The following is a 72,089-nucleotide window of genomic DNA, read 5'->3' on the forward strand; positions in this document are numbered from 1 at the left end:
GCTGCTACTTCAACAACTACCTCTAATGCAACTACTTGTAAGCCTAAGAGTATTATGATGAAAATCACAAATTATATAAATATACAGGTTATCGAAAGGATATATCAGCGAAAGGATATATCAGCAATTCAGCCTATTCAATAAAGTAATTTCTTCCTGGGGTTCTATCTTCTGCTTGCATCTGCATATGCTTGCTTAATCGGAATTTAATAAGGCACAAATGGCTAGACCTTTGGTCAAAGTTAGTATGTCTGTGAGAAGTGGTGTTTTTATTCTATCTGAAACTTATGCAATATTGAAAATTATAAAGTACCTGAAGAGAAAAGTAAGAACAATCATTTTTCTTTACCTTACATGTGCATATGCTTGCTGATTCAAAGCTTATACATTCAAAAATGGTTCACATTTTCAAGTACTCAACATACATACGCATTGACAGCGCGCAAGTGAAATGGTCCATACTTGTGTGTTTCTAGTGATACTTGTGTGTTTCGTTTTTAAAATAACTATAATACTTATCGACCACATTCGCCACCCTAAAATTACTGTTACTTGAGTTGTTTTGTTTATTATTTGTAAATGATATAGTTATTCTGGCGAATCCAGCTCCGGATTTGCCAAAATTGTTAAAGATTTTGGATAGCTATTGGAAATTAAATAATTCGTTTTAAGTGTGGATGAGTCAGTTATATTACTTCTTAGAAAAGAAAAAAGGAAATAATTACTTTTTTATATAGGTCGAGAGACGAACAAATTTAAGGATTTTACTTATTTTGGTTGCAGTTTATCTGTGCTACACAAGGGATCTTTGTAGACAAAATGGGGCCAGTTATGGGTTATAGTGGGTTCGAAAAAGAGGATAAGTAAAAATATTGGACTTAAGACACTTCAGGAGACTCATAAACTTCAGCGAGAGATTCGATAGTTTAGTATTAGTTTATTGAATCATAGATCAGAAAACACAGTTTATTTTGAGTTATTGTAGGTCAGAAGGAAAACTCCCTAGGTTTTGCAGATGAGATCAATTTTAAGCTGTTATGGGTAGTCAGGCGTTTGGAATGAAGGGACGGGGATTAGACTAGGAGATAGGAAATGCAGTGAAAGTTCAAGGGACGTGTTCTAAGACCAAAAGATTCAGGAATGGCAGTATGAAGTCTCAGCCTCGATGTCCCTCGGAGTTTACCGGCAATGGATTGTGTCAGGGAGTTGTGATATTTATTTTTAAAGCGGATTTAAATAGTGATAAAATTAAATGGTATATGTCGAGGAGAAGTAATTCTCAAACACTTGGAGTAAGAAGGAAATATTCAGGGAGAATAAGAATGATGGATGGTCCTTACTAATGCCTCATGTATGAAGAAACAGGCAAGGATCTGCTTCACTTATGGCCCGTTGTTTCAAATTACAGGATTCAAGGAAAGAATTATTTTCTAATAATGTGGTGTCAAATGAGTTGTTTGTTCCATTAAAAGGTTTAAATTATAGAAAAACAATTGATAAGTAATTGAGACAGTAATTAACAAGTCACTAATGAGTTGACTTATAAACAAAGGACTTTTCCATGGACAAACAGAACTGTGAAATTGCAGTATGGATTATAAATTTGCCATTCCACTGATAGTCCAGATTATGAAATTATTATCAGGATAGGGTATTCATAAATTTCTTCAAGGTAATTGGGGACAATTGAAAAGGTTGCAAACATGTTAAACTGGTAATTGCACATAGAGAAAAAGTTTTGGCAAGGGAGGGGAAGGAATGAGTGCTTGAAATATTGTGGGATGGGTATGGTTTTTTTTTCTGTTTAATTTTGTATACGACTCTGAATTGCTCATTTGCGTTAAGATTATTATCTTGTTTGTTGCCATGGCCCTTTGTGTTTGTTCAACAGATGTCTATCTATAACTTTATATTAGAACTCGATAGTGGTTTTTTTTTCGTTGCATATAGTCTATTTTTGACTTGCAATCTCTTTTATTTTAAAACTTGCTAAATGCCTCGTCATACTAACTGGTCTCTGTGATCAAGGTCTTGGGTAACTGTTTCTGTTTTTGGTATGCTTTCCTGATTGAGATGATCTACAAAGATCTAGAAACATAACATACATAAGGCAAACTTGTTAATTCGAAATATTTCTATGCAGGAAAGAAGAGGGTTTCTTACATTACGGCAATTAGAGATACAGGAGAGTTGTTTTATTTTTGCTTGCCCATTTTTTTTTTTTTTTTGCTTGTGGAAGGATCAACCTGGCAATATTGAAATGTGACATCGGCGTAACCATCCACCATTTATGTGCACCAAAGTCCTATCACCGTCACAAAATCTAAAAATTTAATTGAATGCCCAATTCCTGATTTTCCTTATAATTCTGCATCATTTTTGCAACCAAGTGTAATTTCTGTGAGCAGATTACCACAGTTTCACACCAGAGGAGAAAATTCTTTTCTTATAAATATAATTCTTCTATAAACATTCAATCAGTCTTATCAGTCAGAAAAAAAATAACAACCATATTAACATTTATATTCTCTCTATATTTTTTCTTCTTCTTTTGTTTCATTTAGGACAAAAAATTTATACTTATATTTCCCAAGATTAGAAGAATAATTGAAACTCTGAAGCAAATCATGGTTATAGCAATAGCCAGGGTGCGTCGTTTCGGGGGGCAGGGGGGTAAACCCCCCCCAGAAAATTGGAGAAAAACTATTATATAGCCCATGCCCCTTAGCCATGCAGATATGGACCACTCTTGTCCCCCCCCCCCCAATAAAAATCCTGGAGCTACTCCCCTGGCAAAAGCCGTCATCAATTAAATAGCGGAGCAATGCCCATGGTAAATTGAAATAAATGCAAATTGAAATAACCATTATTAAACAAATTTTTAAATGAAAAATATTTGCCTTTGACACTGAGTCAGAGAGGTTAGCCAAATCAACGTTAAAAGTATCTTGTCAAGAACTGAATTTGAAAACAGAAAGAATGAAGTCAAATATGATTCACTTTAATAAAAGTTCCTCACTGAATAACTTTAAAAGCCCGTCAAAAAAGGTGACTACTTCAGCTATCCAACAAATTTAGCAACCATATTCTTTAAGTTCTTTGTTTCTAATTTTGAAATCATGTTGCAACCACAAAATTGATTGAAGAGGAATAACCTCATCCATCCAACTGTCGATGACGCTTCATTAACTACTTGATAAAAAAGTCCGTGTTCCGAAAACTGGAATGATCCCTAGAAAATAAAAATTCGAATTATTCTTACATATAGTGTTGGCTCTACGAGTTCTATAGTCAATACTTGGAGAAAATGGAGAGGGCCCCCAAAAATCTTGTATCTATTATATTTGCTAAATGACAAAAAATTCCTTTTTTAGCGCCTAGATACTATTAGTCTATAAACAACTAGTATTGATTTCGTCATGAATGTGTGCCTCTTAAAAGACGTTTTAAACAGCCAAAGCTTTCCTTGCACGGGATTGTAACAGTCTGTGTGATGTCTATAATAATAGTCTATAAAATTGTAATAGTTCATACTAATCAACATTATAAAAATCCAAACTTTTCTTTAATCCTTTTATTTGGGATTTGAGGAGACAAACCCACCACATTATTTTGTTCCAGGCATTATTTTTTCTGAAATAAAAAAAAAATCTACCTCGAATGGTTCCCAAGATAGAACAACTTTAATATATGAAGCAAGTCTTACATGAGAATGGGTACAAGAACAAAATGGTAAAAGCTCTCTTTTTCAGGGCACACAGCCATGAATGATACTCAGTTTTCAGGACAGACTCAGCAGTAAAAGTTAAGCATTCAGTTCAAAGCAAAGGAAATGCTTTTATTAAGAAAATTCTTACTGAAAAAACTTAAATCGTTCCAGCGACTGAGTCATTTCAAAATTTTGCGGAAATCAAACCTGACAGTTGCCACACAAGGTGGCCTGTGTTTTGGCAGGTATTTCTTTTTTTGAAAAAAAAAATGCATAGGCTACAGTATTTTACTGAGCTTCATCATATGTTAAGCTCAATAGCGTATAAAAGGAGACAATACAGGCAATATAGACTAAATTACGGACTATATATTACTAGACTACAAAAGTAATTCCATTCCAGAACAGATATGGACTGTGTTATAGAGATTTTAATGAAAGAATTCTTACAATATTTAACTTAACTGTTAATTTCAAAAATCTAACATCTACTCACTACAATTTTTAGTATTAATGTTTCCCTGAAAAATTGCGTAGTGACTGTTTTGGGTTACCGATAGACTGATCGTGTCTCAAACAGTAAGCTGAACAAAAAATGTGGTTCAATACCACTTTCTATGGCTATATGGCTATATATATACCACTTCATATGGCTATATATGGACGCGTTCTGCAGATGAAAGGTGATAGATTGTCATAGATAATCCTTGTCGGCTAACCGTCTAGTGCCAAACAAAAAGCAAGTCGTCCCCAAATGAGGTGGGATGATTTAAAAAATGATTTAAGGGAAATGAAACTTCTTAAAAGGAGATCTATGCTTCTTATAACAAATAGAAAAAATCGCAACTAGAATAACAAATAAAATAAAACAACTAAAATAACAGCTAGAAAAAAATCTAGAAGGTGTAAAATCTTTGCTTTACATGATGGAGGAGGAGGAGCGTGCGTAGCTATGCTCACCTCAGGCGGCTTAATGCTACAGTGAGTTGTAAATATTAGTAGTAGTATTTACAAAAACGTTTGCGGCATTTAATTTTACTAACATTTTCTCATTCAAACACTGCCTCCACTAACCCTGAATTTCTCCAAACAAAAATTGGGTCTTCTGAAGTCTCCAAGAAAATTATAATTTGTAAATAAGCAATTGTTATAAGAAAATACAATTGCTAATTTTCGGGAATATTTGGAGCGGCCAGCATTGTTTCAGGGAATTTCTGAGAAAGACATGAGAATTTAAAAATAGTGGAAGCAGTCTGCCGCAAGTATTGTCTAAGATGGCATGGTGAGCAATGTCTCTAAGGCACCGTTTCTGTTCGTAAAAAAAAAGAAGAAAAAAAAAACAACGAAAAAAAAACGGAAATTAAACCAACCACGAAAAAGAGATAGCCTATTTTTATTTTTTTAGTTCAATTTGTGAGAAAAACAGAAGCACGAGAAAACAGCCGAGATAGAAAAAGACATTCTTTATCTGTTTTGTTTTTTTATAAAAGAAGAAAAAACAAAACAGCTTATCTGTATTTATATTGATTGTTGGTTGCACTTATCTTGGCTGATTGCATAAAGTAAAGAGAAAAGTGCATTCCATGTGTTATAATTCTTTCATACTTTTATACTTCGTACGGAAAAGTTGGTCGTAAAAACTTTGAAACACGTTGGATAGGAAATTTAAACTTCTAGTGTGCTTTTTGAGAACCTAAGTGACTGGAGGGCAATCACCCCCCCTCCGTATCATATTCTGGTACTGGATCAAAATTCTTGCGATTTCCCTTCAGAATTGCTCAGAATAGTTAGAAGATCTAATGAGTATTCTCCCAGGATTAACCTCACCGCTCCACCCAGGCCTAAGAGAAATGGCGCTATATTATACAGATTCCCCAATGTTCCTAGACCGGTTTCAATAGAAAAGGTGGCCATTTTGGTCTTTGTTGTCGAATAAGCTAGAAACTTTTAGGGATCGTTCGCTAGTGCAGGATACCCAGAGTTTTTCAAGGGTATAACACAGAAAAGACACATTTACCGAAGTAAATCAAAAGACATTATCTATGCCCAAGTTTTTAAATTCACTATGCATAATATCTTTGAAATGGCTGAGGGAGACCGACTTCATGGTCTCAGAAAATATTGATAGAGAGATTGGAAGGGGGGGGAGTGGACAGTGACTTTTGAGTAAAGTAAAGCATAGAACTAAATTGAAGAGACGGAAGAAAGGAGAAGGAAGGGGGTAAGGGGGACTTCGTTGAGGCGAGGGGCTAAATACTCCGTGTTTGTCACTGCTCAACCTAAACATTTTTGCACTAAAAGCCACTATGGACATGCATCCAGGCTATAAAAACAGTATATCTGTAATGTCTTCAGTTAGCCTAGGGGATAAAGTTGGAACTGTCAGATAGTATTAAAGAAGGTAGGGGAGAGGCATGGGGACTTTAAATTTCGTATTGGGAAGAGGAGCTAAACATGCTTCGTCTCTGGTCAATATAAACGTTTTGAGCCATAAGCCGCTATGAAAATTGGCGTCCAATCAAGGTAGGGTATCGAGGTAAATAAAAAACAAAGTGCTAATAGGTCATCAAAACGAAATATCTGATAAGTTCTAGTAACACTTTTGGGGGTTAAATTAGAAGCTTACAGTAAGTATTGGGAGGGAGCTAGCAGGATCTGAATCTTCCTTTGGGGTGAGGGATCAGAGGGTCTTTTTGTCTCAAATCTGTTCAAGAGTTTTGGTACTATAGGCACCCCCTGGAAGTGGAGTCTGCTCCCGACTAAGTAGTAATATAAACCAAGAGACACTATTTCTTCCAAGGTAATCAAAATAGCGCATCTGCATAACATCCTGATCGGCTTGGGGGATTGAGTCTGAAAGTTAAGGAATTGTTGCGGGGTCAAATAGATCTCAAATGTTGACCCGAGAAGAGGCGACAGAGGTTAATCGAAAGAAATGATTCATTCAGGTTATCAAAATGGCATATCTACAACATCTCAGGAACGACTTGTGGAAGTTCCGGAGTTTTGGGAAAAGATGAAAAAAAGATGTCTCAAAATTCCGTGCTTAGAAAGAGGGACTGGAATAAGTTTGTGTTTCTGCTCCACCTTAAAGTTTTCCACTACCAGCCCCATTGGCACTTATAATCTTTTCGTCGTGAAGTGGTGAGGTAAATCGAAAATAGTATATGAACTAAGAATGTAAAAATAGCGTATCTGTAATACCTAAGGAAATAATAGGGGGGGGGGGGGTTGAAATTTCCAGCAGCTGTTTAAGAAGGGGAAGGAAAATTTAAATAATACGTTAAGATAAAAAGAAACGAGTTCTAAAACAAATTTGTTTTCTAAATATTGGTTCACAAAAAAAAATTTGTCAGCAAGTTCTATTGTCAAAGGAATCACTATTCACAAAAAAAAAGAAAAACGATTTTTTTTCTGCCCAAAAATGAGCCAAAAATGAACCCAGAATAGCTTAAACATACAGGGCATGAAGACTTAGACAAATAGACTTCTATGACGAAAATAGCTACATAAAAATTGCTGAATTGATTCGCGATACAAAAGTTACTTTGTCTCCGACTGGCAACTTACTGGGTATGCATAATGGGTCCTAGCAACCTAGTAGAGAAAACCACTCAGGCACTGAAATGGGTAACCATCCAAGGTTCCCGGAATCAGGGTTTTATTTCCCCACTCCATAAAGGCGTGCATCAACTAGTCACTGATTTTGATGTTACATAGCATATTTCAACCGATAGTTCCAGATATAAAAGACGATTGATTCACTATTCAAAACTACTTCTAAGTATAATAATCACAATCGCCGTCTTCTTTTAGAACCTTTTTTCTGCGGCAGAAATTTTTGAGCCTATAAAACTTTGGTTTTATAGGCTTCTACTTTGGTTTTTATAGGCTTCCAATACTTTTCGATTTCTCTCGATTCTTCCAATTCTTTCGTACTTTTGTGTATTCCTAGGCTAGAGACTACATCCTATTAAAATTTAAGGCCAAACAGAGAAAAACCCATTTCTGGTTTTGGAGCCAAGACCCTAATTCAACGACCTTCCCTCCTCGTCATTCACACATTTTAAAATAAGCTAATTATAATACTAGATCATTTGACATTAAACAGGTGTTGAGTTAAAACGGAGGTTCAGTTGAATGAGGGTTCATTTAAAAAGGGTTGAGTTGCAAGGGGGTTTCGTTGGACGATGGTTCAGTCTAACAAGGTTGAATTGCATGGGGGTTCAGTTACACGAAGGTGCAGTTACACGGAGGTTCAGTTGCTCCTCGGTTCAGATGCACGAGGGTTCATTTGCTTGAGGTTCAGCTACACGAGTGTTCAGTTACATGCATACACACCCGAAATTCTATAATAAAAATATTGTTTAAGAAAATTGCAGAAAAATACAGCTGATAGAATATTTTCACTTAATATGCAAATTTTGTCCAAGATTCAGGTTACAATCCGAAACAAAATTTATCATAAACACTTTTTATATTCATGATACTAAAAAACAAAACAAAACAAAAAGTATTGTATTTTTGTACAGAGTTGTATCTTGAAGTGTTGAGATTTTCAGGAATTAATATCATTATATATTAAATGGGCAATTTATTATCCTTAGTTCTTTCCAGTCATCTTGATTATCACAGGGACTTATTTTTTATTCGTCATCGAGGGTTTGAAAAACTAAACCACATTCTCAAAATGCATATAGTTTTCAATAAAACTTCAATGACACATTAAGCTTTAGAACTTTTACGGTTAAGGGATGGGGAAGTGGATGGTAGCCAAAATTCTATTGGTGGTAATTTTCGTTTGTTTTAAGTTTGACTTGAATATACAGTTTGACTTTTACTCGTTTTAAGATTTATTTATTTATCTATATCAGTATCTGCTATCTTGATGTTTCGTAAGATCATTTATTTTTGGGTTGCTTTTTTTGGCTTTCATTTATTGTTTGATGGTTATATCTGGCCGTTTTGAGTTTCAGCTATTATAGGGATGGGTTTAAGTTTTTTTCAATTAATTATTAATAATTCCTATTAAGTCAGAATAACAGCTATTGAAGAGTATTACCATTATATTACATCTAGGTTGTTTTTCCTACCTAAGAGACATCGCTTATTTCGATTAGTACCCATGCCGGAAGGTACAAAAATGTTAAGGGTGGATCCCATGGTAGTCGACCATGCTGAAAACGAATATCGTAGGGCGCATGTTCGCCGTTGGGGCGTTTCTGAGATATAGGCCAAAAACACCAAATTTGGCCTATAATGGGATTCAATGATTCTAATTTTTTTTCTACAGATAAGATTGCTCAAATCCAGCGTACTCTTACATCAATAGAAAGGAAAGACTTGGGGCTACACGAATATGATTTTTGTTTGTAAAAAAAATAAAATATAGTACATGTTTTACTGCAGTTTTAAAAAAAGTCAGATTTTTGTCAACAAATTTCTAACAGAAAAGCTAAAAACTCGAAATTTTTTTAAGATAAAGTATTTTTTTTTATATTAAAAAAGAAAGCCCGTTTAATTCCGAACACATTGAGCTAAGAAAAAAAGTTTAAATTATTATATCTGGGGGGTCTGCAACTTTTTTAGCGAGTGTACCCGATAATATGAATTTTGTTTAGTAACCTGCTACCTAGCGGTATGTTGATTGATAAGCTAAGCAGAAGAAATTGATAAGCAGAAGATCAAAAAGAAAAGTGAGTCAGGTAGGCCAAGATAAAAAAAAAAGTTACTTCAGGTTGATTCAACATGTGATTCTGAGGCAAATACTGATTTGCTGATGGATGATAATGAAGAATATGACACAAATTTGGAAGATCAAAAAAACAATTTTTAAAGAAATAAAGTTTTTAAAAGCACTTTTGGTGTTGTAAAGTTGGCTGGAAAAATGAGCGTAAATTTTTTTTTGCAGAAGTAAGAGACTTAATGAAAGTAATTTACAAAATTAAATATCACAAGAAACTAGGTGATACTGACTAATTTAGATTTATAAGGACTGATAAAAAGGCATGTTACATTGATCAATCAGATTTAGTATTGGAACTTCCAGTTCTAGTGAAAATGCTTGTCAAATGGAACATCTGTGATTTGAAATTGATTTGCCAATATTAAATCTAATATCTTGCTTTTCCTTCATGAAGCACCAAACAACCATGCAACAGTGGAAAAATCTCTGCGAACGTTCACGGCGATAAGTAAAGCTGTCGGATGTGACGATACGGTGGTCACGCAAGATCTCTTCATTTATCAGCTAGCACAGGGAGTGAAAAGTAAATACCCGGATAACTTCGAAAACGTAATCCTACGGATGGGAGGCTTCCACCTCCTGCTCAACTAACTAAAGGCAGCTGGTAAGATAATGGACAGCTCCGGACTCAAAGAGATTATAGTGCAGGCAAAGCTGCTGCTACCTGGTACATGCGAAAAGGTATTTCAAGGGAACGGCTACTACCAACATATCAATGCCTACTGCATGCTGTACGAGGTCTTGCTAGCCCTCTACTGGGAGTCATTGGAAGAGTATTACTCCGAAGCACAAGAAGACTTATCCCGTCTGGACCAGCTGGGTGGTGCCATTGAGCTATTCAGGATTTCATTGGCAAACGGTGCTAACGCGCGAATTGCACTTCAGATGGCAAACGATACCTTAATCACTTTGGATCCCATAATGAATGCCTTCAAAACCCTTCGAAATGCGTCACCCACGTTTGCTTTCTGGCGGTAGTTCTTGGAAATACTTGAAATAGCGATGCAATTCAATCATGCTGAACGAGACTGTGACTGGGAGTCTAATTTGACAGCAACTTCTCGGATGTTGCCATACTTGGTGGTGGCTGACCATCCTCAGTATACAAGATGTCTCATACAGTACCTATATGACATGCGAAGTTTACCACAAACCTTTCCTGATGTACACAGAAGGCTCATGAAAGGATACTTCGCAGTGAAGAGAACGCACACCAGGTTTACGGCCACCTGTTCCGATCAGATACTGGAATGTACAGTGAACAAGGATGCAAAGACGACGACCGGAATAATAGGAGAACAAATGGATGAGAGACAGACTGAAGCTTGGATTCTTACCTTACTGATTTCCGCTGCCATCAGCAATGGTTCCCTGCAAGTAGTCAACGTATCCACAGAGACATTGAAATATCACGAAGACAATCAGTCGACGACGACGCGATTACAACTTTCACGAGATAGAGTTCGAGACATTTTCACTACATGTGGCAATCCGTTCAGCAGAGTGGACTTCGACCTAGTTGATATTGTGACGTCAGAAGTTGTGGACGATGAGAAGATTGTTTCTGATATTACTTGCGTAGCCACAAAAGGAAAAGAGGTGGTTGAGAACTTTCTGTGCAACAGGAAAGAAGATGTGAAAAAGGTTGTACTCCGAACAGAGAGAAAAACTCAGAAAGTGAATGGTGTCCCTAAAACCGATCTCCTGAGCTCTGAAGTAACAGCTTTGAAGAGAATCATTAGTGTTCAGTTGAGCTACGGCGAAGAAAAGGAGAAAGCCGTTGCAAAGATCCACACAAAAGACATTCTTCTTTTCCCTCCATCCATTTTTGAACATCTTCCGCAACAAACAACCAAGACATCCTCTGGCTGAAAAATGAGGGCGGGGAACAAAGCTGTGCTGTTGAACTGGCTAAGAAAAAAAGGAGGACTTTCAGCTTGGCCGGCCACTTTGAAATCCAAAGAAACAACATCAGCTACAGTACACACCATTGACCTAATGTCCAAGATAAGGTCATATCGGCCTGCCAGGTTTGAAACAGTCAAATCCTTCGCGGAAAGATTGCTTCTATTTATTTATTTATTTATTAATAGTTTTCAAGCTAGTCGCAAAGCAAGCTTGTCGCATAATTCAACAATGTCTATCATCGCTGAATTATCTTCCAGTGGGTATTCCTGAAGTCCACATTGTCGCACATCGGTACAACGGGCTGTTTGGGAAGCTCACGGACACCGGAGAATTGATCTCCTTGAAATCAGCATGATCTCTTAGCACAATTGAAGAATGGGATGCCGTACTTGCAAGCTCAGCGTGTAAAAGGCGGTTCCTCGAAATTTTGTATGAAACCTGGGAGCAGATGAGTGATCAGCTTCCGAACGCACTCAACCTTTTTCTCTCAGGTGGGTTCAAGGAGAGATTCAAAGTGTCTCTGGTCAAGCGTGGCTGCTGTCCAACTTTACCAGAACACTGTTACTATGAGGAATGCTTGTCCTCCAGCCACGAAGAGGCTGACCAACGCCTTATGACACATGTCAAGTACGCTAGCCGTTACGCTTGTAGTATCGTAGCATCGTTGTGCATGCCAACGACACAGACGTGGCAGTAGCCTGTGTTCATTTTTTTGAAGAGCTTCAAGCTGAAGGACTGAGCGAACTTTTCTTGAAGTTCCCGACTTACATTATCCCAGTATACGAGCCAGCGGATGGAGTCCACTTGTCCAAAGAAGACCAGATCATGTTACCGTTCGTGCACTGTCGGCCAGGTTGTGACACAACGAACTTTTTCTTCGGCGTCGGGAAAGCTTCTTTCTTAAACACCGCGATGTCTCCAACTTTTGCCTCAAAAATGGTGTCTGTGACGGAGCAGATCAAGGATGCAGAAGGGAAGCTTTCAGTCGATGCGTTTAGAGAATTTTACGACCTATCAAAATTCCTGGTCATTGTAAACAATACGGCCAGTGTAAGGCGGATTCAATTCACTGGCCAGTGTAAGGGCTTACGTTCGGTGCCAGAAATAAGATGTGAAAAGACTTCCACCTTCTGACGACACCTTCGACCCATGCATACGAAGAGCCATATTCGCTACATGGATAATCTTGTCGTCAGTACAGGCTCGGCCGAGCATTCCAGATACACTTCTCCTTGGATGGAAGATGGCTGAAGGGGGAGTAGATGCGGTCGTCTCAACTGTAAAGAAGCATCAAGCCTGGAATCTTACTGCAGATGCAAAAGTGGAAGATGCAGGAAAGACTGTAGCTGCTCAAAAATGAAAGGATGCTGCAGCTTATGCTCCTGCCGCGGAACGAGGAGGGCATGCAGGGAGTCTGACCTTGCCCCATCTAAATTCTCGGAACAAGAAAACGAGGAATATTTGTGAAAATTTTATTTGATAACTTTTACTTTTAATTACAACAGGTCCCTAATCAGTTACTGTTACGCAATTTTACGGGCAGGCCGAGTAAGAAAACTCCAATGTGCTGACTGAATCCATCTGTGAAGCAGAATTCTTTTATGTACTAAATAGCTCAGTCGTATTACTGGCAAATCAGGTCCCAAAAAGGTAATTGCAGATGCCTTAGTACACCAGAAAACATATTCGTCCATTCTATAAAAAAAAAAGTTTTAGTCAACATTTTTTTAAACCTATTTTTATTTTTAAGTACAAGTTAAAAATTTTAAACAGTTAGGAAGTTTGAAGTATTCCTACCCTTTGAAGAAAAAAAAATATTATGTCCCTTTTCACGATACGGCTAGTGGTCATTTCAGTGACACTACAAAAAAAATCGCAGACCTTTTAAAAATAAAAATAGTTTATATGTTTTTGTCTCAAATTGTACGGAATTCAATGGGCTTTCTTTTCGAATATGAAAAAAAATTTGTTACCTTGAAGAAATTTCGAGTTTTTAGCCTTTCTTTGAGATATTTGTTGAATTTTACAGCACTTATTTTGAAACTGCAGTAAATAGAGAAACAAATAGTGTCTTTTTTCAATTTAAGAATCATATTCTTGTAGATCTAGATCTCTTCTTTCGATTGATATAACATTACGCCAGATTCCTCAACCCAATAAGTCGCAAAAAAATCCTGAATCGTCATACTTAGTTATAGGCTAAATTTGGCGTTTTTGGCCGATATCTCAGAAACGCCCCAACGGCGAACATGCGCCCTACGATATTCGTTTTCAGCATGGTCGACTACCCTAGGATCCGTCCTCAGCATTTTTGTACCTTCCGGCATGGGTGGGTGCACGATACAGAATCTGGCGCTCTGACTATAAGGTGTTACGCGTAATATCCGATCTTCAAATTAGCTAATTCAACAATTTCCTGCATTTGGCAGTAAAAATAAACTTTAAAGGATTGTTGTAAAGTTGTGTTACAGTAGTCGCAGGTTGTTGAATCATCAACACATGAATAAGGAATAAAACCCAAACCAGCTCTTCCCATCAAGAGCCTCTCTATTTAGAAAAAAAATCATTCGAGTTAGAATCGTAGCATAATAGTGACATATTCTATAGGCTTTCACTATGAAAATCCTATCTATTTAAGATCTCTAGTTTCATCTATTTTTTTTTAGAGAGAAATAGTAGTGGTGCTGTAATTCGAACAGATAACATTCGTATCCACTACACAAACAGTTTACGTTTCAAAGGCCATCAATGTCATTATCCTTCAAAAAGCAACGGGAAGTAAGACGGGAACATGTAATGCCAAATTTCAGCTTATATATATTGAATATATCACATAATTTTGGCTAAAGAAGAAAGTATTTGTCGAATGTGCTTTCTCTAACGGTGAGATATTGTCAAACTTTTTTAACCATCAAAAGTACAGGCCCTCATTTATTTGCTAAGCGAATATCCTGATGCAGTTCTTATTTTATGACAAACATTTCGTTTACTTTTTTCTGAGCAAAATATAGCTGTTTCACTACAAATACGAACATACCTTTACACGGAATGCCTTCAAAAGAAATTTCACTCCATTCACATTGAAAGGGAATAAAATTTGCAAAAACTCGTATTTATGAACTAGATAACGCACTTCTTTTCAAAATTCTACCGAAAAAATTTTATATTACGGAACTATTTAACCAATGTGAGCATGATTATGGAACAAGGGAATTTTCTAATTATGTTGAACCCCGAGCATGTATTGAAAGATCGAGTTTCTCACTCAGGTACTGCATAACCAAACTTTGGATTGTGCTTGGGTCGGGTCTTAATCTCGGTCTTTCTGTTGGTACATTGCGGGGACAACTAAAAATTCTTTTACTAATCCTTTAATCTTTTTTTTTTATTTAGTTAGAGTCGTCCTGCTGACTCATTCTCTTAACCGAGTTTCCCCACGGCTTCACCTCACTACTTTTTATTATTTATTTTATTTTTTATTTTTGCAGATTTGTTATGGTAAGTTCTCCATTTGGCTGCTGGCTTGGGGCGATGCTTTCTTTTATTTATTCATAAAACAGTGTGATTGTGTTCAAACACAATAATATATTATGTAATGTATTATTTTTATTTGTTGCCCGGTAATACAAGCTAGACTCTTAGCCAGGCATACCCTTATTGTTGTTGCATTTAGTTCGTAAATAAAAGAACATGAACCGTCAAAGGCTTGGTCGAAAAATAATCCCTTATCTAAAATACTACCTCCAAGATATGAGAAAATCTTACTTAAGGCTATCCGTATGCAATTTGTACTCCATAATTGTATTTGCGGGTAGATTCAAAACTCTTCTTAATGTGTCTTGAATTCGTAAAGTTGTCCCACGATCCTTGCCATTTTTATTCCATACAGAGATTATATCTTCCTGAAACGAAGCACAAACAGTGAATTTAGCTGAACATAACCGATTAGACGTATTACTTAAAACACAGCAGCAATAATAGCTGGAGTTTCGCTGGGACACTCCAAAAAAGGTTTAGCGACAAACTACATAAATTTGCAAAAGTAACATTGCCCCTGGCTTACAAAGAAATCCCTAAATATTACTTAAGTAAAACTTCAGTATAATCTTATGAAACCAATTGTATTGTCATAACAAACTTTGCTATGTTATAAAATCACCCAAGAAAATTTCCAAACAAATTCATTCATTAAAGGTTAATGGAATATGCAGAACGCCCGGAATATGATTCGAGATATGGTCAACCCAAATGAAATTCTAAGTATCAAATAAAATTAGTAGATACTAACGACTAGAGAAAAAATCGACTGGCTATCTTATAATTTCCATTTATTAACGTTTTAGTCCTCTTTGGGTAAAAATTTGTATTTTGTGGCAAAAATGAAGAAAACACAAGTTTGTAGCCACATGATCTCTTTTGTTGCTTAGAAGGGCACTAGATATTGCAAATTTCTCTCTAATTAGCCCTCTACCGATAGTCTAAGAGCAGTGGTTCGGCACACTCATTCTTGAGATGAATAAAAATAGAAAAATGAAGAGGAGACACATAAGTGCTTAAATACGAGAATTAAATAAGAAATTATATAAAATAAAAAATAAATAATAATAAAAAATAAATAAAAAAAATAAATAAAAAATAAAGATACAATTTTTTTTCTAGCTTTTTAAGGCGGTTAACAGTAATTCCCCTAGCATTTATAACCATGATAATATGAAAAAAACTTCGTTTTCTTAAAGAGTTAAAGAGGCTGCGTCCCAAAGTCGAACCTTAAAACGTACAGGAATTAGGAGAGGCAGTTGGGGGGCTGCCGCCCCCCAAACCCCCCGCTTTTAAAGACTCTTTTGTACAGGTTTTTTGTTGTGGGGGGACTTCATTGTTACTAATTACTAGTTTCGGCGCAATGGTTCTCCTGTCCTCTTGTGTTTAACATTTTTCGAAGTTATTCCATTATTCATTCATTTCAATTTTTTGTTAATTAAAAGAGGGCCTTTCCGAAGCCAAGAGCGGGGGGTTAGCACAACAAAAAACCTGTAAAAAAGAGTCTTTAAAAGCGAGGGGTTTGGGGGGCGGCAGCCCCCCAACTGCCTCTCCTAATTCCTGTACGTTTTAAGGTTCGACTTTGGGACGCAGCCTCTTTAACTCTTTAAGAAAACGAAGTTTTGTTCATATTATTTCTGTACGTTTTTCTACAATCCATGGTGGATGTAATTTAATAATTCCTGTACTCCTCGTACAGGAATTAGGAGAGGAAGTTGGGTGGATGCCGCCCCCCGACCCCCCCCCCCCCGCTTTTAAATCATTGTATAAAATAGAAAAAAAAATAGATAGAATGACCAAAATGTTTCTTTTGCTCATAAGAAGCTAATATTCTGTTATCTCTCAAATGATAAGCTGTCCAGGTGTTATCAAAATTATACACTTTTATTTTGATCTTGTGAAAAAAAACCGCCCGTAGGGGACTTGAACCCTTGACCCGAGGATTAAATGTCCCACGATCTACCGACTGAGCTAACCACCTGCATGTGTGTGAATATAACTTTTAAATAACTTTTAAAAATTTCAAATTAACATGGGCTCTTATGGAGAAATGGGTTAATTAAGTAGCTAATGCGTGATTTCTGGAAAACAGGGAAGGAGTTATTGGATCGAGCTGAAATTTAGCGGATAAGCTCCTGGGCCGTAGGGGACCTTAACTTGTGAATTTCAGCCTGATCAGAAAACGTTAAAGGGGGGGTTGGGGGGTCAAAACTTTCGGGGGGTTAAGATTTTCCTACGAAACTTTCAAGGAAACTTACTCGGAGAATTCCGCATCGAATGAGTCTTCGTACACCCAGATCCGATGTCGGCTGTGACCTGTAGGCGTCGAGGAAAAAAAAGAATATGAACATTAAGTGGCTATGCGTGGTTTCTGGAAAACAGGGAAGGAGTTATCGGATCGAGCTGAAATTTCGCGGATAAGCTCCTGGGCCCTAGGGGACCTTAACTTGTGAATTTCAGCCTGATCGGACAACGTTAAAGGGGGGCTGGGGTTGGTGGGTCGAAACTTTCGGCCAGATTTTCCCCATGAAGGAAAAGTCGGAGGGGGATGAAATTTGGCAGGTTTCTTAGTTGGAGCTCGGGCTACGAAATGCATCGCTCCCCATCCCTCTGCGACCACTGGAACCGAAGATCGCTTAACATTGTCGTGGTTCGCCTCTTTATAGAGGCACGAGTGTGCCTCCTTGATAATTCTAATGATACACCTTTAATTTCAATCTAATGCAAGTTTCAAGAGACTCATTTTTGCCACAAATACTAATTTTTACCCAAAGAGGACTAAAACATTAATGAATGGAAATTATAAGATAGCCAGTCGATTTTTTCTCTAGTCGTTAGTATCTGCTAATTTTATTCGATACTTAGAATTTCAATCGGGTTGACCAAATCTCGAATCATATTCCGGGCGCTCTCCGTATTCCATTAACCTTTAATGAATGAATTTGTTAGAAAATTTTCTTGAGTGACTTTATAACATAGCAAAGTTTGTTATGACAATACAATTGGTTTCATAAGATTATACTGAAGTTTTATTTAAGTAATATTTAGGGATTTCTTTGTAAGCCATGGGCAATGTTACATTTGCAAATTTATGTCTTTTTTTATGATACCCATAAATTGGTTAAAGGTCAATCGAAATAACAGTTGACGTTCCTGAATCAGCTTCAGATGACAATTTTAAATTATTTTTTTTTTTCAAAACGCTTTTTAAACCTTTCGGTTACTGTGGACCACTTTAAAAGGCTGCAGTTATTGTTGTAACCGGGATATTTCTGTGAAATGAAGGGAGCCGAAATCCTTGATAACTTATTTGGTTCGTATTATTCATCAGTATGTGATTCATCAGATTATTATATTTTTTTTCTTTAATCTCTTCATTAAATAGCCTAGCGGGAGCAAATTCAGCTCTTGCATAGGAGCATAATTATGTCAATTTCCCAAAAATGGTTTTGAGGCTCATCTTGACGCAAAATGAGTACTTTTTTTGTGCTTGGAGGATACCAAACGTGTTTTTAGCATTTTGTTTTCCTTGAATTTTGAGAGTTGAAACACTGTACCTGATATCGTAACGATATAACTGCCCCACATATTTCGCTTCCAACCACGAATTGTTCACCAAGTATCGCTAGAATCAAATTCTCCCATAATCGATCTGCTAGTCCTTTTCGTAGCCTTACAATCCATTTACCACCATTCTTATTGGCACTGTCTTCCCACATAGGTTTTATTCCGCCTGAAATGAATAGCTATATAATAGTGTTAAAGTTTAAATCTAAGAAAACCATTTTTCACAATTAGTTGAATGAAAAACATATAAATAAGGATATTAGTCAACTAGACTGTACATCAGAGACACGAGGGACACACAGGATTTTGACTCGGGACCAAAGACTTCTCTAAATGCTAGATAATCGAAAAGATCGCATTTTTTCAGGACCAAAGATTATTCTAAATGCTAGATAATCGAAAAGATCGCATTTTCATTGGTGTTTGGTTACTACACATTTTGGAGAAGGGGCTTCAAATCAGAGTGATCCTCGTCCCTCCTGGATGGGTATTTTATCGCACCGCTGATTGACTTCTTTCAGGAGTACCAATTTCAGCAATAGAACTTATACAATTTGGAAAGTATAAATATATTTTTTTTTCATTCAGCTAAACCTAAGCATGATCTTCGGATGGTGCCAAAATGTTTTAGCCTGAAGTAAGTTCTGGGTAAGACATTTCAAGTTACACTATAAATAAAATACAGGACAAAAGAATTCATTAAATTTAAAATAAACACCGATATTTGAAGAATTAATTCAAACAAGGAAAAAACAAGAACAAACAAACAGAGTTAGATACTGAAAAAGGCAGCAGAAACGTTCTGGAGATGAATTTATGCTGGATATTAATATTTCGAGGAGCGAGAGCAGGAGCAGGAGTGTCCACGAATTTAAGTTCCCTTTGTAGAAAGAAAGTTCAAGCTAAGACCAAAGTACAATGACACTCGGTTTCTTATAAACTTTAGCTTACAATTTTTTTTAATAACTATTGTTATTTTATTACTTCATTTTGGGCCTATTTAGAGACCCATGAAATACAGAAACTTGTAAAACTTACAAACTGAAATCCCTTTCAATCCCATTGAAGGTATTGACCACTCTTTCAGTGTGGCAATTATTAGCTATTAGGATAGTATGAAATTTCTCACATTCGATTATTATCAAGGGAATGTTTGCTCTTTCCTGGCGTGACTTCATCACATCATTAATTTTGTTTGCGTCAATCAGTATCCCAAACGACTTCATGGCATGAGAGACGCATGACAGTTGCTGTTTGGGCTGTCATAAATGAATTATCCGTATCACCAGCACGAGCACGTTTATTACAGGGGATTCCACCTGTTTTGGCTCGAAATAAAATATGTATCAGACAGAGGAGGATATTAAGATATAGAACAAACATGAGGAGAGGGTGCACAGCAGCAGGAAGCTAGAGGTTATCAAGACTTCATCAGAGAGATCGTGGTTAGTCAGTGTTTGGGCTTGAACTTCTAATACATGTTCTGGATGATTGTGATAATTTCAGCGAGGATAATGTAGTGTTTTACAGTATCCCCCAGCCTTTTACTCCATATAACAACAATATTTTCTTGAAAGTCAATAGTTAGCTGAAAAAAGTATTCTCTATTTATGACGATTGTTCCATCAGGCAGGACACACGAAATTAATTACCAGATAGTTAATCATTCTAGTCAAAAGCCAGATTCATATTCACTGACAGTGAAGACAGCGATTGCCCAGATTCGACGGAGGAATTTGGGCTTGCAGCTTGTCACGCCCACAGTCCGGTAGTTTTTACACACTTTTATGATTTTTTGTTTTAGGGGGAGCTGAATTTTGGGCTAGCAGTTTTTTTTAGAACGAGAGACCGGTCGCTTTTAAACGCTTTTCATGAAAATTTGTTTTGCGGGGCTGCGATTATCGGAACCATAAATCCTGCTATCCGACACTTTCAGTAGACCCAATATCTGATAAAAACCCTACAGCATAGGTCAAACCAAACGATTTATTGCTGCTCCTGTGATATCATTTTCACAGTTGATCTTCACTTGCTGTTTGCATCACTTGTGGAGCTACATAGTTGAGTTAATACTTTCAGCGAATCACATACAGTCTCACTTTTCGTCACAGTCCTGACTTCATTAGAAACACTTACATATTTATTATTTTTTTTCTTCAATGACATCATCCAATCGCCTCGCTTTTGACTGAGAAAGTTGTCCAGGGTTCTCTGCACAAAGCAGAGTGCTTTAATCTTTACGTTCCTTCGTTGCTCATTATCAAAATTGGGCTAAATTCGATCCTTTGAGTTGCAAATTCTTAGAGCTCTCAACTGGATGTTAGTAATTCTATTTTGCTTCTCGATGACTATTTAATCTAGAAACAAGATCTAGGAAAATGCATAATTCGAAAATGTTTGGTACTTTTAGAATAAGATTTAAAATCTATATATATAAAAATAAGTTGTCTGTCTGTCTGTCTGTGGATCAGGTGACGTCATGTTTCTGTGTCGACTGACGTCATGTTAAAAAACTAAAAAAAGGAAACAAAATGAAAAATAAAGGAGAAAAACAAAACTAAAAAAATAAAAATAAAAAAAAAACTAAAAAGAAAAAAGAAAAAAAACTAAAAAAACTAAAAAAAATGTAAAAACCAAAAAAAAAACTAAAAAGAAAAAAAGGGGGAAAATACAAAAATTTATTTCATCATTTACCATTTCAAAAACGAATGTATATACAGTCTGGGACACCGGAATACAAATGACGACCGGGACACAGGGAATATAAATGACGACCGGGACACAGGGACACAACTACAACGGGGACGCCGGGGGGCACAGGGGGATATATAAATGACGATGGGGACACAGAGAATGTTCGATTAGCAATCACCATCAACAAAGCTCAAGGGCAATCATTAGAATCATGAGGTATAACTAAAAAAAAACTAAAAAAAAGGCAGAAAACTAAAACCTAAAAAAAAGACCAATTCAAAAACGAATGTATATACAGACTGGGACACCGGGACACGAATGACGACCGGGACACCGGGACACAAGGAATATCAATGACGCCCGGGACCCTCAAAGAGAATTCACAGACTGGGACACCGGGACATAAATGACGACCGGGACACCGGGGGGCACACGGGGATATATAAATGACGACGGCGACACAGGGAATCGTCGATTAGCAATCACCATCAACAAAGCTCAAGGGCAATCATTAGAATCATGAGGTATAGATCTGAATACGGATTGTTTTCCCATGGACCATTATATGTTGCATGTTCAAGAGTCGGTAAACCTGACAATCTATTTATATGCACAGACAATGGGACAGCAAAGAATGTTGTATATTCGCAAGTTTTACGTAGTTAAAAACATATATATATATATATATATATATATATATCTATCTATATTCACAGGTGGGACATAGGAACACAACTACAATGGCGCGTAACTAATATGGCGCGTAACGACTTACGCGCGCGGGGGGGCTTGGGGGGGCGCGAAGCGCCCCCACCAACTAGGTGTTGGGGTGGTGCGAAGCGCCACCCCAACAGCTAGTATTCAATAATTAAAAGTATCATTTCAAAAATTAGCAGCAATTGAAACTTTTTTAGGTATTATTCGTGCTTTAGATGTTTTAGTGCCGCGGCTTTTAGTGGTGATATATATGCATTTAATTAGGTGGATTCAAATATGTCATTAATTTTTTCCATGGAGCCTAAATTTATAAAAAAATATGAAATTAATAAACAAATAATTTTTAACAACCATAATTGTCGATATAAATGGATGATAGCGCTATATTTCAAAAAGTATAGCTGACAAAAAAAAACTAATTTAATACTTGGACTTAGCATCCCAAAAATAACACGAATTAGTATAAAAAAAAAAAAAACAAAAAAAAAAAAAAAAAAAAAAAAGAAAGAAAAAAAAAAAAAAACGTTAGCACAAGACAGAAGAAAAAACCTGTTGGCCTATGATTTTAAACTTACAAAACCTTTCGCCACTAATTCCAAGACTCTCTATTTTTGTTGTAATTTTATTTGCATGAAAATCCGTTTCATACGGTCACTTTGCAGCACTTAAAGTAATAGTTATTCGGAAGTAAATACTCCAATTTACCGGATGCCTCTCTTACCCTCACTCGCCTCCCCTCATCAACCTTGCTAAAGCTTTCGCACTAAAGTTCAAGGTCAATAGAGGAAAAATTTTTGAGACAGTAGCCAGTTAAGTTTTATAGATTACATCCACCCTCAAAATAAGAAAAAAACAAAACAAAAAGGCAACGAAAGTCTTGAGCTTACATGGTATATGCTGAAACCCATTGTTCTGCAACACAAAGACGTGCCGTTAGAATTTAAATCAGCGTCATTTCAGTAAAAGGCTGGAAGCACCTAACTTCAGTTATGCACATCCTTTGGGTTGCACAGGGGTAATCTCTTCAGCACGTTTATGGTAAGCTTCTCATATAGTTTCCAGTCGTCTGCTTGCTTCACTGGTATAATTGGTCACTTTCAAAGTTATCATACCATTCTTTTTAGATTTTCCCAGAGTACACATACCATGGAGCCTTTCCTCAAATACAACTTATGGCACTTACTATTTGATCATTCGATGTATGTGACCCAGTCACCTTTGTTACTGAAAACGAACTTTCTGGAGACCTATAGTTCCCCACTTTTTCTTTCGAGACCATGCTTTAGATTGTTATTTAAGTTATAGTCCAAGATGTTTCGTCTCAAAAGTCAAAATCTGCTTTCGTCCTTGATCTAAAACGTTCACGCTCTGCAGGCGTACATGGCAACAGGGATTATTAGTCACAATTGTGGCTGCACTGATAGGTACTTATTTCAAAAGAGGAGAAGAAGAATACCAAAGATATCCGTATTAGACCCCAACCCAGAGACTTTGGCCTGCAGACTAGACTCGGTTTCTGTGAGCTTGTTGAGGTCGTCGAAAAAGCTAGGGTGTGGATGTAAATAACCGTTAACAGTCAGGCCAATATTGTCCTTAAGTAGGAACAGTATAGCATGCAAAAAGACCCTGAATATTCGCAGATAGAGTCTGTAATCTTGCAGCACTTCAGAAATAGTTGGAAAATCTTGAGTTTCGCCCTCTGGGGTCTGAAAAAAGTTACAGCAATCGTAATACGTATTTTTTGAATCATTATTTTCAAATCCACCGTAATTAGTCAGAATGTACCACAGTCCATTCCACCATACTATATCAAAAGTCTGATTAAAATTTTTATAAAGCTGGAAGATTTCTTTGCTACACACTCAAGGCATCTTTCTGTGAGTTTCCTCACAGCAAAGATTGGGTCAGGGTGATATACTACTGCTCTGATTCGGCAAAAAAAGAAAAACCTTGTTAGAAGTTTAGCTGGGTGACTCAACAGGCCTTTTGACCACTAATTCTCGCAGTCATTTTGAGGTATTTATTATGGAGCGGTTAACACATTTGCCCTTGATTTTAGTAAATGTCCTGTCAACCACATGTTTGATAAAGAGAATCATCACATTTATGCAGTGTTCCTCTAGCAAAAGCGGTCCGGCTATAAGAAACTCGGCAGGGGTGCAGTCAGAGGATGAGTTCTAATTCTTAATACTACTTAAGCAGAGAAAGGGCTTCAGACTAGAAATCCTGATAGCATAGCAGAGTTGCATCCGAGAAGTAGGCCCAGCGTCTCTTCTATGTGGCTTTTCCGCCTTTCTACAATAGCCTTTCTATGACTCTGGGGCCTAGGATCCTTGCCCAGGATACAAGTGGTGGTTGCAAGTTATTCGGTTTGGTGAGGGGGATAGCAGCTTATTGGTGCAGACTATCGGAATCCTACTTTTCATGGTGAGAAGAGCTTTGAATCAGAGTTTTTTTAAGGGCACTTATAACATGGGCGTGCTTGGAGATTAAGTCTCCTGCAGGGCAGAGAGTGGCGTTTGTGACAGATGACTTCCAACGTTTTGAGACGAGGATACAATCAATCAGATTTGCTGCTTTTCCCTCTGAACATGTCCAAAATACGTTTCTTCACTTTCTGTGTTTGAATATGGAGTTTTGTCATAAAAAGATCGCTATTCCTGTAGGACTCAAGCAGACGTTTACTGTCAGCTTTTTGGCTTCTATGAACGATTCTGCTTAAAGTATCTTGGCTGTATTGTACCGCTTCTTTAACAAAAAAACAAAAAAAAAACAAAAAAAACAACAATACAATATACAATACAATCTTGTCTTCCATAAGTATCAAGACAATGTTAGGAAGGCTTCATCTATAAGAGACAGAAGTTTTTTATGAAAAACGTTAAGTCCTTCTTTTGGTCTCGCGGAGCCAGCGGCGTACACCTCGACGATCTGCCATACAAAACCTTGTAGTCTTATTTATTTTTCAACTTCACCTCACAGTGCGTTTGTGCCTGAAATAAGATCAAAACGGTAGACTGGAATCTGTTAGTAAAAATTATAAATTATTCATCAGAATCAGTCCTTCAATCATGTTTAGAAGTTCACCATACTAAACTGGAAAGGAAATCCTTACAAATATATTACCCCCCCCCCTATTTTTTAAAAAAACGGCGGCTTTGCACCTGACATGTGAAAATGATGATATTCGATTTGCAAACTATTAATGAAATACTTGGAATGAAAATAGGATATATCATGGAAACAGGTATAATTGGCACTAAAATAATAATAATAACAATAATACAAACAACAAAGTTCCTTGGACGGTTTAAAAACGTTGAACGGTTTAGAACCAGACGTTAAAATCTTTTTGATATCAGTGAATTAATGTAAAAACAATAGAAAAAATGACAATCTGGACTTTGCTCCAGCTTGCAGAAAAAAATTACAGTTTTTTTTCCAGACGTCCGTTTTTTGAGGCAGGTATACTTTGTCGGCATAACTGAACTTTCGAGCCATGAATTGACGCATGGATATTGAGAATAAAACAGCAACTCAATTTCTTCAAAAAAGATTATTATTCGGCAAAGAAAATTATCGTACTTTTGAAAAGATGGAAATCGGCATGTCCTGATATTTGTGATGGTCGACTAATATGAGAATAATAACTCCAAAACTGTTCGACGGATGCAAATCTTCCTACAAGTTTTAGCTGCTGGTCGTAGCTTTGTGCTTGTTTCCCTTGTCCTCGCCTACTAAACCATAATCCGTATTCATACTGAAGTCTCTGCTCTCCATCTGGCACTTCAATCAGCGGCTAAAAAGAAAACAAAAAAATAAGATCCGTACATAAATCTAAGATTTTGAAAACCTTAGCGTTGCAATACTGGATATCCGATTTCCCGCAAAATAAACAAAACTCGTAGCCAAAAAGTAATAAGTTTTTAGAAGTGCTAGTGGTTCCCAATCGTGAAAAAAACAAAGCGACAGCGGCAATACCAAATTACAAAACTTAACAACTAGTTTTAAAAGACGTTGATTGCATTATTACAGGCAAATATTATATAGTAGAAATGAGTGCTTTCAAGAGCAATACCTCCAGATTATGCAATTGGCCCAAACAAAGGTACATTATAGTAGAAAAGGTGGGTATGTCAGAAAATGTTAGAAAGGCGATTGTCCACTGAGCTATCTGTGTCTATCCCATTCTTTCATGTGAAAGTTATTGGATAATATGATTGCAAGACATCTTGCTTCTGTCTTCACTACAGTCTACCACCCAATACAGTAAACAGTGCTTAACGCCATCACATCTAGACTTACGTAGTTACAACCAGCATTCGGTGAACCAAAGACCGAAAAACTTGCTCAGACCACCTCTAACACTTAGCCTTGTCTAGATTTATAGCATCGGCCCTCCTTTCACAAGTACATTTTCTGGATCCCAAGTTTAGGTTCACACCAAATGCAGACCTGTGTATGATCACCAAGAAAAAAAAAGAAGTTTAGGCTCAAACCTGGTAGGAACCCCCTCAACCCTGAATCCTTACCATAGGTTGGTGTACTGTGTATATCCCCGCTATCTCAGTCTCTTCTATATCGAGCGGTCTCGGGACTAGTGCCAAAGAGTACGGGAACCTTAAATGGATAAAAATAATTTACTCTTAAACAGGCCCGCCTTTCTATTTTAAATAGCTAGTAATTATCATCAAGATGACGGAATCAACAGAAGTCCAGCCCCAGATTTTTGAAGAAATAAAGTGAAATGTCAAAAGAGCTTAAAAAACTTGATCCCCTAAGCGAAAAGCTGGAAAAATTATCTGTGAAATTTTCTTCAATTTCGGAATCACGGAATAAGAAAATTTGTGAAGTCTTAAAAAGACCGGAAAAGACAGAGGCGGAAGTTCGTGAGCTGTAAATGGAAGTTGCAAAGAATAAAAAAGATAATGGATGGAATTTAAGCGGATCAAAAAAGGTGCAATAAAATACTATACAATTTTGACCTAAAGATAAGAGGTTCTAGTCTAAAAGAGTATATTCTTAGATGCTTAAATGAAATAGTAAGAGGCGCCAGGTTTATGCAGACAGATATCAAAGATACTTTTCCTTTACCTTCAAACCAGAAAGTCATACCAGTCGTAATAAAATTAGCGTCTATACAATTAAAAAAAATCCCTATTTAGTTGGCTGCACTTTTCAAAAGGTTTCATTTGTATGTAGCCCAGGATTGCACTTCTTCAGATTTATGGGCGCATAGTAAGTTGATACCAATTTTGGAAGCAGCGCGTATGGAAAACCATTTAAATGCAAAGCTGAAGGGTCTGAGACTTTTCGTGGGGTACGATTCTTGCATTCGATAGTGAACTGAGTAAAGCGAAAGAAACTGATCAAGAACAACGAAAGGTTATATCAGTAGAGGAAATGAGAACCCATGATCATCAGAGTCTAGACTTAAATCGTAATATGCACAGGGGCAATGAAGCAATGGACAATGTCAGTTTACTCAGTAAAGAAGGATCAAGATCAGTCTCAAATGGGGCAGTTATTGAAGTTCAGACAGGGATATGTACGCGTATGGATGGCTAGGCTCCATAATGATTTTAATGAACCTGGGACATCTTTCGCTCGTTCAAATCACAGTTATCAAATTATTTCGCGTGAGAGAAGCGGATCGGCAATTTCTGCTTCTAGTAATCAGAGTTTTGGAAGCGTTGCTTCTTTATTTAGTTTAGAAAAGGGGGCAGGGCTGCTTTTATTTGTGGCCAGCATCATACCCCGATAGCCAAAAAACTACGCTGGATTTAGCTCAGCAGAGTGTGAGACAGGACAAAAGAAATAGTAAGAGCATTAGCCCTTTAGAGCAGGACAAAGCCGCGGAAAAAGAAATATGTGAGTAAGGGAGGTGATTTAGGATTCCAAATCATTCACGCTTCGTCAGATAGTGAAAGCCCCGGTTTTTTACCAGGAGCATCCTATTTAGGGGGATAAGCAGCGTCTGGGAACCCTTCAAAATTGCCAGAATAGGAATATAGCCCATAGTAAATCGTGCTTATGTTTTGAAGTTTGGAATTTTCAAGGTTATAGTAGGGATAAGTTAGAAAATCTATTGGAGTCAAGTACATCAACCGGTTGTGAAAGTTGCATTGTTGTTTGCCTTGTTGAGACGTGGAATTCTCTAGATCATTTTTCGTCAAGTGAATATTTTGATGTTTTTGAGTGTAGGAGAAAAGTTTCGGCACATTGTCACAACATGGTTTTCAGCGATGCTCTTCTATCAACAAGAATCGAAATCCTGCACAGACAGTCTCGGGCCTATTATCTCTGACTCATTATATATACTCGCCTAAAAATATTATGCTACTACGGGGAGGCAACCCGTTGTAGATAAATTAGCTAGGAAGGGGTTTTTCGGCCCAAAAACACCCAACAAAACAGACCAAGTCCAGAAGAGATATCCATTAATCAGAATCCTGTGCGAATGATCTATAGTTTATTTCAATACAGTAGCCCTTTCATGAAATTAAACTGAAAAAACAAGTTTTTTAACTAAAAGCGGGCTTCCACTTCTTAAGCCTCTGTCTCTTTACGCTAAAGTTTGACTTCTTCCCGATTCGTTTAATTTGAATAAAAAGCTTTGTCAAAGCATTAGAGACAATAGTTTAATGAGCAAGGAATTTAGGAGGGCGCAGCCCAACTCATATATGGACGAATTTTTGTTTTTTGTCAATGTTGTTCTTTACTTTAAGTTGAAAAAAATTTATTTAAAAATTTTCTAATTTCTTTTTGTTAATCAGATCATGCCAAAAAATCCGGCTCCGTCAAGACGGTTTCAGGCACCATCGCATCTTCCCGCTCTGCACCCACCAACACTTTCATGACAGGTGACTACAAATTAAAAGAAATCATTATTCTTATTAAACGGCCATTGTGTTTCAGGAGTCGTTCTTTAGGGATTGGAACAAAAAGTCTAAATTTTTTCATAAAGAGCAAGGTCTTGAGGAGGGGAAACCTCTTTTCATATGTGTAATAATTTCCTTCCGTTTAAGTTTTGATGCTGCTCCTTACTTTCAATTGAAGAAAATAGTTATAATTTAATATCTGATCACTTTTAATGACACCAAGAAATCTACCCCCCCCCCCCTCCAAGAAAAATGCCTTCACTCACGGAAAAATTCCACCAAGAAAAGTTGTTTTCACGTAAAAATGCCCTCCTCCTTTCTCAGAGAAAGTCACCCGAGACAATACCATTCTAGCTGAAAATTTTATCCAGAAAATTTCTTGTGGATGATACTGGGGTGAAAATCTTGTCTTAGCCCCTTTAATGTGAAAAAGACTTTAATTTCTGATTGTTTTTAAATCATGCCGGTATTTCCCTTCCCGGCGGAAAAGTTTCTCAGCAAAAAGGCAGCAAAAGGGTGTTTTCCAGTAAATATTTTTAGGGGGGAGGGGAAAGATATAAAAGGTACTTTAAAAACGCATAAAAACTTGAAATTTATATATATTCCCTTACGATTTCTGGAATAATTTCTGGTCTACGCTGTTATTATGAAAGTAAAGAATAACCATAAAGCGCAAAATGAGGAGAATCTATTCCGAACAGGAGGAGGACTGCCTGCCTCATCTAAACCTCCACCTCAAGTTCGCAGAAGCCTCTGAGTGTGCTGATTGGGTCAGGAATTGAGTCCTTGTCCTTTACGCGGGGCGGAATTTTCAGGGGGGATCCGCGGAGGGCTATTTTCCGCGGAGAGTATTTTTCGCGGAGGGATGGGTATTTCCCAGGGGGTTTAACGCCGACCACCAAAAAAGGACAAGCACATATAAAACTAGATCTACGTTGCATGGGCAAAGTGAGGTGTTGCGGCAACCTTTGTTCGGCTTCACCTAATAAAGTGTTGCTAGAGCAACACTTTGGTTTTGTTTCCTCGCTTCGATTAAACGCTGAAATTGTTAATCTGTAAGGATCTTAAAATAAATGCTAGGTAAACCAACTCGCAAAAGTTGCAAACCCCTCATCGTTGAAAATAATTGTAGCCTAACAGCCGATAATTACTTACAAGTCCCTTAAATGTCTTACCACTGGAACCGAATTGGTCTTACCATCAAATACACCGGAAACAAATAATAGGTACACCAACAGGAAAAAATTGCGAACCCTTCATTGCCGAAGATAATTATGAGCTAACAGCCGATTGTTGCTTAAAACTCCCCTACATGTCTCACAATTGGTATTGGCCGATTTTTGGTTTCAGTGTGTACCTTACAACTAAAGTTGTCAACCGTCAACCTCTTTAAACTTTCAAACTGGTATATCTCATGAAGCAATTTTTCTACCAAAACATAGATGACATACACTTTGATCAGCTCATCAAGAAGTATCGACTGCCATCGAAAAAAATCTATCTGTCGTAGTTCAAAAGTTGACTTTTTTGCCGTAGGCCAAGTTTCTAACGTCATCATTTAGAAAGGAGCAAAGGATAAACTCTAATTACTTTAGCAATGAGAGAACTTTTAAAGTTTAAGAGGTACATGTGATACCATTTCTGTATCGGCCTATTTTTGGTTTCAGTGTGCACCTTACTACTGAAGTTGTCAACCCCTTTAAACTTTCAAACTTATATATCTCTTGAAGGAATTTTTCTACCAAAAAATGGATGACATATAAATTGGTCAGCTCATCAAGAGCTATCGACTGCCGTCGAAAAAAAAATCTATCTGTCTTAGTTCAAAAGTGCACCTTACTACTGAAGTTGTCAACCCCTTTAAACTTTCAAACTTATATATCTCTTGAAGGAATTTTTCTACCAAAAAATGGATGACATATAAATTGGTCAGCTCATCAAGAGCTATCGACTGCCGTCGAAAAAAAAATCTATCTGTCTTAGTTCAAAAGTTGACTTTTTTGCCAGAGGCCGAGTTTCTAACGTCATCACTCAGAAAGGAGCAAAAGATAAACTCTAATTTCTTTAGTAATGCGAGGACATTAAAAGTTTAAGATGCACATCTGATACCATTTCTCTACCGCAATCCCAAGTGCAAAAAACTGAATGATAAACTCAGCTGAAATCACGAACAGAAACGGGTAGAAACAAGAGATTTTTGGCCCCAGGCAAAAGTTCTACGAATCTTTCCAAGATGTAAAGTCATATTCATCAATCCGGCCTAAGGTCCACACTTTCCGTAAAAACCGCAGAGGTCAGACCCTTATCACTTTCGAGGAATAAGCTGAAATCACGGTGCTAGGAAAACAAGAAGAGTGTTTCAAGGGAAAACTACTCAAAGCAGAATTTTCTATGAAAGCCATGTAGAAATTTGCCAAATAGGGAGATAAAACGGCATAGGCTACATTGATAAGCCCATAGTTTGAAGACAAAATTTGGATCTGAAGGTAAAATGATAAAAAAAATTAGCTGTAAAGGTAAATAAGGGTCATAATAGTATCGATTTGTAGTCTTATAATGTGACCAAGCAGAATTTTCCACCAATTTTCCTTGTAAGACAATTTTCCGACACATTTGACGTCACAAGAACTGTACTTCAGTTAAAGTAAGAACCTGTTTTGCCAATAGGCTAAAAACCCCGAGTGAAACATGGTTTTATCGATTACATTCAGCCTGTTGTCCCTTAGAATCACCTAAACGTGCAGTGTTTTCGGCTAAAACTTATGTATCAGTTGGCATCTGAATGTAATATTTTTATAGTACAAGGAGAAACATTTAATTACCACAGGGTATTGAACACATTTGATATGCATTTAGCATTTAATGTACTATAAGGAGGCTAAAGGTTTAATTCTAATTGAATAAGTTAAATTTGAATAGTGTAATATGTATTTTCATTTCAACGGTGTAGTAACTGGAAAAGAGAATATTAGTAATATAGTTCGCTTTCATTGAAGCGCTAGTGACGTAGAAGGCTTTAGAGTTTTAAAGTTAGAAAAGGAGCTAAATTTCTGTTTGTAGTGAAACTAAATTTGTTGTGAATGGTCTTTGGAAGAAATAAGGTTAAACTAAATATTTCATACATATTGATATTAACTGCTGGAAAGCCCATCAGTTCAAAATTAGATTTTACTGTAATTTCATGTTTTATTTTCAATGTTGTAATAAGAATGTAAGAAAATGTTTGTAATGAAGTGGCATTTTCAGTAAAGCACCAATGATGCAGTTGGTTTTAGAATTTTACAGTTAGGTAAGGAAGCAGCATCAATACTCTTCGTTGAATTGATTTTTGTTCGTTTCAATCTTGATTTGCATGTTTAATTAAAGATTTATTCGTTTTAAGGTTTATTTATTCATTTAGGCCTATAAACATGTTGTATAGTATGATTGTTGTATAGTATGACTATAGTACATATTGTATGATTGTTTATTTAGTTTCTGTTCGTTTTGGGTTTCATTTATGCTACAATAGTAAAATATTTGTGTTCGTTTTAAGCTTGATTTGTATATTCAAATTAAGCTGTACTCGTTTTAAGATTTATTTATTGATTTATACAACAAAAGATAAAAACAAAAGCAATACAAAACCAGAAGAATGGAAAAAAAGAATAATGCAACAAGAGATAAGAAAACTAGAAACAACACTTTTTTTAAACCAAAACCAATTGACCTCCCCCTCCCTCCACACAAAAAAGCAAATCAAACGTTTTTAAGCAACTCCAACCAAACCCAGGTAATAAGAGCCTAGCCTAATATAGGTTATATTTTAATTACTTTTAGTTTTAATGACGAACGATTCTGATTTTTACCTCTTCTTTACTCGATTAGTCGCAATCCCTTTTTTCTCATTCTTAGACGTTTCTGTTCTTTTCTGGTTTTTATCGGCATTGAACAGATCTCATTTGACACTATTTTTAAAATAAAAAATAGCGTTCTTTTTGTGTTGCGAGAGCAACACTTTGGTTTTGTGTTTTTTTTACGATGTTTTGCCTGTTTGGGAAATGGGCATGACTCTCTAAACAATTGTTGGTGCATTTGGACACTTTCGATTCAAATCTTCAATTTATGTCAGGGAAAATTCAGGGAAGCTTCCTTTCTTAATATTTTAATTCAGAACAATAGTCCTAATCTTAAATTTTCTATTTACAGGAAACCCACCCACATTTATTGCTATCTGCATTTCTCGTCAAACCACCCTCCTTCTGCTAAAAGAGGGGTGGTAATCTCTTTGGTCGAAGGTGTTCTGGCTGATATTACCCTCGTTTTCTTGGCTATTTAATTATATTATTTATATATTTAAAAATGTTGTCTTATTTTTCACATCCCAAGAAGTTTCAATTTCCCTTATATCTTTCCTTATGACCTCCTCCCGCCCAATTTTAGAGACGAATTATTTTTCGTCTGACCCCCTAGATGGTTGGTCAAAAGGACAATCTTTGGCAATCTTTTATCCCTCATCTGTAGAACGTGTTATAGATTCTTTTGAAAAATTCTTTTTTTTACAGTTTTGGTTCTGTCTGCAAGGGCTATTCTTCACATCCCATTCTTTACCAAGAGCAATTGGACTGAAAAAAAAATAAATCAGTTTTGCTATGCGTTATACTGGAGAATTGCTACAAATACAATACATTTCTGTACAAATGGGTAAATTTGGCACCACCTTCAGAATCCCACCCCACAAACTGATTTTATAATCTTTGAGGGCTATGGTTGAATAGTTCGTGACGCAATATAAAATTCCATAGTAGCACATATATCTACTGAATCTCAACATTTTTGGTTGCTCCTAGATTTCCTTATATTGTGAATACAATCTGCATATTAATTGTTTATTCAATTGTACCCCCCCCCCCCACTATTAAACGAATTCTCTTTAATCCTCCAATTTTGTCATATTAAGTTTTTCTCGGTGCAAATCGAAACTGTCACATTTTACACCATGTGGCAGTTGATTAAAAAAAATACATTTGTATTTGTTGTAGCTACTACTCCGTCAATATTTTGGACTGAAATCAACATTGACAACATACGCACTAATAATCTATTTATTAATTGTGTACGTATGTAAATAGCTGCCGTTATTAAAAGCAGAGCTGAATAGATCCAAAATTGGACTTCATTTTGCTCCAAAGCACAAATTAAGGTAATTAAGGTGATGGGCATTTTAATGGGGGAATTTTTTTTTATGTTAATTTTTTTCAATAACTAATTCACTTCTGCTTAAAATACTCAAAGGTAATCAATAGAAGAAAATTTTATTATATTTGCATAACAATTTTAGAAAAAATGAAAGATTGGTTACTTTTTACTTTTGAAATGTAACTGACACTTACATAATCAATTTTGTCTACTTCAGATACATCTTCAGCTTCAGAGTTCAGACTGTAAGAAAAAATAGAAATAAATGAAAATTGCATATGTACTATATACCCTAAATGAAATTCCATTTCCAGCACAAAAATATAATTAATTGACACTATTCCGATTCGCATATGTTTAAGCATGGGGTTCTTATAAATTACAAGTTAATGCAATTCCCCCTTTTCCCCTGTTCAAGATTAAAAAAAAGAAGAAAAAAAAGCAAGTACAATTCCTTTACATACACTGTATCTTCTCTACACTTATATATAATACAATATGGCAAAGACTAGAAAAATGATTTAGGCTTCTCTTGAAAACAATAGCCTACACTCTTGAGAGCTAACAACAGTTAAAGGATCAGAAACTGAATTTTTTGGCAAAACCTAACTATTCCTAAAATACAACAAGGGACTTAAAAAGAAACTTCAAATAGCAATAAAACCCTGATTACATCTTTAACTATTCTTTAAGGACAGGAATCTTATCTTTGATTCACAGTCCCGTAGGGGAAACACATAAAGCAGGTTTGCAAGAGCCATGACAGAATACAGTTTAGCAAGCATATTTTGCAATAACTATACTTGAGTGCAAAGTTTAGCATAGCTGGCTTGAAAACGAACAACAGCATGGTCCAATAATAGTACTCAAGTACTCTGCTTATCTTGGTCATAAACAAGACTGAAATATTTCAACAAAGTAGACTCTTTTTCTCCAGTAATGGCCACAATAACAGAAATAGAAGCAGCACTTCTTTCACAAACATTATGAACAAGGAATTCAGCTTTTGGAGCGTTTACTGTAAGTCTCAAAAAGTTGTAACCCAGGATCAGTGAAGCGGAAGCGAGCTTAACCTGCAGCACAGAATAGACTAGGAAAATCAACAAGATATCATCAGTATAGCAAATCAGACTGAGATTGCAAATGTCAATGTAGAGTCAACCATTGACTGTCCTAGTCACAGCTGTTGTAAATGCATTAAACATCACAGGATTCAAGATCGAAATCTGTCTCAATCCTTCCAAAATACCAGTAAGACAGCAGGAAACCATATTGGGCATAACACCAAAATGAAGCAGTCTTAAAAGACATTCAACTGAAAGACTGAATCAAAAGCTGCCAAAACATCCACACTACACAAATATACAGGACTTTTTATCAGCCTAAGCTTTACAAATAATATACTTTACAAGGTGATGAGGAAATGCAAAACTCAAATTTTTCTGGAACCAAACTTTTCTAGAAAAAACTCAAACTAGAACAAAAGCTACCACTTCTATTGTAAACTACTACTAAGGCAAAGGATATCAAATAGAAAATCTAAGAAATTTTTAAGGGGGTTGTTCAACTAAATCAAAATACACTAAGTGCTTACAGTTTGACAAAAGGGTGTATCAGCAATATCTTAGGATCAGCTTAGAGAATTAAGCTGAAACTTCTAGGGCATAACCAGAGGGATATTCAACTGATTAACCCTTTCAGTCATTTTGTTCTCAGTTGAGAACATACCATTATCTGCCACCTAGTGTCTTATGTTACAGGTAAATATGCATTCAAATTAGCGCGCCATAAGCTTCATTCATCAAGAAATAATCTGAAAAAAGTTTGAAAGTTCTAACTTCAAAACTTCATTTTATACAAAAGTTTGAAGTTGAGGAATGGATGGATCTCAAAACAGTGCAGAACCAGGTAGGTCTCCAGTCTATGTGTAAGAATATGGATGAATCTAAGGCCATATCTAACAACTAATACTTAGACAAGATAAGTAAAGACATCTAGTGGCCAAAAATAGACTAACTGCAAGAACACTGGAGGGCAGGCGATTTTCCTCAAACTACGTGTCCTCAACCGAGTACAGTGTGATCAACGCATAGCAAACTGAGCAAGCGGCGTGTAATTATTACATTGCTTTTTTCGTTGTTTCTTTCAAATATAATATTCTATGTACGGTGAATTTACACGTGGTAAATCTATTTGAAAAATTCTCGGAGGGAGAGGGAAAACGTAAAAGCTGTAATTTGTACATTTCTTTGACTAAGTTGGGTTGTTGGGTTGTAAATAAGGGTTGTAATTTGTTGGGGTTGTAAATGCTAAGTTGGGTTGTAAATTTGTAAATTTGAAGTTGGGTTCTAAATGATTTTCCTAGGTTGTTTCCTTAAGAAGAACTTTGATTGTTGTTCATAGAACTATAAGACTCGTTTGGTCCTGAGATTCAGTTATTTTTCTGTTAAAATTCCTTTTAAACTTTCACCAGGCTGATGAAAAAATATTTTAATTTTGGTTGTTAAACACACACAATTTGAAATATATACTTCAAAATATGAAAAATATAATTCATAGGCAGCGCATTTGCTTCTTTTTTGTTTTCCCTAGACCAATTCGAATGGTACGAGTGGTCTTAAAAACTTAAGAGGGGACCCATTTGATTGGAATTTCAAGTATCCTGATTAGGAATTGAGAGTTATTAGAGGACAACCAGCCACTCCCAAACCATTTTTTCTTAGCATAGTTGAAAAGCCCAGTAACTATGGACCTAGGGGTGTCATGCCCCTCTGACAAGGGATATTAATTGTGCAAGTCGACCATTGTTTACATTTAAGGTGTCATTAGTGGGACAAAGGGCCTGTTTGAACCTGAAAGTATGAAAAGGCTGAGAGCATTAAGGTAAAACTTTTAGGGCATGCTATGGATGAGGTTAATTTAGATGTTCATCCAGGTTTACCAAAAGGTGCATCTGCAATATCCCAGGAATGGCTAAGGGTGGGTTGTTAGTTTGAAATTTCCAAGGAATGTTCAGCAGTATGTTAAACTAGATCAAAATACACTATTTACATCTGTTTTCCGAAATACACTTAGGAACTTACTGTATATCTTAGGAACTACTAAGTGCATTATCGAAGCTTTCGAAGTGTCATTTTTGTAAACGATATGGGTTAAAAATAAATAAATTAAATAAAAAGTCACGATGTGCATCTATATGGTGAAAAGGATGCATCTGTATAGTGTAAGAAACAGCTAAAGATAATAAAGATAAAATAAACAGCTAAAGAAAGTCGTATCTAGAAATGTTTTATTATCACTTCTACACCGTTTTCTTTATCCTAATAATGACGAACAGGGCAATGAGTGCAGTTTTACAACTATTTTTTTCAGGTCCTTCGCAGCGTCCAAGGCGTTTGCGCGTCAACCAACAGCAAATTTTGAACATTTTTGATCAAATTGACAGTGACATCTCCGATACAGACCTTCTGGATAGCGACGTGGAGCAGGAAGATTACGACCCTCGACCCAATGCAGGAACGGCAGCAGTGAGTTCCAGGGAAAGTGCATCAACTGAAGTAAGGCCTCCACCGAGGAAGGGCAGAACCAAGGTTTGGAAGAAGAAAAAATTTGATAAAGCTTATAAAAGCACAGCCCAAAGTCTGCCTGTACCAGGTCATGATGAGCCTATAAACTATTTTGTGGAATATCTAACAGAAGATTTTTTTTGAAATCACTGCGAACCAAACCAACCTGTACTCCGTCCAGAAGACTGGAAAATCCATTGATACTAACGCAGTCGAAATGAAGAAGTTTTTTGGGATTCACGTTGCCATGGGGGTTTTCAATCTCCCACGATACCAGATGTACTGGGGTACACGAACGTGCATTCCACTCATCGCTGATACGATGAACTTCAACAGATTTTCCCGCCTTCGGTCCTTCGTTCACTTGGTTGATAATACTTCCAAAGACCCTGATAACTTGGATCGTCTTTTGGAAAGTGCGACCTATTATTGATATTGTGCAGAAGAAAACGCAGACTATTTCTCCGTCTGAGCACCTCTCCTGTGACGAGCAGATGGTCCCTTTTACTGGAAACCTTGATATCAAACAGTATATTCGGGGAAAACCTTGCCCATGGGGCATCAAAATCTTCGTGCTGTGTAATGCGGATGGAAGAGTACTCTCTTTTGAAATTTATCAGGGCAAAAAGACGAACATGGCTGAAGAGTACAAAAGCTTTGGCCTCGGAGCAGGTATGGTTTTGAATCTTGCTGGACGACTTCAGCTTGTGGAATTTACTAAACTTTATTTCGACAATTTCTTTACGTCTTTGGCTTTGCTGGAAAGACTAAGTGAGATGGGCCTCTACGGAACAGGCACTATACGAAGCAACAGGCTTCAGGGAGCTAGGCTGGAAACTGATTCTGACATGAAAAAGAGAGGAAGGGGATCATTCTGTGAAGTAGTGGCTAGTAGTGGAGATACCTGCTTGGTGAAATGGATGGACAACAGATCAGTTATCCTTGCATCGAATATGATTGGAAGTGGAGCAGTGAACAAGGTACGCAGATGGTGTAAACAAACAAAAGCCTACTTGCAGGTTGACCAGCCCCAAGTTGTATCCCTGTATAACCAGTATATGGGTGGAGTGGACAAGATGGATCAAATGCTATCATATTACCGAACATTCATTAGATCTAAAAAATGGACCATGAGACTGATCTTCCACATGGTCGACCTATCCATCTGCAATTCATGGCTAGAATATGTAGCTGATCGGAAGGCCAAAGCAGAACGCTCGATGGACTTGCTCTCTTTCCGCATGGAAATAGCAGAGGCGCTTACGTCTGCTGAAGGCATGACCCTCAGAAGAAGGGGTCGCCCAAGGTCTCTCACCTCTAGTGAGGAGGACGAACATGAAAATGTAGACGAATCAGCATCTCGCAAAAGAAAGATGAAGTTTCAGCGTCCGTGCTCAGCAGTGAAAAATGATGCATTCTCTCATTGGCCTCAAAAAGTAAAGGGCCAGAGTAGGTGTAAAAAATCGCCGTGCGTGTTGAAAACTCGCACTATGTGTTTGAAATGCAATGTTCCATTGTGTCTAGAAGAGGACAGGAACTGCTTCAAAGAGTTCCACATTAAAAAGTGAAATTTGTCTGTGCTTATTATTTTTTTTTATAACTTCTCAATAAACTCACTATATCTGATGAAAAACTACAAAGTTGATCACACTGTCCTCAACTGAGTACACGCTAGAAAACATAGAAAGGTTCCTCCAAAAAATCTAAAAAAAATTGACGATGATTAGGTACCCCAAGGTGTCACGCCGTCTGGTTTTTAGAATTTTCCATCGAAGGAAAATAATTCGTGACTAAAAGGGTTAAGAGGTAATACATAAATACTATGACACTACTACTGCTGCTACTGCTGAGACTACAAATAAGGCCAAGGGTATGAAGGTAAAATATCAGAGAATACTGAGGGGGAAGTTAAACTGATCAAGATACAATGTGCGCATGCAGGTTGTCAAAAGGGCATATCAGAATTATCTTAGAAACAGCTTAGAGACTTAAGTTGGAACTCACAAGAATTGTTATGGAGGTTGTTGAACTGACCAAAACACAATATATGCATGCAACTCCTACTAATTCTACTGCTACTTATTTATTTATTAATACCAAATACGGTAAGCTTCCAAGCTTGTCGCATAAACATAATAAATAGAAATAATCAATGAAAATAACAACTACAACAAACACTGACAAATAATACTCTAAATTACTTAAAAATGATTTACTTTGAAAATTTGTTTCTGTTAGTTTTGTTTTGAATCTGTTTATGTCATCTGTTAGAAATGTTTTGGGTGGAAGGTCATTCCATGGCTTCCACACCCTGCTGTAAAATGAATGTTGGCCTATTTTCCTTTTTGAAAGTGAGGGGTACAATTTATGTGGGTGATAACGGGTCCTGTTAGTGTCATTAAATGTGAAGAACTGTGATGTACTTATATTATCAATGCCTTTGATTATACAGAATGTGTTAATAATGTCTGCCCTATCCCTTCGAAATTGGAGACTTGGCAATCCTAGCCTGTGCAGTCTATTTTCATACGGCAAATGTTTCAAATGAGGTACAAGCTTAGTTGCTCTTTGCTGCACTTTTTCAACCCTTGCTCTGTCATTTCTATTCAATGGATATCATACCAACGAATTATATTCAACTATAGGTCGAACTGTTGATTCATAAATGGCAATGAATGAATGGTGATTAAACTTACGGAAATTCCGTCTAAGACATAATAGCTGATAATTTGCCTTACAAATTACTTCAGAGACATGCCTGTCAAACCTAAGACTAGAATCAAAATGAACACCAAGGTCACGGACATTTTCAACAGGTAAGATTGAATAAATATGTCTTTGATCTCATTGGGTGTTATTCCTTGAGTTCCTGAGCCCTTTTGCTTGCAAATAGGGCAATGCCAGAGTGACCCAAGACGACGTGTCATCTTGTTAAACAAATCATACTCCAACTTGCTCATTTCAATGCATTCAATGCACAACCATGCATCACACATATCGCATGAAAGGGCACAACTATCATCCTTTAGCCCAATATTACATGATTTGCAGCAATCTAGATCTTTTCTTGGTGATTGTCTCTGACATTTGCTGCTCATTTCTGTATCCAGCCAGACTACTACAGTGCTTTTTTGAAAAATATGATAACACTGCTCAGGGACGGAATTCAAAATATGTTACAAGCATGCTTTTGTTGAAATGCAGTTTTTATTGTCAGATCCAATAACAATAACAAATGCATGTGGTTGCATAATTTTGAACCCTGGATATATATGTATTAAACTGTGAGATAAAACTGTTTTTCTTTGTTTTTTGCATTTTCTCTGGTCTTGTGTTACCCTAGGTGTTGATTTAAGGGACCTACCTCAGTGCTGTGATTGATATATTTAGACTTTTGGGCAATTCATTTTAATTTCATCTTCTTCTTCTTCTTATTCAGCAGACGGGCTTTTCAGTTGATACTATTTAGCCCTTTTCCTTTTGGCTCACTCTGTGAAATCGAGAGAGCTATGGAGCTGGTTTGTCTTATATGATTTGTATCTGCTCAGATTTCTTGAAGTATATCTTTTGATACCAGCAGTTGAATTATAAGAGAGTATATATTGATCTCTGTGCTCTGCGAGAGAGTATGGTCAGCAAGACTCTTGGCTGTTAGTGGAATTTTGTGGTGTTTGAAGCATTCTAACATTTTATATCGCAGGGTATACTGTGCAGACGTCAGCATATTACATTCAAATAGGCAGTGATCTATTGTTTCATTCTTAAGATTACATGACCTGCAAAGGGGGGACGAGGGAACTTCGCCACTTGAATTAGGGATCTGATAAGAAAATGCCTGAAAATTTAGCCCATTTGAACCTGACCGAATTTTATGATAAATCTTGGAAAGGTGCTTACTTGGGAAAGGTGATAGGGTAGGATTCTTATTATTTATCAGTACCTCTGTAAGTCTCCAGCGGTGAATATCTCTAATGGGGATTGGTCTCCCACTTGGCTGGTCAATATTTAAAGCATTTTTTGCTATTTCATCTGCCTTATGGTTACCTATTATACCCGAGTGGCTTGGAATATACTGTATATGAGTTAAAATATCTTTTGAAGCAAAAATATCAATAATCCTGAGACAAAGAAATGTGTCAATATCCATCTTATTTTGAGAAGCTGACGAAAGAAGCTCAAGGCTTGACAAAGAGTCAGAATATATTATAATATTTTTAATATTAACATTCATATATTCATTAACCATGAGGAAATCTAATGCCATGATTATGGCATTTAGCTCGGCAGACATTACAGATGAATTATCTTGTAATCTCTCTCCTAAAGCGATATTAAGGGTTGGGAGGAATGCTCCGCTTGCCACTTTCTCATTCATCAATTCTCCAGGGAATTGCACATCTTCCCGTTCTTCATTAAGCGTTATCAGTGTTGAATTTTTCCGCCCAGCGTTGCCGCTCATTCTGAAATTATGGCGTCCAATAGCTCAAAACGCCTAAAACCCGCAACACCCGAAAAAGGAGTCGATAAGTGTGCTGTCTCTGGTTGTGTTCTGAGTGAGTCCTCGCCAGCCATTCAGTGTGATGAATGTGATAAATGGCTCTATGCATTATGTCTAGGAATGAGTACAGCCGAATACAACATTTTCTGCAAAATGAATGAAAGACTTGGAAGTATTTGGACATGCCCATTATGTAAAACAGGTTCCAGTAAGCCTGATGTTCCAAATATAGTGAAAAGCACTCTCGAATCCCATTGTAGTGAAATGCGTGACATGTTTGCTGGTTTCAGATCTGATATGCAGACTTCTTTCGCCAGCCATTCAGTGTGATGAATGTGATAAATGGCTCTGTGCATTATGTCTAGGAATGAGTACAGCCGAATACAACATTTTCTGCAAAATGAATGAAAGACTTGGAAGTATTTGGACATGCCCATTATGTAAAACAGGTTCCAGTAAGCCTGATGTTCCAAATATAGTGAAAAGCACTCTCGAATCCCATTGTAGTGAAATGCGTGACATGTTTGCTGGTTTCAGGTCTAATATGCAGACTTCTTTGGACACTGTGAGGGCTCAGGTGGAAACGCTTGAGACAGCTATACAATCAAAGGTTTCCGTAGATGATGTGCAGAAACTTGTGGAAAACTCTATAACCACCCGTCTCGAAACAGACGTCCGCAAAATAGTGAGACAAGAGCAAGACAGAAACAGAAGACGACTTAATCTGATTGCCTATGGCGTTCCTCTGCAAACCAACGATGCTCAGTTCATCTCAACTTACTTAAAAGATGAATACTTAATTAATGTCGGGGCTATTACTAACTTGAAACGTCTACCTAATGGTAAGAATGCAAGTACCATAGATAGACCCAACCCAATCCTTTTTTCTATAAATGATTACAAAATAAAAATGGATATATTGAAGGCCTCAAGAGAGAGGAGGGGGAGTATCTCATTCTTTGCTGATGCATCCAATGAAGACCGCCAGAGAAGGAAAGAACTAATTGAAGAGATAAAGAGGCGTGCAGCAGCCGGTGAAAAAAACCTTGTCATCCGTGATGGCGCCATCGTGTCAAAAAACGTGATCCCCCGGGGGGAGGGAGTCCTCCCCCCCCCTCGCTCGATGGTTCACTAGACTTACCCATATCCCTTGTAAATAGTGTAAATAATGCATCAAGCCTAGCCAGAAAGACTTCTATAAGTTCAACCTTTGTTTCCGCGGCTTCGGTTTTGAGCTCTGACTCTCCATCAAGTGCTGCATCTGAATCGTCTGAGACCAACTACGTCACTGCTAGTTCGGGCGACGAAAATCCATATCAGAGTTCAAAAGCCGGAACTAGCAACAGCCCAGTCGGCCAAAGAAAACGGACGCAACTAAGAATATTATATACAAACATTGATTCTTTAGTGCCAAAACTCTCAGAACTAAAAGTGTCACTTTATGAAAAGGATGTAGATGTTTTCTGTGTTTGTGAGGCGTGTCCTAAGAACTCTTTGACCAAATTGGATGACGCACATATTCAAATCCCTGGATACTTACTCCTGAGCAACCTAGATAGTAACCTGTGTCGAAGAGGAGTGGCTATCTACACTAGGCTTGGAATTAAGGTAGATAAAATTGATTTTTCTATTTCTCAACCTACTAATACTTGGGTGGAACATGTATTAGTTAGACTTCTAATTGGATTTGAAATTGTGAATATTGGTGTGCTTTACCGTAGCCCATCAGCTCCAAACCAACTAGTATCTCACCAAGCAGTTTCTAACGTAATACAGATCTTATGTAATCTAAATTCATCACTTGTGCTTTATGGTGATTTTAATATGCCAGAAGTTCGTTGGTTTGAAGGTATTGGGTACTCACCCCCTAATAACCCCTCCTACACAACCACCCAAGCCCTTGCTGACAACTTCCTAACTCAGATAATAATGCAACCCACTAGATTTAGACATTCACAACAACCATCATTACTTGACCTCCTTATTACAAATGACCCTGAGAGGATTACTTCCACTTGTTACCTCCCAGCTATTGGTGCAAGTGACCACATATGTATAATGAATGACATTAATATTAACCATAGTCGTGATGATAAACTTAAGAGAACTTTTACCAATTATGCTTTAATCCGTGAAGAACTAGCTAATATAAATTGGGATGAGGGATTATCAGATGAGACAGACATTGAATCTAGTTGGAATCGTTTTAAGTCTACTTTACTAGGTGCATGTAGGAAGCATACAAAGGTTTATTGGTCAGATAAACCAAAGACTCTTCCATACCTTCCCAGGAATATTAAGAAAATTATCAGAAAGAAAAATAGAGCATGGAATAAATACCTAAAATGCAAGTGTGACAACCATCACAACAAATTCGCCATGCTCCAAAACAAGCTGAGAAACATGACAAGAAAAGTTATCCAAGACCATGAAGAATCTATTGCAAATGAGTCAAAGAAAAACCCAAAAAAGTTATGGCGCTATGTTACAGCTAACAACCCTTCCCGTCGACGCACCAACAGGCTAAAAAAATCAGATGGCTCCAGTACTACTGACCTGAAAGAAATTGCTGATTGCATGAATGCCAGCTTTTGCACAAACTTCACCTCTAAGCCACCTGACATTACACTCCCAACCATACCTCCTGTAACTGTACACAACCCAATGTCCCCTGTAATCATTACTCAAGAAGATGTATTTAAAATACTAAGAAGTTTAAACTCCAACAAAGCTGCTGGACCTGATAATCTCCACCCTCGGCTTTTGATAGAATCTGCTGCTCACATTTCCCTCCCCCTTTCCAGAATATTCGACATGTCCCTGGCCAAAAAGTCAGTACCAAATGATTGGAGAACAGCAAATATTATACCAATTTTTAAGAAAGGTGACAAGGATAACCCAGGAAATTATCGACCAATAAGCCTAACCTCAGCCATTTGCAAGATCGTGGAAGGTATCATTAACCATGCTCTTATAAATTATTTAGAAGAAAATACACTTATTAGCAATAGACAACATGGATTTCGCAGGGGCAGGTCAATTGACACCAACTTTATTCAGTCATATGATCATGCAACTAAAATTTTGGATATGGGTAAACCGGTAGACATTATCTTACTCGACCAAGCCAAAGCCTTTGACAAAGTTGAACACTCATACCTGTTGCTGAAGCTTAAAGCTTATCAGGTGCATGAGGATGTGATTGATTGGATTGGAGCATTCCTAACTGGCAGATCTCAACGTGTCATGATCTACACTGATAATGGCGATCCAGTTTTCTCCTCTACTTCCCCGGTTATAAGCGGCATCCCACAGGGAACCATCCTTGGGCCAACGTTGTTCAGCATATATATTAACGACTGTACAATTTATCTATGCAACCTTTTAACATTATATGCTGACGACTGTAAGCTCATTGGGCCTGCTGAAACTGAAGGAGAAAGAGTCTGCATTCAGCTGGACCTTGACAGGCTATCCTCTTGGTCATCAACTTGGGCCCTACAATTCAATGCAACAAAATGCAAGGTACTGCACTTAGGGCACAATAACCCCCACCATCCCTACCATATAGGGTATGATCAGTTGGAAGCAGTTGCCGAGGAAAGAGACTTAGGCGTCATTGTGGACAAAGATTTAAAGTTCCACAGCCATACTCAGGCTCAGGTTGCAAAAGCTAATCGAGCTCTTGGACTCATTAAGTGCTCTTTTGTAACCAGAAAGTCATGTGTGGTTATAAAACTTTATAAATCCCTTGTCTGTCCCCACCTTGAGTTTGGCTTGACTTTGGCCTTTCCCCAAAATAAAATGGACACAAGAGCCCTTGAAAGTGTCCAAAGGAGAGCAACCAAACTGGTCCGTGGCTTAAATAATGTCCCTTACCAGGATCGCCTAGGATCTCTGAGACTTCCAGCCCTCACCTATCAAAGATATAGAGGAGATGTGATCATGGCACGCAAAATTTTCAAATCCGGTCACCTGAACCAGATCTTCACTCCCTCTTTGGCTAACAATTCAAGAGGTCACAGTCTTAAGCTTCACCTGCCTGGATGTCGGAGAAGAAAACGACGTGGTTTCTTTTCCATTCGGGTGGTCCCCCTCTGGAATAGCCTATCCAAGTCTACCATCCAAGCTGAGACTCCCCACTCCTTCAAGGCTGGAGTCGACAGGGACTGGGAGAGGGCCGAGTGGAGGCTGGACTGGGAAGCTAAGCCAACATAATTACATCACTCACCACCAGCGAGAACTACAGGAGGATCTACCACCTTATCTCGCTGGCAAATGCGATTTAAGGTAAGGTAATAAGTAGCACTAAACGTAATCAAAAATGCTGAGATCACATCCAAAAAATAAAAATAAACTTCATTCAATTACTTTTGAGCTTCTACTACTACCTCTACTTACTTCTACCCCTACTCTATTACTTCTACTACTACCACTACCTAAGGGTATTTAGGTGAAAATTTCATGGAATGTTAAGAAGATGTTGAACTAAATCAAAACACTACATTCATGCAGATTGACAACAAAATACATTTTAAATGTCTTCTTTTTTTAACTTTAATAGATTCAAAACTATTAGGACCTTCAGGAATGAATATCAGTATATAAATTATACTGCTATTCTGTATTCACTTATTCTTCAGTAATCTTGGTTATGGTGGTGATTTCTTTTTCTTGTTTTGATGTTATAAGAAATTAAACCACATCACTTGAAATAAAGAGTTTTTTTCAGTAAAGTGTAATGTATGGTACTGGGTTTTAAAAGGCATAATAAATGTCATGTAATTTCAGTTCTTTTGGGTTTCATTTATTTATCGCCAAAACGGCAAAACTCACAACCCTTCCCCTGGGCTCTGGGGGGTTGTGTCCACCCTGAAGAAATTGTTATGCTGTTTGAACTATGCTGCTTTTTGAAACTTGCTCAAACTAAAAGCTCATTGAATTTCAATTTTGCTATGTGAAAATTTACTTTTAGGTCTTAGTTATTGTTTGTCCTTGTGGAAAAGTTTTTACTTACTCCACTTCTCTTCAACTGGAAGTGAATAATTGTCCAAATCTTGCACAAATCACCAAATTCTCTCAAAACTGTTTGTTCATCAGTTGAAAAAATCTTAATTGGGCTGGTAGCTATCAAGGTGTACATGCAGTTAAAGGTGCTGATCGGAAAGCTGGAACATGGAAGATTAGTAGCCTAAAATAGCCACACTACAATGTAGCAGCTATTCTCTGTTTATTTCAGGGACTAGATTAGGGAAAGCAAATATCACAGCCTCATAATGCATGCACCTACCAGAATGCCAATCAATATTGTTCTCCCAGAAAATCAAAATGATAATTTTTTTAGTTGTGGTATAGGAATAAATGAATATCAAGCATGCAGTTGGGTATGCATTATTTATATAATACCAATAGCATTGGAGTGTACAACTCCATCCATAAAGTAACAGCAGTAAGCTATATACAGTATACTTCAGAATTTGAATACTACACTCTGCAAGCAGTACTAGACTGAATATACACTACTTTTGATAAAACAGCACAGATAAAATTATGGAGTACAATATTTAGGGCTAGTATATGGCTTACCACAGAGTTAGATAACATTGTTAATTGTGATTCAGAAAACTATTAATATTTCTAACTGCAAGCTATACTAAGTTACATTTGTTACTTTTCATGTAAATCTTATGTATCAAAATAAGGTTTAGGAATTCTGCTACTGGCAGCTTTGGAACTTTTTGCACACCTGATCCTCATCAGTTGTGAGTATAGCTGTGTTTTGTAACCTAGGTATAATGAGAAAACTTAGGCATTTTTCTCTATATATGCCCTATATATTCTTTATTTTTTCTTTGTCCATCCATATATACTGTGTTATAGTAACATTTGGTTTGACACATTTGCTTTCTCGGTTAGACCTGTACAAGTTCTTCAGAATAATGCTATTTGATTGTTGGTTGGCCCACAGCCCTAGGATTTAGTACAAAATGTCTAAAAGTAATCAATGATACTGCTAACTTCTGGACTACAAGAGTTATATACTCATTTTCTATTTTTTAGGGAACAAAATGGTACAGATCTTTCATGTTATGACAGTTTAATAAATTTGAGATCCATGATCAACAATTATGACACTTAATCTTCTGGAGAAATTAATAGCCTATGCTACTGATTGGTTGAACCCAGTCAACAGTTGCTATGCTTCATAGGAGGATTAGAAGTTGGAATAATTTTAATAATAGCATTAAAAATAATAGTGATATTTCCTTGTTTAAGAGCAAAATTTATTAAGTATGAATTTTAGTTTTTTTTTTGGGGGGGGGGGGTAAATAAATAGCTAAATAATCAATTGCGGCCTCTTGGGTCATGGTTATAACAGTAAAGTTGAATTTTTGTATTTGCAAGGTTTGTGGTACCAATTAGGATGTGTGATTTGTATCAGTCATTTTATAATTTATTTAGTCCTGTAGTATGTTTAGCATATTTTGCCACTCCCTCAGACAATTTTTTTTTCTCTCTCAGACAACAAAATATAAACACGTTTCTCTGCTCTATTTATATATATATATTCATTTTATTTTTGATTTAGTTATTTTCTTCTTTTTTTTTCTTTTAATGCTGAAGCTATCTTGTTTTATACAGCCAAATTTTTGTTTGGTGGTTCTTTTCCCTCATACTGACCATATACCTATTTGTCTTCTCTAGATTTATTTCTTTGCGTTGGTGTTCTAGGTACTCAATGACTGCTTTAATAGCTTTCATCCTTCAGAGTAGTTTATTTTCTCATTCTCTGTTTCAGCATTTTCATTGTTGCTTTCTTCAGCCTCTACTATCACCTTGTCAGTAACTTCCAATGGTTCATCTGGATTGATCCATTTGACTATAGTGTTTTCATTTATTTTTTCATCTCCCAATCTTTGAGCTAGCCATGCAAAACTAATGTCATCTTTATTACCATGATTTGTGAGAAAAGTCTATTTATTTTTCATACGTTTCAATAACTTCCTCCATGACTTTCAAAGTGTAGAACTTTCTAATACATCCCTCTTTCTAGCTGGCATGTAAACATCATCCTTTATTATAATATTTTTAAGAATCTACTATATCACTTCCATCATCAATTGCACTAACAAGGCTCTTGGTGATAAAAACATGGTCATAATATAGTCAGACACCATTTCTTCTGTATCATGATGAGCAGAGTAGTTTTCTATTAACAAAAGAACTTATTGAAGCAACTTTTTTCCTTGAAAGCTAACCTCTGCTTGCTACAAATTCCTCTTCCTTATCTTTAAATATTTCAACAAATTCTTTGACTTTTACTAGTGGCATGGGTCTAAAGCTGGATTTCTTTTGCTCCAGAGCCTCATAATCCACATAAACAAGGCATTTGGAGTTTTTCAAACATTCTAATGTTTCCTTTTGTTTTGCTTTTATGTGAACATAATTTTTCCATGCCAGCCTGTTTTCTTCTCCAGCCTCTTTATCCATATTAAAATCAGCAGCCAATTTTCTAACAATCTCTTTTCTGTCCAGTCAATTGAGTGCCTGTGAATTAACCTCTGAGGACAAAACAGTTCTTTTATGTTTACAACTCATATTGAATAAACCCTCCTTTCCACCCATCATAAATTCCTTAGTGTCAATTCTCAGATGCACTGTTTAATTTTATTTACATTACCCTTATCACCACAGTACCTTCTATCTGAATACAATGCTATGTATTTATTTAATGATAGCAAAGCACTGGCATTGTACTTTAGCAGGGGGTAAGGTATAGTGGAGCTGCAGCCAAAATGAGTTAGCTACAAATATCCTCCATATTATGAAGTAATAGTTGTTTTCTTAATATGTTTCCTCCTCAATAGCCTCTACTCTAAACCTTTATCCTATAACCACTTCTGAGGCAAATTCTGTTTTGAGCCCTTAAAGGACTAAGAGGGCTTAAAACAGACCATAGTTGTCAAAAGTTTAAATGTCTGATTCTAAAAAAAAAAAAAACTGGATAGTGATAAAAAATTGCTATTTGGTATAGTAATACTTATGGTACTTGTGCATTATTCAGAACACACTCAAAAAGTGAAGCTAGGTTCTTTTTTGAAACAAGCTACAATGCAGGTACATTTCAATTAAATATTTGGTACTTTTTCATTATTCAATTGGTTCAATTCAGAACATACTCAAGAATTTTGTTGAGAAAATCCGGTTTCATAGCCACAAGACAAAACTTTTAGTTTGCTATGCATAGTGATGGAAGATAGTGTCTGAACATGGATTTTGAAATGAGGATTTGAGATTTGCCAAAGACTGAAAAAGAGGCAATTGTATTTTTGCAGGATAAGGGGTTGTTGCCCACAATAAAACTGTGTGTCAATGGACACACCATGAATTTATAACTTAACCTAACCTGACATCATAGTTTGTTTTTCAAAAGAACCTAACTTCACTTATTGAGTGTGTTCTGAGTAATACACAAGTACCATTAATATTTTCCTTAGTCTTAATAGTAAAACATTACCAAGAAACAAATTTGCACACTTTTATTAAGAACTAGAAACCCCTCAAAATGATGAAAGTTTTGGAGTGATGTCATTTTTGAGGGGTTTCAGGCTGTTTAAAAAATCATGCACATGTGTTTTCTTAATAACAATCAGCTGTAAATGACAATTTTCCTCATTACAAAGACTTTTTAAACATGTGTTTAAACTTTTGGCAACAATGGATTGTTTTACCTTTGTAGGCCCTAGGCCTATTAAGGATTCAAAATGGAATTTGCCTAAGAAACAATTAGGCTACTGAATCATGAAAGGGGATAAGAAAAGGCATTAATTGATGTATTTACTTCCATTCTAGCTATATTATGTTGTAAACAACTTGATTATCAATTAATCTTGTGGCTTTGCCTATTTGATTTTGTTTAAAAAGAATCTGACAGGCAAGGCTTGTGCTTTCAAACTAGGATACAAACAGAAAATTTCCTGGTGACCCCTTTAGCTCTTGTTAAAGACAAGGAAGGAGTTTGAAGAAAGAAAAAACCTGCTTTTTGTTTGCCAAGAAGCATATAAGCCAAATTATTTAATGACTGTAAACAGTTTTATGAAACACTAATGTAAAAGAAAATTGCATCTTACGCTTCAAATTTGTTATTCATTGCTACTGTAAAATTCCCTGCGTTCCATTACTTATCCCACCCATGGTGCGTTTGTTTACTTGTCCGATTACTAATCTGATTAATCCAAGCGTTTTTTGAGACACATATGACGTCAGAGGTTAGTCGGATTATCCCCACAAACGCTCAGGATTACTTGTCCGTGGGCTGGCACTTTATAACCCCCAAATAAAAAGATTATTTGAGGATTGTGACGTCAATGCTATATATTTTTTTAAATGGATAAACATGTGAAATCGTTAAGTCTAGAGAAAAGACAAGGAAACTGTAAATAATAGAAATAATCTTAGCTTTTCAGTGACCTGTAAGTAATATTATGCATATTCCTTAGTATCTAAAGGGTTTTTGGTGTTCTAGGCCTGTCTTGCATAGGCTAAGCTTCATAAGGAGTCAGAAGGAAAGTTTTTTTGTTATTAAAAAGGTTGATTCTTAGGGAGGCAGCTATCACATTGGTGAGTTAGTCAAATGTTATTATATCAAACAGGCCTAGTTTCTAAACCATCCTATAATTATTAGTTGGAAAAAATTTAGAATGATTAGGCCAATACCTATAGCCTTTTATATAGTCTATATTTGTTGAGATTGCTATTTAAACTAGATTTTTAAGATACAGTAGGGGTAAAATTTTACTTTAGCTACTTTTGGCTATCTTTGAAAGAGGTTAGGCTAGGAAAATGAAACTTTCAGGGATGTGTCTACAGGCTAAAGTATGTCCCAGGAAGGTATTTTGAAGTACCTACTTCTACTTCTTTTCCCTCTAAAGGGTCCTGAAATTTTTGGGTGCCTTATTTTTTGGTTATCAGTTTCTTTTTCTCTGGCCTTAGACAACTCCTGTTGATTGAGCAGAACTTTAAGCCATAACACTGTTTTTTTCTAATTCTAGAAATAATCTTTTATGCCACCTCATTATAAGTTAAATATATGGCTTATATTATTTATTCTCCATGAATTTTTGTTTTATTTGATTTCATTGATGTCAGTTGCTTTCTGTTAAAAATACATTTATTTTTTACATCAAGCTTCTTTTTTGAAAAAATTTGAACTGCTTTTCTTTTTATATATTGTATAAAATGTAAAGGAATACCTGGCCCTTCATTTTACAGATTCAACTGAAAGTATTTGAGGCATCTTACATCAAAATTCATTGGACACATTTTAATGGTTTTTTTTTTTTAGATGACATAGGACACCATTAAAGTTTTGTATTTGCTTTGCTAAAAATTGTCTTAAAAAGTGCCAAATTTAGAGAGTTATGTTAATATTTTTCTTGCTGATGAGTATAATTTTTTTTTTTTTAATTCCTTCTGTTTAAAGAATTTTAGAGAGATTCTGAGCCAACCATGGGTATATTGTTGTTACAAATGATTTTTCTCAAATGGGCTTGTGGAAAACAAGTAGAACATATAATTTCTCTTTTTTTATTATTTCAAAACCAGAATATCACAAAACCAAGCATTAATATTGCTGATTGTACCTTAAGTAAATACAATCCCTGATGGAGTTTTGTTGATACCTGTTTAAAAATTTATTTGTCTTAATGAAATACATATTGTTTGTGGGACAGCAATGAGCAACTATGACTTGAGTTTTTTTTTTTTTTTTTTTTTTTCAATATTTTCTTTTTTCCAAATAATTTTTGTTCTCTGGTGACATTTGTGTTCCTTCCTAAGTGGCTGGCACTCTAGGTTGAGAATCCTTTATCCAAAGGGCACAGGTTTAATTTCTGGCATTAGCAGTTTATTTGGTTTGGGACGAAGGTCAGTGATGTAACTCTGTAAGTTCAGCCAGAATTGGCCCAAACTCAACAGGTTACCCAGAGAAATCTGGGGTCAGTAAGCAGGAAGGACATGCAAAAGCATAGGATGACTGGCCCCTAGCTTCCTATTGCACTTCCTGTCTAAAGGATTACCTGGTCCTTTACTAGGCTTCTGACTTAGCCATAGGAGCTTTCTTTTAAACCCATTAAATATAAGTACAAAGGAAGAAATGTCAGTAAGGTGGTCCTTCCTTTTCAATGAATTTTTGATGTACAGACAACAGTGTAGGTCATAAGAATTGGCTGGTGAATGTTTTGCAAGGTTTAAAAATTTAGGGTAATTGCTCAGGTTGGCAACTGAGCACAAAAGTAAAATTTTGTGAATAGTTTTTCTTTGTGAATGTTATATTTATGTCATGTCCAGAATTTTAAAGTTAATCTTCATTGTTTTTTTTCAATTTCCATGGCCCTAGGACTTTAGTGTATTAAAACCTACCTATGTCCATCCATTTTCTTTTCTATGTTTTCTATCTTTTCTTTTCTATAGAGGAGTTCTATGTTTCCTAGCTTCAATAAATTTATATGCAATTTTGAGACCAGGGTTACAAAGTAGGTCAAAACTTGCAAGTGGAACTATGATATGACTAATTAATTTGTAAGAAATGTATATCAATTTAAAGATTAAAAAATTATGTAGAAAACAAACAAGACAAATAAATAAAAGTATCCCTTTACAACCATTTAATTAAGTGTAACAAATGTAGATTATCCCTAAGATTGAAATGAACAAAGCTTCAATTATGAATCTGTTTTCTTTAAACAGACTGAAGGGACAAACCTCCAAGCTATGACAAATTCAATCTCACTTTTGATCTCTTTCCTTTTCAATAGGAACTTTCTTTGGATTTTTTTTCAACCAAGAAAAAACAGTAGGGACATGATCAGGTATAAGTGACCTTCCACTAAGCCTACATACCCAGGGGAAAATTGTGCAGCTATACTAATAATTGGTAATTTTTTTGTTGCTCATATGTTTTTTTAACATATTTCTAAATTTTCAATTAAGGTACGTGTTTTTGGTCTTTTTTGACAAAATAATGTATGTTTTTCACTGCCAAAATTTGTTAGGTTAAGTAAGGTCAAAAAGTGCTTAAACTTGAACTAGCAAAATAAGCAATTATTATATTTGTAAAGAACATACAAAAAGGCATCAAGTGGTATATTCACTTTATTTGTAAGTCAAAATATGAACAACAAGAAATTCACCTCTAACATGCCTAATTTGCAAACATATAGCCCAAATTATATATTTCCAATGTTTTCTGCCACCTGTTACTTGTTTTTCCAGTTCTTGTTTTGCCACAGTTGCCTCAATTAACAGGTACAAGGGTTGAGGGATAGATTGGCAGAATCAATAGAAAATATGTAATTTCAGCTATAGATTTCCATATTAGGAGGGTTGGGGCTAAAGTAGAGCAGGGCTGCATGTAGAAAGCTATAATTATTATGTAAATTACAAAGAATCATCTTTTTTTAACAGGTTTTCTTCTATAGGTCTACAGGTCCTTCTCTTGGCTTATACCACATCAAGCATTATATAACCAAAGAAGAATAAGTAGCAAAAAGCTATATATACATAAGCACATGTTATTTAACAGTGACTTCTCTAGTGCTTAACTATGACCCCTTAGTTATATTAAATAAAAAAAAACTAATTTTTTTAGCTGAAAGTAAGGAGCGACATTAAAACTTAAAACGAACAGAAATTACTCCGTATATGAAATGAGTTGTCCCCTCCACAATCCCTTGCTCTTTACGTTAAAGCTTTTAATTGTTTTAAAAAGTAAAATTGTGGCAAAGAGTCAAACTTTAGCGTAAAGAGCGAAGGATTGTGGACGGGACAACTCATTTCATATACGGAGTAATTTCTGTTTGTTTTAAGTTTTAATGTTGCTCCTTACTTTCAGCTAAAAAAATTAGTTTTTTTTTATTTAATTTCTGAACGTTTTTGAATTAATGCATGTTTGGTTTTGGATCTCCGCACATAAATTATTAAAATGAAATTTGTATATTAATTCTTTTTTTGGCTAAATGACTTTCTCTTAGTTTACTCTGTATATGAAATGAGTTGTCCCCTCCACAATCCCTCGCTCTTTACGCTAAAGCTTTTAATTGTTTTAAAAAGTAGAATTGTGGCAAAGAGTCAAACTTTAGCGTAAAGAGCGAGGGATTGTGAAGGGGACAACTCATTTCATTCACGCTCTTTACACTAAATCGTAAGTTTTGTCCCAATTCTTTAAGAATGACCCCTATAAGAATGACCCTATTTATAGTTGAAATTACTAAAAATACTTTAGCATAGAGAGCAAGGTATTTATCTCCTCCTAAATACCTCGCTCTTTATGCTAAAGTATTTTTAGAACCCCTCATATGCGTAATAATCTCTGTTCGTTTTAAGTTTCAATGCTACTTCTTCCTTTCATTTGAAAAAACGTTTTCATGTTTATTTTTCATTGTTTTCTTATAGTAATGCTAGAGAATCCTGCGCCCTTGTCATTGAATTTTTCTTCCCCCATGACAGATTCCTCCAAGGAAAGATCCTCCAACATATCCCCCCCCTCAGCCCCACCCCCAAACAAAATAAAATCCCCCTGAAAACGTCTGTACACTTCCTAATAACCATTACTATATGTAAACACTGGTCAAAGTTTGTAACTTGCAGCCCCTCCCCAGGGATTGTGGGGGAGTAAGTCATCCCCAAAGACATAGTTATTATGGTTTTCGACTATGCTGAACAAAATGGCTATCTCAAAATTTTGATCCGTTGACTTTGGAAAAAAAATGAGCGTGGGAGGGGGCCTAGATGCCCTCCAATTTTTTTGGTCACTTAAAAAGGGCACTAGAACTTTTCATTTCCGTTAGAATGAGCCCTCTTGCGACATTCTAGGACCACTTGGTCGATACGATGACCCCTGGAGAAAAAAAAAAAAAAAAACAAAACAAATAAACACGCACCCGTGATTTGTCTTCTGGCAAAAAAAACAAAATTCCACATTTTTGTAGATAGGAGCTTGAAACTTCTACAGTAGGGTTCTCTGATACGCTGAATCTGATGGTGTCATTTTCGTTAAGATCCTACGACTTTTAGGGGGTGTTTCCCCCTATTTTCCTAAATAAAGCAAATTTTCTCAGGCTCGTAACTTTTGATGGGTAAGACTAAACTTGATGAAACTTATATATTTAAAATCAGCATTAAAATGCGATTTTTTTGATGTAGATATTGATATCAAAGTTCAATTTTTTAGAGTTTTGGTTACTATTGAGCCGGGTCGCTCCTTACTACAGTTCGTTACCACGAACTGTTTGATTAACAAGAAACAAGGGTAGAAACAAAGGTGCAAACAGTATTACTGGCTTTCATATAAAGTGAATATACCACTTGATGCCTTCTTATATGCTCTTTACAAATATAATAATTTCTTCTACTGCAAATTCAGATTTAAGCACTTTTTCACCTCTTGACCTCTTAAAAATGACCTATAAATGGAGTCATTACAAATCTGTAATAGTTTAGAAACAAATTTGGGCTATATATTTGCACATCAGGGGGGTGAGGGTAAAGCATAGCATATATTATATACATAAACTAACCATTGCTGGTTTTTTTTTAATGTGTTTGTGCACATCAAATTTTAATGAAAAGAGAAATCACCAGTGCAACAGCACACACATAAAAAAATTCAAGCAATGGTTAGTTTACATATTTAATATATGCTACACTTTACCCCCACCCCCTGATGTGCAAATATATAGACCAAATTTGTTTCTAAACTATTACAGATTTGTAATGACCCCATATATAGGTCATTTTTCAGAGGTCAAAAAGTGCTTAAATCTGAACTTGCGGTAGAAGCAATTATTATATTTGTAAACAGCATTACAAAAGGCATCAAGTGGTATATTCACTTTATATGAAAGCCAGTAATACTGTTTGTACCAGTTTTACCCAATGCTAAAACTGGTGCAAACATAAATAGGTAACAGAAAAAGTGAAATTTAGTGTAAATGACAATCAGGAACTGGATCGAGGGGGCCAAAAATAGGGCTATATAATTGGAGTTCAAAGAACGTGGTGATTTTTTAGTGAAAAAAAAAAAAAACACTTCCCTGGCTAATTTAGGACTTTGAATTAATTAGCCTACCAAAATTTTCCTATCCTATGCAATTGAAATAGTTTTCCCTTTTCAGAGCATTAAGACAATTTATCACAATAAAAAATATCCAAAGCATCTTGAATGGAATGACTTAAAAAGGCAAATGACAACCACAATTTGAAATCTTACAATTAAACTTCTGCCCACACAAATTGTATTAGGCTACCTAGCTCTGAAATAATTGCTGAAGCTGTATTTGCCTGTAAAATTTGAAACAGGCCCAAAGTCCTAACCTCTTCCTTGTCAAAACTTCACATAGCATTAAAACAATAATTACACGTGACCAATGTTGTTATTATTCGAAATTAATCTTGCCGTTTTAAGTGACACGTGGCCAGACAAGTATTTGTTGCTATCTTTTAGGGGTTAAACCTCGATTAATAAAAATCCCATCGGACAAGTAAACAAACGCACCCCCAGTGTTTCGACTTCATGATGGCAAGTTTTCTGGTAGACCAAAAATCCGTAAAATTCCGATGACTGAGGACGAAAAATCTGTCAAATTTCCCGTTAAAAATCCATATCAAAAATCTGTTCCAATAGGACTCTTATGGTAAGCAGCTGTTGCAAGCAGAACAGTGTACACTGTTGAAACACTTTCTGGAGTTCAATGCTGCCCTCAAAAAAGATTCCATTGGATCTGTGGTCAGTTACACAAGAAAAAGAAGCTAAAGATTTTATTTATTCATCCCTTGTAAAAAGTGGTGTGATGATAAAATGATGAGTGGTATGAGATAAAATGGTTTGACAAATGGTGCACTGGTTACTTGAATTTCACCTAAAATATCGTCAAGCTGAATTGAAGATCAGTAAGTACGTTTTTACCCAAAGTTGTCTTGCGAGTTCGCCTCTAACACTTTAAGACTGATGTTTAACAGTTCATGGATATTCTTCATATAGTCCAGAATGTCGCCGAGTATCTCGTTGCCTTTGAATCGACGGATTTGATGCTTATGTACGGTAGATATATTAGAACTTATAAAGGCCAACAGCTCGGAAGATAGCTCCTTTGAAAGCCTCAAAATTCTTAGAAAATACATATCTTCTGAAGAAATTTGATCTTGGAGAAGAAAAGGAAAACTAAAAAAAGAGGAACAAACTAAAAAATACAAAACAGACTTGCTGTAAAAAAACAAAACAATGGAAAACGTAATAGAGACAACAATCTTGACAGGGCCTTCTGAGGGTGAGGCTGTTCTTATTGCTCACATTCCCATGGTTCCAACGGATCTGCCTTTTCAATTTAAAAGATTGCAATTCCCAATTCGATTAGCATTTGAAATCACCATCAACAAAGCTCAAGGGCAATCATTAGAAAAATGCGACATAGATCTTAATACAGATTTTTTCTCCCATGGACAATTATATGTTGCATGCTCAAGAGTCGGTAAACCAGAAATTCCATTTATATGCACAGACAATGGGACCGCGAAGAATGTTGTATATCCACAAGTTTTACGCAGTTAAAAATTAGCACCTTGTATACATGTTGCTTTAGGGGAGGGGGTGAGGCTTGCAGCTCAGAGAGAATCACCAAAAGAAAGCGTGTCAATGTATTACAATAGCAACGTAAAACCATGCTTGTGGCTAAAAATTTGCTGGATCTCCCAGGGTTTCTACCATACGTGCTACAACTAAAAAAAGGTGTAACAATAACCATGCTGCAAAATATTCACCCACCAAAGCTTTGCAACGGCAATTAGCACCCTGCACACGTGTTGCTGGGACGTGTTGCGGGAAAAAAAAATAAAGAAGAAAAAGAAAATAAAAAAAGAAGAAAAAAATAAAAAGGTAAACATCTAAAAAAACTAAAAAAAAAGAAAAAAAAACTAAAAACCGAAAAAAAGAGAAAAAAAAATCAGGGATTACTAGAATTCAAAAACCTTAAAAAAGAAAACCAAAACTTTGAAACTTAGTAGATATCATTGTTACAAATTGGACTTGCTTTAATAATCAAATATCTTTGAAAAAACTGCAATTTGAAAAGACAGCAAACTTTCTGCAGTTTACAACACAAGGGTCAATGAAAATCCATATATAGCGGCTTGACGCGTGCCGTGCTGGGGCCCGGCGGAGAAGCCGCCGGTACCCAGCTAGAAAGATATTGTTCATATCTACGTTCTTCCTATAAATTCCTGGGGTTATTGGGTTAGCAGAACTTTTAAGAGTTACGTCAGTATAGTATATGTTAGAGTTGACTATGTACAATCCATAGTCAAGAGATAATTTGAAATAAATCCAATCATCCACTTAAAACCAGTATACAAGAACTGACTAGTCAAAATATGATATAACTAATGTACTAAAGCTGCAGCTATTCTTGTTTACCAGCAGTAACATTAAAAAACTTTACAAATGAGAAAACAAAGCTTTTCAAATATCTGTTTCGAGACACATTGATTGGGTGTATACGGGGTGCAGCTTCTGACACTGCTCTTGCGGGTCTTTCTTGATTAAATAAAAAAACAAGTTTTTTAAATGAAAGTAAGGCGCGACATTAAAACTTAAAACGAACAGAAATTACTCCGTATATGAAAGGGGCTTTTCCTTCTCAACGCCCCGCTCTTTAAGCAAAAGTTTGACTCTTTCTCTTAACTCTACATTTTAAAACAGTAAAAAAAACTTTAGCGTAAAGAGCGGGGCGTTGAGAAGGAAAAGCCCCTTTCATATACGGAGTAATTTCTGTTCGTTTTAAGTTTTAATGTCGCTCCTTACTTTCATTTAAAAACTTGTTTTTTATTTAATTTCTGAACGTTTTTGAATCAATGCATGTTTTCATTTTGGCTCTCCGCAGAGGAATAATTAAAACGAAATTTGTATATTTTCTTTTTTTTTGGCTAAATGGCTTTCTCATAATTTTGATCGAATTATTTTGAGAAAAAAAGAGCGGGGGAGGAAGCCTAGTTGCCCTCCGACTTTCGGTTAATTAAAAGGGCAACTAGAACTTTTAATTTTTTACAAATCTTTTTATAAGTAAAAAACATACGTAACTTATAAATTAGCTTACGTAAAGAACTTTTGTATTCTTATGTTTTTATTACATATATGAGGGGGTTCACCCCCTCGTCAGTACCTCGCTCTTTACACTAAAGCTTAAATTTTGTCCCAATTCATTAAGAATGACCCCTGAATCACAAAAGCCGCAGAATAAATAGTTGACATTGCTAAAAATACTTTAGCGTAAAGAGCGAGTTATTGAGAGGAGGTGAGCCCCTCATATGGGTAATAATTTCTGTTCGTTTTAAGTTTTAATGCTGCTGCTTACTTCCAGATGAAAAAAAGCTTTTTCATTGTTTTTTTAAGTAATGCTAGTAAATCATGCGCTCCCTTCATGGAAAATTTCTTTCCCCATGACAAATTCCTCGATGGAAAGCTCCCCCAGCATATCCCCAGCTTCTCAACCCCTGCCTCCAACCAAAACATTCTCCTGAAAATGCCTGTACACTTCCCAATAACCATTACTATATGTAAGCACTGGTCAAAGTTTTGAACTTGTAACCCCTCCCACAGGGACTGTGGGGGAGTAGGTCGTCCCCAAAGACATAGTTATAAGGTTTTTCGACTAAGGTGAAAAAAATGGCTATCTCAGAATTTTGATCCGTTGACTTTGGGAAAATAATTAGCGTGGGAGGGGGCCTAGGTGCCCTCCAATTTTTTCGGTCACTTAAAAAGGGCACTAGAACTTTTCATTTCCGTTAAAATGAGCCCTCTCGCAACATTCTAGGACAACTGGGTCGATACGATCACCCCTGGGAAAAAAAACAAACAAACAAACAAACAAATAAACACGCATCCGTGATCTGCCTTCTGGCAAAAAATATAAAATTCCATATTTTTGTAGATAGGAGCTTGAAACTTCTACATTAGGGTTCTCTGATACGCTGAATCTGATGGTATGATTTTTGTTAAGATTCTATTACTTTTAGGGGGCGTTTCCCCCTATTTTCTAAAATAGCGCAAATTTTCTCAGGCTCGTAACTTTTGATGGGTAAGACTAAACTTGATGAAACTTATATATTTAAAATCAGCATTAAAATGCGATTCTTTTGATGTAGCTATTGGTACCAAAATTTGACTTTTTTTCTAACGTGACCAGATTCGTCCTGCGCCCTGCGCCCTTTTCATTGAATTTTTCTTCCCCTATGACATATTTCTCCAAGGAAAGATCCTCCCACATAGCCCCCTTCCCTCAACCCTACCCTCAAAACCAAAAAAATCCCCCTGAAAACGTCTGTACACTTCCCAATAACCATTATTATATGTAAACACTGGTCGAAGTTTGTAACTTGCAGCCCCTCCCCCAGGGACTGTGGGGGAGTAAGTCATCCCCAAAGACATAGTTATTATAGTTTTCGACTATGTTGAACAAAATGGCTATCTCAAAATTTTGATCCATTGACTTTGGGAAAAAATGAGCGTGGGAGGGGGCCTAGATTCCCTCCAATTTTTTTGGTCACTTAAAAAGGGCACTAGAACTTTTCATTTCCGTTAGAATGAGCCCTCTTGCGACATTCTAGGATCACTTGGTCGATACGATGACCCCTGGGAAAAAAAACAAACAAACAAATAAACACGCATCCGTGATGTGCCTTCTGGCAAAAAATATAAAATTCCACATTTTTGTAGATAGGAGCTTGAAACCTCTACAGTAGGGTTCTCTGATACGCTGAATCTGATGTTGTCATTTTCGAATGGTGACTTTTAGGGGGTGTTTCCTCCTATTTTCCTAAATAAGGCAAATTTTCTCAGGCTCGTAACTTTTGATGGGTAATACTAAACTTGATGAAACTTATATATTTAAAATCAGCATTAAAATGCGATTCTTTTGATGTAGCTATTGATATCAAAATTCAATTTTTTAGAGTTTTGGTTACTATTGAGCCGGATCGCTCCTTTCTACAGTTCGTTACCACGAACTGTTTGATATGGTTTGAAATAAGGGAGAAGTGTGAATCGATGGGATGTGCTGTTCAATGCACTACCAAAAGCAAGTGACAGTTTTGTCGACGGCTAGCAAGGGAATCTAGGCCAAACTGTTCAAGGAGGGTACAGTAGTGGACTTTATGCACTTTTGAAATTACCAAAAATACCCGAAATTAATCTCTCTAAATCGCGTCCGACTGCTCCTGCGTTAAGGCGTTATGCAAAACTGGAACAGTATTCAAGGCAAGACCATATAAAAGAGGTATAAACTCGTAAAAGGTGATCTGAAGGAATTTCGTAACGAGACTGCGGCTTCACAGAAGAGACCAACTGCTTCTCCCACTTTAAATCAGCAGTAAGATACACCCCAAGCAGTTTAAGTTCAGTTACACGACTGGAAGGAGGAAAAGTAGTAGTAGAGGGTAAATTCTGGGTTACTTTTAAGAAACGAGAAAGTAAGCACAAAAGGCTTCTGGACATTAATAGCAATCCTGTCTGCAGCAGCAACATCCGATAAATCAGCCATGATGGTGGCTGCTCCGCTTCGAATATTTTTGTAGCAAATTTCTGTGGTAGATAAATCATCAACGTATTTCCAGTGATCTAGCATGCTTATTGCCAGCTCGTTTATCATGATTAGAAAAAGAAGTAGATCCAGAATTGTACCCTGAGGTACTCCACAAAATATAGGCATTTCAACAGAAAAAATTGATTTGTACTTGTTACACCGTGTTCCATTTGCAAGGAAATTAACTATAATTCGTGGTAAAAAAAAAAAAAAAAACAGTAGACATTAAACTTAAAGAGGAGCTTTTTTATCAGTATACTATGACAAACTGGAACAAAAGCTTTTTTTAGGTATCAGATCAATCCAGCATTTAGGCTCATCCAGATGTTTGAGACTTGTATCCAACATAATTACCAGATAATGGGCAGTGGACATTTTGGGCATGTTTCCAAACTGTCTTGGAGCAATAAACTCAATTGCCTACTTCTTTAACCAAGTTGCCATAAAACTCTCATAAACCTTACTAAACACAGGGGTCATTGTAATTAGTCTAATTCCAGAAAAATTATTTGGCGCATCTTTTTCTTGCATTGGTGCAACATATCCATTTTTTCAAATGGATGTGTAATCACCAGATTTCGTCATTAAATTAAAAATATGGGCACAAGGGAAACATAATCCGTCAGGGAACGCTTAAATTATATGCACAGGGATGTCGACCGCTGTTACACTAGTTCTTTTCAAAACAGTTTACTTTCACTTTACTTCATTTGGCGATATAATAAGGAAATCACAAAAATCAAGTAGAGGACTTGGTATTTCATTTTTTGGTAGAGGAGGGATTGACAGGGTAATATTAACCAGTTGAGCATTCAGCTTACTTGGAGGTTCAAATTCTTTTTCGTCTAAAATAAAATAGACACCTTTCTCTTTTGTTCCAACTATTATTTTGAATTTATATGTACCAATGGCTTTGCTTTGACTTAAACAAATGATTCATTTTTATTTCGGTATATTCGTGGGCCGTATTTTTTGTCATTTTCCGAATTTTGTTTTTTAGTTCATATGCTTGTTCACGTTTGCCTTTTCGGAAAAGCTGCCTTTTTTCTAGAATGAGTGTCTTTATGGTCTTAGTGATGTAAGCAAGATTTGCAGAATGATGTTTTGAAATTTTTTCGAGAAAACAAGACTTATATGCGCTCTGTAGCTTTTCTTGTTGCAAACTTGCTTTTGAATGTGTACTTTCTGCCTTATAAATATCATCCCAGCTCACTTGACTAATTAAATTACTAACGCGAATCGCCAACTACGAACGCCAAAATATATTGGAATTTAATTGCATTATCTTGTTAAGGGGGCCTGCAGGAGGAAAATATGGGAGGTGTTCTAGCAAATCTACAGTTAAGGGTGTTGGAACATAATTACTATGCAATGATACTATTTTATGCTTCCAAGATTTTCCACTTAAGAAGTGGCATTAAAAGTGTTGGTTTCAGTGCTAAATCTCACTTACAAATGGTATAATTGACAAAAAGCACTTTGACATGGACAAGAGTTTTCAATTGAGCTATTAAAGATCTCTCTAAAAAGTTTTGGTAGCCAACTTGCCCCACAGACATGGGACCAGAAGTGCCATTTTCATTGACATTTGAAACTTCTAGATGGTGGAATTTATAGGAAGAACCGTCCTGTGGTGGCGCAGTGGATTTGACCTTAGCTTGGTAATACGGGACCCAGAGATCGAATCACGCTGCAGGAATGCACTGCAGGGCCGACGCAGGGACCTTAGTAGTCAAGAAGCGTCGTTAATTCTTAAATAAATAAAAAAAAATATAGGAAGAACGTAGATACGAGTGATATTTTATGTATGAGTAATCAAAAATCCATTTACGATGTTCTGGTAGCCTGCTAGCCCCACCCGTTGAAAAATGAAATAAAAGTGCCTTTTTTTCATGTCATATGGAACTTGCAGATGACAGAATTTATACAAACCATGTATGTATGAGAAACAAAACCGTTTATAAAAAACCGTTTTCACATTTTTCTACTTTAGTTACTATCGTATTTAGTTACTTAAGTTCAACCATGACAAAGAGTTCATTCCAAATTCTCCCAAGAAATTAGTTAACATTGAGATCTCTGAAATCTAATAGATGGTACAATTTGTAAAAATCTAATAAGCATACGCAATAGCTTTTGATTGAGCCATTAAACATCTATGTACGATACTGTGGTAGCCTACTCATATTGCAGTAGCTTACTGGTGAGCAGACAATTTGTGAAACTTAGGAAAGGGGTTGGGAGGCGGAGTGTATAGAAGGGGATCTTATAAACCTCTAGTTTTGGGTTCTGGAACATTACTATTACAATAGTACCTGTTTTGTACTTCAGACCTTTTCTACGTCAGAATTGGCACCAAAAGTGCTGTTTTCGGTGCTATATCGTACTTACAAACTTCAGAATTCAAATGACCCATTAAACATCACTCTTAAAAGTTTTGCTAACCCAATAGCCCAGGAATTTATTGGAAGAACGTAGATATAAGGAATGTCTTTTATACGAGCTAGAAGAAGTGCTATTTTAGTGCCATATGCCACTTACAGACGGAAGAATTTATAAAGTGCACATAGAGATATCTTTTGAATAGTATATCTTTTGAATAAGCAGTTTTCTATGATGTTCTGGTAACCCACTAGACCTGGAAAAAAAAAGAAAAAAAACACAGAGAGATCAATGATACCGATACAAAAATGTGATTTTCCTTGTTGTTAAGGGAGGGTGACTGTCATTTTTCTATAGTAGATTTCTGACCATGTAGAATTCTAATGGTACACTTTTCATTTTGATCTGACGCCATTTTTAAGCAGTTTTAGGCTTTTTTCAAAATCACCATAAATTTCGTTTCGCCATAAACTTTTACTTTTAAGACGTACTGAAATAATAGTTTCAATTCCTGAATCAGTAACAGATGACATTTGCTTTCACTAGTCAGTTTCATTCAAGAATTTTTTTTTTAATTTTAGTAGCCATGGGCTGTGGTTCACTTTTTACTAGGTTACAGCTACTGCTGCAGCCATGATATTAAAATATATTTCCTTAGTTTTAAAAATTATATTTAGGAGCAATTAAAAAAGCTGCTCCAGGCGAGTGGGTTCGGCACAAAAGATTAGCTAAGGGGACAGCTTTGCATATTCAGACATATTTGTGGCAAATGTTGCTAGCTCAACAGAAATACACCTTTATGGAGTCAAATGACCTGTCCCTAATTAGAAAAGACACTGATTACTTAGAAATGAATCAAAATTTCAAAAAAAGATCATTTCTTGTGTAGTTAGGATAAATGGTATTATAAAGTCAAGTTTGTTTTTATTAAAAAGACATGATACAGAGGTTTAATTCTTTGTTTAAATATTAAAATAGATTTCCTTCCCCGGATTTTCTTTAAAAATGACTCTAAAAAATAACTGAAAAACACATAATATGGATGCCGATACACCGATATGCCTGTTACGATATATGCGATACCAATACGCTCGATACTGATACTGTGTGATACCGATACGCCTGATACCATGTACAGCCCTTCCCCAGGGACGACGGAGGGTTATATCGTCATCAAATGTTTGATGACGGGGTAAGAGGGGACGGTAAGGGAGAGGAAATCGTGAAAAATTAGGCATGTTTATCTCACGAATGGGTGATCAGATCTTAATAAAACTTGATACATCGAAAGGTCTCATATCTTAGATGCTCAATTTTCTATTCAAATCGGATACAGGGCATCGGGAAGTGGAGGGGGGAAAATCCTGGGAAAAGCTTATAGTGGATATATCGGGATGAAACTTGACGGGAAGAGCAAGTACAAGCTTTAAATCTGTTATTGACATAATCGGACCATATCCGATCTCTTGGCTTTTCCGATCTTGTAAAAAATGTCATGAGAGCTCTTGGATCTTGTTTAATGTATTAAAGGCACGTGTTTCAACTTTATGTTTTTCAGATTATTTTTGTTTTTCTTGCCTTATGTTGGTAAGATTATTGAAAAGAAGTCTACAGGGTGATTTTTTTTCTTTGTTAGAGGTAATGCGCTTAATTATAACATAAGGCATTCGTGTTTTTGCTCATGTTTATATTTTGTTGTAAATAAGACGTTACTTTACCCTAAAGATGAAAATTACAATTCACATAATTTGTAATTTATTGTCTCTTTTCACGAGGATAAGATTCGAAAAAAGCCATGCATCACCGTGAACTTCTGTTTTTGCATTGAATTTGTTCAGTAACAGTGTATTTTGCTTGCATGCTCCTCTTGCCCACATCTTCTTGAATTCTAGAAAGAGCTTTAGTTCAAATTTATCTTGAAACTACTGTAGATCTAAATAGAATCAACCAATGTGGACAGTTACCATGAGTTCAAATCCCATCCCTGTTAAAATGGGCACGAGCTTCCTGTCATCTAATAAAAACACTTTTGAATAATAGATGCCTCTTCTGAGAAGCATATTTAAAAGCACTGCAACGTTTTCTGAAAGGTTGTGATCAACTAAATAAAATCATTTAGGTAGTTTAACGTTATTTCCTAAAGCCTTGATGGATATGAAAAATCTGGCCTAGTCTTTGGGCTTTTTCGCTCTCAGAAAGCCATATATAAACTCATTATGCCTATGGCTGGCCTACTATAGGCTTGAATTTTCTAAGTTAGTGATTTGAATTTGTGATACAAACTAGGCTATCTAGAATTAGTTCATGGTAATTCATAAGACGACATTTTTATTAAGCTAAATGATTAGTTTTTTTGCAAGAAGACTCATATAAAATTCATTGTTCTACACAAATAGCCTAAAGGCTTATAATTACTGTACATCTCTCTTATGTTTCTTGTCTGTTATTATTATATTATACATCCTTTCATATTATATTTCTGCAATAATAATAGCAATACTAACAAAGCAATACAGAGAGAAGATAATTATTCAAATTGGAAGATCTTCCAGTCATTTGAAGAGTAGGCTTCTGTGCTGTAAAGATGCTCACATGAATTAATTTCAGGTGTTTAAAAACTTAAAACTTTGACAGTTATTACACATCATTATTGTTTACCTTGGACTCAATAGCTTTTGGCATGATTCTGCCCACTTTATCCACAGCTTTCTCTGCATGGCCATTGGATTAAGGAAAATTTGGGCTTGAAGTCACATGTTGGATATCACATTTCTTCAAGAAGATCTGGAATTCATATGATGTAAATTGTAGTTCATTGTCTAACCATTTTTTTTCTCTGTGATGCTGTATCTGGCAGAATGAGCCTTGAGCTTCTTTATTGTTTCTTCAGATGTCACAGGATTTACTTGATTGATTTCTCTGAAACAGCTGTAATAGTAACTTGTCATCAGGTAGCCTCTACCTTTGACCTTGCAGAAATCAAGAGCCAAATATTCCCAAGGATACTTGGGTATTGGTGTCAATATCAGTGGTTCCTTCTGATTATATCCTGAGAACTTTCCACAATTTTCACAGTTCCAGATCAGATCCTCAATAGCTGAGTTCATTTTTGTCCAGTAAACCACACTTCTTGCTGTATGCTTTGTATTCTCCATACCTAGGTGTGATACATGCAACTGTTGTAGTATCTCCTTCCACAATGCACTGATGACAACTCTGCTTCCTTTTAAGATGATGCCATTGATGCTGGACAACTCATCTATCACTTTCCAATAAGGTGGTTTAGCAGAGGAAAATTGATGTCTGTGAATTGGCCACCCTCTTTGTGTGACTAATATAGATTATATCATAGCCAGGTCTTCCAATTTTCTTTACAGATGATCCCCATCTTCTTGTTGCTGACTGGAATACTTTTCACAACCTAGTGGACATGAAATTCAATATCCACTGAGCATTCTTTGTCAATGTGGGGTGGATGCAGTCTTGAGAATGTGTTGACAACAGGTAAGGCCTTTCCTCTAACATATTGAACCATAATGTCATATGACTGCAACTGCAACACCATTCATTATAGCCTCCATCAGCTTGAGATCTGTATCACAAGCTGATACAGAAAACATTAATTTTCCCACTGACACCTAGCTCTGCCCCAAGGCCATGCTTGGAAGCATCAGTTTTCAGCTGAATATATTTTACTTTTGTATCAAAACTTTGGAGGTTGCTACAAATCAAAGTTTTGATCTGTTCCATTGCTTCAGTGTGCTTGCTGGCCCACTCAAAGTCATTTCGTTTTCCTAACTCTTGGAGCAGATAGTTTAGAGATGACAAGTTTGGAATATATTTGGAAAGAAAGTTGGTCATTCCAAGAAGCATGGCTAGTTCATCTTTGTTTGATGGTTGTGGGATCTCTTTTATGGCGTGAACTTTCAAGGGGTCTGGTTTGATGCCATCTGTGGTAATCAGGTGGCCAAAGTAGGATTCACTTGTTGATCTGAAGATTTGTTTTTCCAAATTGAATTTGACTCCAACTTCTCTGGCCTTTTGTAAGACTTTCTTCAGGTGTTCATTGTGCTCCTCATCTTTTCCAGATATGAGGATGTCATCAACAATGATGCCCATACCTTTGAAGTTGCCAAAGGTCTCTTCCATATTTCCTTGGAATTATTTGTGTGCGCATATTATACCAAATGGCATTCTATTGTATTTTTTCCTGCCAAATGGAGTGTTGAATATAGTGAGAAGTGACAGCCTCTTGTTCAATGACTGGACCATGCATCAAGTTTAGAGAACTTATTGTGGCCATTAGTATTAGCTGCAATATTTTCAAAGGTTGGCATTGGGTAGTGGGACTTAAGTACTGCTTTATAAGGCTCTCTTGGGTCCAAACATAATTGTTGCAGTCCATCTGACTTTTCAACTGCCACAATCAAATTAACCCACTCATGTGGGGCTGTTACTTTTTCAATGATGTCTAAACATTTCAGGCAGTTGAGTTCACTTTTTACTATCTTGTATAGGGCAAACAGGAATCACTGGACATGATTAACAGATGGAATAATAATAATAATAACAATAATTTATTTATCTATCACTCACTTCACAAAACAGAGGTGAAGTGGAGTAAAATACAAAAGAAAAGCAGCAAAAGTAATACAAAAGAAACAAATTTAATCACATACAGAAAAAAGACAGATAAGGTGATGAAAACATCCTAGCCTATAAAGCGCATCAATAGCTAGCTTTGCAGATAATTTTTCGAAAGCACCAGTAATATCTGTTGCACAATACTTTTTAACCAGTTTTGTTTTCCAGTAAGAATTCTCTGTAATGTAGATTGTCACTTCACCTTTAATTTTACTTATCCTGATAAAAACATCAGTGAATTTTTCTTGAATCTATGTCTTCTGGTTACTGTTCTTGGTAAACAAGGCAGAAATAGATGCAGGAACTTTCATCTGTCTCATCTTGATACATGCTTGGTATCCTAGTATTTGGTTCAATTGTGTTTCCACTACAAAGAAACTTTATTTTCTGTTGTCATTTGCATTCTGTTTACAATTCAAGGAATAAACTCCAGCATTTGGAATGTGAGCTCTTCCATAAGCTACAAGTATTTGACTCATCTTGTTTAATTGTAGTTTGGGTTTAAGCCTCTCATAGATAGATTTCGAGATGATATTTGCTTGATATTATGATATTAGATTTATTGCCTGTCAGAACTGTACAAATTCAATGGAAGGTAGAGTACCGATAAAAAAAAAATAAATAAAAGAAACAAAAAAAAAAAAGAAAAAGGCATCAAAATACACTGTAACTCAAATATATACAACAGATGTAATACACATAACATTCAATTATTAAATATTATTTCTAATTTAAAACATACTCTGAAGAGACACCCAAGAATGATCTAGAGTTTGGAACTTTATGGCAGAACAAATAGATTTAACCAGGCTAGAATATGACAATTAAATCTTGTCTTATTTGGGACAAGCCTTCCATATGCACTACAAACTTTCCTAAGGGTATCATCAATAGCAAATTCACGAGTAACCTTGAGCAATGTACCAATTTGGACTCCAAGGCAAGTAAGTTAACTGGTTTAACCTCAGAACCTTTCAGAATGACAGATACATCATTGGTTGGCACATTATAGTAAAAAAACAGCAGTTCCGTTTTCATTGGATTAAATGATTGGCCAATCTGGGAATATTCATTTGTTAAAGCACTGAAACAACTTTTTATTCCTTGTAGAGTCCTATAAATATTTAAAATATTATCTGCATAGCTAATGAGTGATACATCAATCCCATGAAGAATGCACGTTTCTGGGGCTTTATATTGTGCTTCAATAACAAAGCTATTGAACAAATCTAGCGAGTTCACAGCCCCTTGCCTTATACCCTTCTTTACTGGTATATCAGACTCAGCTAGTATATCACAATTTACATTTGGGCACTTTATTCTAACTTGAAGTGAACTATACATTGATTCAAAGGGTTTTATAACACATGCTTGGACTCCTCTTTGTTCTGCCAAAAGCAGAATATGCTCATGAGTGGATGAATCAAAAGCAAGATCATGTCCTGCTGGGACAAGGGAATCATTATTGCTTTCTGTGTCCACCAATATAAAAACCAATGAATAGAGCACATGAACACAACCCAGAGATGTCTGGAACCCAAACTGGTGTGGGGGTACTGAACACTTACATCTTACTTCATTACAGACAACAAGCTCAAATAGCTTACATAGTGTAGTCAACACAGTAATAGGTCCTATATGAGGAACATTGCGTGGGAGGCTTCCCTGGTTTCAGAATAGTTGTTATTAAACCAATACAGAAGCTAATCAGGACTATATCTCTTACAATGATCATTTGAAATAACAGTGATACACTTTCAAGAATTTGTTCACTGCCATAGACTAAATGCTGGCCACATATTCCATCAAAGCCTCACAAGAACCTTTTCTTCAGCTTTTTCAGGCATTCACTAATAATGCATCTACTCACAACCATGCTATCCTTTGGTAGTTTGAGTATTTCATCAAGTTCAATTTGATAACAATTCTGTAGCACTGGATCTGGGCATTTAAACTGATCCGCAAAGTAAGTACTCCAAGCCTCTTTGGTTATGAATGGAGCTTTAGAGGATGATTCTCTTGGCTTTACCAAAGTTTTTCCAGAATAATTTGAAATCAGAGTCACTGTTTTTGCTAAATTCTTCAATTAAGTCTCTGCAATGCTTAGATAAAGTTTTGGCAAATACACTTTTAGTATAATTCTTCACAATGAAGGTCTCTCCAGATCAGGACCTACCATTTTCGCACCATAGATGAAACCAAAACCTCGTAGATTGGCATGCTCTAGTTAAATTAGAGTTTGAGGACCATCTTCTAATTTCTGTGTTTATGTGAACTTTTCAAGAAGGTAATAGAGCTGACTCTGCTTATTGAAGGGCGTAGCATATCGAAGCAGAATGAATATTCAACAGAAGTTTTTGCTCTGCAACTGGGAGGCTACAATTGGGCGTTAGTAGTGGGGACTCCAGTATACTCTCACACACTTGTTGACA

General features: G+C 36.3%; 2 protein-coding genes across 4 annotated transcripts in view; one reads left to right on the plus strand and one right to left on the minus strand.

Moving 5' to 3' along the window:
• Positions 1-2,985: 2,985 nt before the first annotated feature.
• Positions 2,986-51,202, minus strand: LOC136036270 (eukaryotic translation initiation factor 4E type 2-like). The gene is made up of 6 exons (XM_065718410.1): positions 51,133-51,202; positions 34,132-34,180; positions 25,464-25,677; positions 18,458-18,633; positions 15,129-15,265; positions 2,986-3,232 (listed from the first exon to the last, which is right to left on the minus strand). The coding sequence occupies exons 1-6, from the start codon at positions 51,150-51,152 to the stop codon at positions 3,190-3,192; spliced, it is 639 nt and encodes a 212-aa protein (XP_065574482.1). The 5' UTR covers positions 51,153-51,202; the 3' UTR covers positions 2,986-3,189.
• Positions 51,203-57,601: 6,399 nt separating this feature from the next.
• LOC136036264 (protein twisted gastrulation-like) overlaps positions 57,602-72,089 on the plus strand; it is a 44,919-nt gene continuing 30,431 nt past the window's right edge. The window contains exon 1 of one of the 3 annotated variants that reach the window (XM_065718395.1): positions 57,602-57,693. In XM_065718395.1, the coding sequence (XP_065574467.1) occupies positions 57,617-57,693 (77 nt within the window). In that variant the 5' untranslated portion in view covers positions 57,602-57,616. Of the gene's footprint in view, positions 57,694-66,939; positions 67,133-72,089 lie in introns of those variants that run through there. The other 2 variants (XM_065718397.1, XM_065718398.1) reach the window with 2 other exon arrangements.

Source organism: Artemia franciscana, chromosome 15, assembly GCF_032884065.1.
Source record: "Artemia franciscana chromosome 15, ASM3288406v1, whole genome shotgun sequence".
In the NCBI taxonomy this organism is placed as follows: Eukaryota; Metazoa; Arthropoda; class Branchiopoda; order Anostraca; family Artemiidae; genus Artemia; species Artemia franciscana.

Bases quoted from the DNA above. Each gene is read 5' to 3' on its own strand.
- LOC136036270 (XM_065718410.1), bottom strand. From the start codon at position 51,152: ATGAATAACAAATTTGAAGC. The intron at 18,634-25,463 runs GTACGATAATTT...TATTCATTTCAG, and splicing joins CGATTTCCATCTTTTCAAAA to GCGGAATAAAACCTATGTGG. The intron at 3,233-15,128 runs GTAAGATTTTCT...TTTATTTTCTAG, and splicing joins TTGCATACGGATAGCCTTAA to GGATCATTCCAGTTTTCGGA.